The 68,968-nt window shown below is 46.7% G+C and overlaps 3 protein-coding genes across 3 annotated transcripts in view; 2 read left to right on the top strand and 1 right to left on the bottom strand.

Moving 5' to 3' along the window:
* The first annotated feature begins 20,154 nt into the window (after positions 1-20,154).
* LOC130111859 (oocyte zinc finger protein XlCOF6.1-like) lies at positions 20,155-25,955 on the top strand. Its single transcript, XM_056279156.1, has 2 exons — positions 20,155-20,431; positions 24,848-25,955. Exons 1-2 carry the CDS (start codon positions 20,251-20,253, stop codon positions 25,747-25,749), a joined length of 1,083 nt encoding a protein of 360 aa, XP_056135131.1. The 5' UTR covers positions 20,155-20,250; the 3' UTR covers positions 25,750-25,955.
* A 16,268-nt stretch (positions 25,956-42,223) lies between these two features.
* Positions 42,224-56,197, top strand: snrpa1 (small nuclear ribonucleoprotein polypeptide A'). Its single transcript, XM_056278773.1, has 9 exons — positions 42,224-42,415; positions 44,263-44,410; positions 45,155-45,233; positions 45,876-45,922; positions 46,022-46,124; positions 48,969-49,048; positions 49,414-49,489; positions 54,703-54,796; positions 55,945-56,197. The coding sequence occupies exons 1-9, from the start codon at positions 42,334-42,336 to the stop codon at positions 56,088-56,090; spliced, it is 855 nt and encodes a 284-aa protein (XP_056134748.1). The 5' UTR covers positions 42,224-42,333; the 3' UTR covers positions 56,091-56,197.
* A 10,957-nt stretch (positions 56,198-67,154) lies between these two features.
* Positions 67,155-68,968, bottom strand: part of selenos (selenoprotein S) — a 10,722-nt gene continuing 8,908 nt past the window's right edge. Inside the window, exon 6 of the mRNA XM_056278585.1 lies at positions 67,155-68,212. Within this exon, the coding sequence (XP_056134560.1) occupies positions 68,133-68,212 (80 nt within the window). The 3' untranslated portion in view covers positions 67,155-68,132. The remainder of the gene's footprint in view (positions 68,213-68,968) is intronic.

Raw genomic sequence — 68,968 nt, 5'->3', positions numbered from 1 at the left:
TTTGGGAAAGCCTCCTCTCCCCAAGCAGTCCCATTGTTGCTGTGGTGATTATGGGCCAGTGTGTCCATGTGCAGGTCCATCATGGCATACCATAGGACGTGCAGAAGCTCTTGCCAACTCGGAGCCTGTGGATGGCTGCTGTGCTCTACTTCTCTCAGTACATTGCTTTCATAGAACTCCCGCCTGTGTATTGTCGTCTAAAACCCTCCAAAACTCCTTTTCCTCATGCGCACACCCTTATATTGTCACATTACGAATGTAATCATAACACACTAGATATATATATATATATATATATAGAGAGAGAGAGAGAGAGAGAGAGAGAGAGAGGTCCACTTTTTTTCACCTCCGATCTGATTCCTGAATTTGGTTATCATTATCATTATCATTATTATTGTAACCGGTTATTTTCTTGCCCGGTGCGGGATTCGATCCGGGGTGTACTGCACCACAAGGCGACATCACTAACAGCTCGGCTAAAGGGTCAGACCCGTTAGCTAGGGGCTAACGTGTCTTATTAGTAGTTTACAGTCGTCACCTTCCCCGGAAGCGCGCCCTCGCGCTTTGTTCTTCCCGCGCTCCGAAGAGACTTCTGAGGATCCGCACACTTCCGGATCCCACCGCTGCCACCAATGTAACCGGCTATTTTCTTGCCCGGTGCGGGATTCGATACGTTGTGTACTGCACCACAAGGTGACGTCACTAACCGCTCGGCTAAAGGGTCAGACCCGTTAGCCAGGGGCTAACGTGTCTTATTAGTAGTTTACAATATTGACTTTATTAAGATTATTAATATCATTATTATGTTATTAACAGTATTATTGTTGTTGTTTTTGTTAGTATTTTTGTAAGGTTCCATGAGGCTGTAGTAAACCACACAGCACTTCTTTCTAAAAGAGGGAAAAAAACATACAAAAATGCATTAAATTTAAATTTATTTGAACTGTATCTTTTTTGGGGGGGTCCCCCCCTTTTTTCTCCCCTATTGTATCTGGCCAATTACCCCACTCTTCCGAGCCGTCCCGGTCGCTGCTCCACCCCCTCTGCCGATCCGGGGAGGGCTGCAGACTACCACATGCCTCCTCCCATTCATGTGGAGTCACCAGCCGCTTCTTTTCACCTGGCAGTGAGGAGTTTCACCAGGGAGACGTATAGCACGTGGGATGATCACGTCATTCCCCCCAGTTCCCCCCCCCCCGGACAGGCGCCCCGACCGAGAAGGCGCTACTGCAACGACCAGGACACATACGCACACCCGGCTCCAAGGCGGGTGTGCGTATGCGATTCGAACCGGTGATCCCCGTGTTGGAAGGCAACGGAATATACCGCCCTGCCACCCGGACGCTATTTGAACTGTAAGATGCTTAACAAGTGGGATTTAAAACAGCTTCACTTATATTGACCGCTGTGGAGAATTCAGGGGGCAGCCGGGAACCGTCGCAGCTGGGACGCGAACCCGTGTCTCCCGCACCACGGGCAACCATGTCAACCAGTCGACTAAAGGGTCCGACCCCTTAGCCAAGGCCTAGCGAGTCTAGTCATTCTTGATCGTTACACTACCCCCCCTCCCCTCCTTCGGGACGCGCTTCAGCATACCAGCACCCACATGTCTCTGGGCGCATGCGCTTCCAATAGTCTCACGCTCTCACATCCCCGCTTCTGACACCAATGTAGCGAATTCAGGGAGCAGCCGGGACGCGAACCCGGGTCTCCCCGCACCACGGGCGACTGCGCTAACCAGCCAACTAAAGGGTCCGACCCCTTAGCCACGGGCTAGCGAGTCTAGTCACTCGTGATCATTACACTGCATTAGCTTCTTTTCAGTAATGACAGAACAAGTGTGCTTTGTATTGTGAACATTATATGGAAAAGCCAAAATGAACAAATGATCAATACCTTATATCGTTTCCCCCCCTTCATGTCCCTGTAGTGTAACCTTCTGGCCCAAACCACTTCGCTAGCACAGGGGCACGTCGTTTGTAGGGATGTTAATATGACCACAACATTACCATCATTACATTAAGGTTCATCAAGCGTCCCGGTGTCCTGGCGAACTCTGGCTCGGTGGAAACAGATCTCGACGAGCAAACAGGGCTTGATACGCGAGACGGTCCCGAACTGGCGTTGTGTTGGCGTTCTTTCTACTGGATCAGTAAGTAGCACAACCTGCATACTCACCAATATTACTGGACGTTTTGCTCCGTGGTCTGACTGAGACATTTAAGGGTTTGTTGTGTTCAGTCTGCTCTAGGCCCATGATAGTTAGCTACTCCGCATCCTTTGCGGTGCCTATGTGACACCTGGTGGTGAGACTGGGTAGTGCATCTTGTGTCTGTGTGTGTGTCAGTGTGAAGGAGTTCAGTTCCCGCGCGTTTCAGGCAGAGGAAGGCGGTTGTTCTGTAGGCGTCGGTTCCTTGGAGCGATACGTCCGTAAGTGTTGTTGTTTATTTCTTGTTGTATGGAAATATCTTAATTAACACTTACGCGAGCATGTACGTCATAGTTATAAGCATGCCATGTCATGTCAGCGTAGCTCATTATTTTACCTCGCGCAGCCTATGCTAGGTAGCTATGTGCGCGGGCTGGTTTGTGTGCATAGGAAGTAGGTCCTGTGAAAAGACAGGAAAGACTATTTGGGTGTAATTGTGTTCCTTATTTGCGTGTCTTTAGCTTTACGGGGGAAAACGAGTGTGTGGAGTAACATCTTCAATAAGCTTCCCCCCGAAGAAGACGTCAAGCTCGAGCCGCGTTCATTCTCTCGCGCGCCTCGTCAGGTCACAGCTGCTGGGGCAGAAGCCGTGCTGCTAATTAACGGAAAGCGATGCCGTTGTCTTTGCGACAGTGGTGCAAACAAGAAAAACACTTGGAGGGCAACACTGGCGGGGGGGAGGGGGGGGGAGTTGAAAAGTTGTCTCGAGCCGTTTTAATGTGTTGATTGACTTAAGAGTCAAACTGCGTTTTTCTCCAAATTAACCAGAATATATTTTCTTTCTAACGGAAAGAGCTGTCCTGTTGTCGTTCCACATGAAAACGCCAGAGAGATTTACTTCCTTTTTTTTTTTGTTCGAGTTGAAAGAAATATAGCAACAGTGATGAAGTGGTGATCTGTAAAACCAGCTGGAAACACGCCGCTCCTGACTAACTGGTGTGAAGGTGTCTGGTGATATACGGCCTGTCTGGCCTGGCAGCACCGGCCCTGCTCCCTCAAACCTTTAGCCATGTGTACCGTCTGCTCTTTGGATTTCCTATTCTCCCCGCCTCGGTTAAATCACGCCGTGACAATAACCTGGATAAAGGGATGGAAGACGGTCAATGTGGTTCCAGTCCCCCGACCCGGTCTGTGGGGGTCTTGTGAAGAAAATTTATATCTGAATGTTCCTGAGTGCAAAAATCACAAAGCAGTGCTCGCATCCGCCTATCTGTCCTTCCAGTAATGCTTAAAGGCCCCAAACCCTCTATGTGTGTGTGTGTGTGTGTGTGTGTGTGTGTGTGTGTGTGTGTGTGTGTGTGTGTGTGTGTGTGTGTGTGTGTGCAGACGGGTGACAAACTGAAGGAAACAAATCAACATGAAGTGTGTTATGAAGGTGCTGGGCCGCCACGTGGCTCCAGAAGAGCTTCGGCGCCGTTTGACATAGACTCCACCAGTCCCTGAACTCTACTGGAGGAGGGATGGACACCATCCACGCTACCAAAAGATACTCCCTCATTTGGTGTTCCGATGATGGTGGTGGTGGTGGAGCGCTGTCTTGACATGTCGGTCCAAAATCTCCCAATCAGTGTTCAACTAGGATGAGATTTGGAGATTTGGTGACTGTGAAGGCCGTAGGGCGGCACGACGGCCGCCTTATGGCCGTTAAACGCTGCTGCCTCACAGCAAGAAGGTCCTGGATTCGAACCCCAGGCCGTCCCAGGTCCTTGCTGTGTGGAGTTTGCCTGCTCTCCCCGTGTCTGCGTGGGTTTCCTCCGGGCACACCGGTTTCCTCCCACCATCAAAAAGACATACGTGTTAGGGTCACTACCCCTGTCTGTGCCCCTGAGCAAGGCAATGGGAAGAAATAACCGGAGTCCCCAGTGCTGCACGGCGGCTGCCCAGTGCTGCTAGCTACACAGCTAGGATGGGTTGAATGCAGAGAGTACATTTGATGTGTTTATATGTACAAAATGACTGGGATACCTAGCAGAGCCCTAGAGAGGCTTCAGTATGTGCAGAATTCAGCTGCCAGGGTGCTCGCCCGCACCAAGCCCTGGCAACACGTCACTCCCACCCTTGTCCACCTTCACTGGCTCCCGGTCAAATCCCGCGTTTCTTATAAAATCCTCCTCCTCCTCACCTATAAACCCCTCCATGCCCATACCCCCCAGTACCTATCAAACCCCCTCAACCCCTGTACTCCGTCCACAAACACGGGCCTGCTTTCCATCCCCCCACACCAGCCTGCGGACTTTTGGGGACGGAGCCTTTAGTGTGGCGGCCTCCACCCTTTGGAGCTCTAGTCCAGCAGAGATCTGCAGCGCTGCTTCTTTGGACAATTTTAAAAGACTACTGAAAACCACCCTTTTTACTAAGGCCTGTGGTCTGTAGTCTTCTGGTCTTTGTTTTAATCTTCTTCTTTTGTTCCTTGAAAGGTGCTATACAAAACTAAGTTGTGGTTGTTGTTGTTGTTGTTGTTGTTGTTGCATAAGCTTGACATCATTTTCATACTCACCAAACTGTTCAGTGACCCCTCGTGCTCTGTGGAGGGGGCGTTCTCATCCTGGAGGAGGGGAGGGAGAACACACCAGTGGGGCTGTGGGTGAATGGAGTCTACTGGAGAGGACGCTATTGACCGTTACACACGGACCTATCTGACAACAACTGTCTTCAATGCAAGTGTCTAACCAATGATGATAAAGGCAAATTTAAAACCATTCACAAGTTTCTCTGCGAGCATACTATATATTTGCACTGCATAAATAATCTGTTAAATAAAACCAACCAATAAAAGCCTGGCGTTAGTCACAGGACATTCCAGGTGTTGGTAAAGATAAGTCAACAATGTTAAGGTAACATCATCCACTCCTCTACCTAAGGTTGAAATACTCGAGTGTGGACTCGGTCCACATTATCAAGGCCTCGGTCTCACTTCGGACTTCATAGCGTAATGACTCAGACTTGACTGTGGTGCCGGACATAGTGGTCTCATGACAATTTGGCAGGACCAAAATTGTCAAACTCCCCGTAAGGAGATCAATAAAGTGCAGTCTAATCTAATTTGTTTCTTTTTGTATTATTGTTACTTATTCACTTCTCTTAAACATTCTAAAATTGGAATCTGGAACAGTCCTCCTTCTGTGGAGGAAAATAAAATCCTGAATAGATATTACAATATAGGGAACTTTTGATATTTACCACAGTGGTAGACTACTACAGTTAATCCATCCATCCATAATCCAAGCCGCTTATCCGAATTCGGGTCACGGGGATGCTGGAGCCTATCCCAGCAGTCATTGGACAGCAGGCGGGGAGACACCCTGGACAGTTAATCATGTTGTTTCCATCTTTTCACATTCAACAAATCACAATGGGGGGGGGGTCATCAACAACAACAAATAACACAAAAAAAATAACTAAAACAAGACATACCCAGAAATCAAACAGCAATCCACACACCCAGGTAGCCTTACTGTTCAATTAAGTACAATTCTGTAGTACAGTAATCTACTACTACTACTACTACTACTACAGTAATGTTACTGTAAAACTGCAGTATGGCATCAATCAGACAGAAAAGGGAAGAACAGAGGAGGAACAGATGTATTTTCCTTTTCAATGTGTACTAAAGCAGTATGCATCATTATCAGCGGTCACTCAGGGTCGAGTATGACTGTCCTCCTTCTAGGTCCTTGTGGGTATCGTTGCAGGAGGACGCTGGCGCATGACAGCTTTCTTTGTGGAGAGGCTGATGCGCCTGCAGCCACCACACAGTCCTTAGCAGGGAGTGGCCAGAGTCCAATGGCATGGAGAACCAAGACGATTGGGGACCACCCTCTGTTGCAGCCTTCATTCCCCTTCACTGGCATTGTCTTTCGCCAGTTCTGCCATTGAGGTCTTTGTTGGATCATGCTTTGTCAAGACGGAGGTCCCCCTTGAACTATCCGCCTTGGGTGACCCTACCAGCAGCCAAGCGCCGAATGGCATAGCTCTTGGGATCATACACGCAAGCTTCTCCACTATGACAAGGTCGCAATCCCATTCAGTTCTACACTGCAATAATCCAGTCTGTCCTCTGCACATCCTTCACTGTCTGGCTTGGATCAACCACCGGACAGGGACAAGCTAAAATGGACAATTAAGTCTCCAGAGAAAATCATTGGTCCCATCCTGCCCTTCATTCAGGACTTATACATCTCCAGACTCAGGAAACGGACAGGCAACATCACTGCAGACCCATCACACCCTGGTCGCAACCTGTTCAAACTCCTCCCCTCTGGTAGGCGCTACAGAGCTCTGTACCCCAAAACAACCAGATATAAACACAATTTCTTTCCGCGGGTTGTCATTCAAATGAACGCTTAACCCTGTCAAATAAACCCGACCATGTTGTATATACTGTACTGTACATTGTATGTATACTGGTACGCTCTGTCATGTACATGTACCTCAGCATGTATGTAACTTGCTAACATCTATTTCAGCATCTCTGATATATTCTCTGCACCACTGCACTTTATCACCTCTTGTTTCACCTGTATCAGTCAGTCCTTGTGTATATATCTGAAGATTGGTGTGTTGTAGTGTTGTTATTCTATGTTAGTACACTGATAGAGCCAGACTCAAATTCCATGTATGTGCAAACCTACATGCGCAATAAACATGATTCTGATTCTGTTTTAGTTCTTTTAGACTTAAGTGCTCCCTTTAACACAGTCGATCACAACACCCTCTTACATCGCTTAGCAACTTGGGTTGGCATCAAGGGCTCGGCTCTTAGTTTATTACGCGCTTAACTCACCAACAGAACTTTTTCTGTTGTTCTGGGTAACTCTACTTCCTCGGTGTCTCAGTTGAGATGTGGTGTCCCTCAAGGCTTATTTCTTAGCCCCATTCTCTATACATACTATATACATACTGCCCCTTGGCCAGGTCATTCAAAATCACGTTATGCTCTACCATTTTTATGCTGACGATACTCAGTTATATATGCCACTAAAACCCACAGATCCTAGCGCCCTAGTAAATCTCACAACTTGCCTCTTTGACATTAAATCCTGGATGTCTGAAACTTTTCTCAACTTTAATGGTGGTCTGAGATCCTTCTGTTCAGTCCCAAAAATTCCATCAGCGCTTTTGTTACTAATCTTCCTGTCAAGTGGTCTTAAGCAGGCTGCTAGGAATCTTGGGGTAATATTCGATGCTAACCTCGGTTTCGATAACATGTTGTTTAGTCATGCTTTCTCCAGCTCAAGCTAATCTCTGAAATTAGGTCATTTTTATCAATTGTCGATCTGCAAAAAGTTGTACGTGCTTTTATCTATTCTCGGCTTGACTATTGTAATGCACTTTACTCTGGTATCAGCAAGTTCTCCCTCCACCATCTGCAGTTGGTACAAAATGCTGCTGCTCGACTCATTACCGGGACAAAGAGACATGACAATATCACTCCTGTACTTGCCTCCCTATACGAACAGTCAGTTCTTGAAATTGATGTGTTGGAAGCAGGAAAAGTGGGCAAGCGTAAGGATCTGAGCAACTTTGGCAAGGGCCAAACTGTGATGGCTACATGACTGGGTCAGAGCATCTCCAAAACGGCAGGACTTGTGGGGTGTTCCCGGTATGCAATGGTCAGTACTTACCAAAAGTGGTCCAAGGAAGGACAACTGGTAAACCACCGACAGGGTCATAGATGCCCAAGGCTCATTGATGCACATGGGGAGTGAAGGCAAGCCCGTATGGTCTGATCCCACAGAAGAGCTACTGAATTGCTGAAAAGTTAATGCTGGCTATGATGGACAGGTGTCAGGACATGCAATGCATCTCAGCTTGCTGCATATAGGGCTGTGTAGCTGCAGACCGGTCAGAGTGCCCATGATGACCCCTGTCTACTGCTGAAAGTGCCTACAATGGGCACGTGAGCATCAGAACTGGGCTATGGAGCAATGGAAGAAGGTGGCGTGGTCTGATGAATCACATTTTCTTTTACAGCATGTGGGTGGCCGGTTGCATGTGCATCATTTACCTGGGGAAGAAATGGCACCAGGATGCACTATGGGAAGAAGCCAAGCCGGTGGACGCAGTGTGATGCTCTGGGCAATGTTCTGCTGCGAAACCTTGGGTCCTGGTATTCATGTGGATGTTACTTTGACACGTACCACCGACCTAAATTTTGTTGCAGACCAAGTACACCTCTTCATGGTCGCGGTACTCCATGATGGCAGTGGCCTCTTTAAGCAGGATAATGCATCCTGCCACACTACAGAAGCTGTTCAGAAATGGTTTGAGGAACATGACAAAGTGTTCAAGGTGTTGCCTTGGCCTCCAAATTCCCCAGATTTTGCTCCGATCGAGCATCTGTGAGATGTGCTGGAAAAACAAGTTTGATCCATGGAGGCCCCATCTCGCAATTTACAGGATTTATAGTTTTTCTTGATTGCTTACACACATTTAGCGAATCATGGGTCAGCTTAATCTAATGCTCACACCTTCTTTGCACAGCAAGAGTCTTCACTGGCGAATGGATTAACTATTTCTCATTGCTTTCACACAATTTTCTTTGAGTTTTAACACACTTTTCAAGACAGTTAACACACTCCTCAGAGAGACGCAAAACCTAATTGAATAACCATGTCAACACATTGCAGACACTTACTAGTAGCAACCTACTGAAACTGCTCTCTCACTTCTAAATATCACCAGCACCTGTGTGAACTCTCTGTGCACAATTCATCAATTAGTTCCCAGCCTATGAAAGAGGTCAATAGATTGAAGTTGATACCAAGTATGGATCGAGGAGGCCGCCACCAGCTACCTCAGCGAGGAAGACGTCGTGGTAGAGGTAGAGGGGCCCCTGTCAGAGGACGTGGTGTTTGTGTAAGATGCTCTAATGAAATTAGGGCAACAGTCATTGATCACGTGGTCAATCATGGCCTCTCCATGAGAGAGGCTGGCCAAAGGGTTCAGCCCAACCTGAGCTGTCCTACTGTGGCATCAATTGTTCATACGTTCTCTTTCTTGCACTTTTACTTGAGCACTGGTTTTGCTCTTAGATGCTTGTTTAGATGCCCTTAGGACTTCTGATGACTAGTAGTTCTCCTGATCTCCTGCGTTAAATGCACTTATTGTAAGTCGCTTTGGATAAAAGCGTCGGCTAAATGACTGTAATGTAATGTTCCACAATGAAAACAGGTAGGTCACTTTGCCGGCCTTTACAGTCAGTTTACTGTACTGTGTTTCTCTGTGTTTTGCACTCTTGGCAACAACAGTTTCTATGCTTTTGTAAAGTGTGTTGCCACAATACAATGCAGTGCTGTAGTTTCACTGACGCCATTTGCAACAGAGTAACTGACTTTCAAAATATACAATTTCAAATACTTTCTGACAGTATGTCCCCTAAGTAAGAGCGCTCAGTACAAAACCCAAATTGTAGTATGGTTGTCAGTGATAAAACAGTCAGTACTGTGAGGGAGCTGCACACAAGTTGAAGTGATGGTTGCAGAGGTTGATGTTGATAGCGGTAGTTTCAGTTTTGTTAGCCGTTGTTAAATAACTGAGAAAACATACATTTTCAGTCGAGCACAGATTGTAGGTTTTGATGGAAATGTTTGGTTTTGATGGGTGTGTGTGACAAGTTTTGAGAAGGCGGTGTCGTTCTGCGAACGTCATGTGCTGTTTTGGTCATTTTGTCCCCTGTTAAGGGCTGGGTGCGAGCTGTTCTGAAAAAGGAAACCGTGAATGGAAAAGTGTGCCAAAGGAATCGAGAAAAACTGTAAAGGATCTGCTGCTGTCTTGGTGCCAGGCACCAGAAGATAGCTTCAGAGGTCCTGAGGCGGCCATGTTTCGATGGGTCTGAGCTGTTTTTGCAGCACGGGGGAGGGGGGACCTACACAATATTAGGCAGGTGGTTTTAATGTTTCGGCTGATTGGTGTAACGGCTATTATTGTATTGGTTTTCTTTAAAATTAATCACGTCATGCATTATCTAGTAATGATTTGAGTACTGATGTCTTGTTGAGTTGAAATGTATTTCACGTCCACTGAGAATTAAGGTTTTGTTGTCTTTATTCTGTACTCGATTGTGTGATTGATATTAGGCAATTTCTAAGTGTTTGCCCATAGAGTTGCATGATTTGTCATCATTTATGAGAGAAGTGGGTGAGTGTCCAGGCTAATAAGCAGATGGCCTTCAAAAACCCTCCCTAGATAAGACGTTAATAAGCTTATTCTTCATGTGGAGGCAACACCGTTTCCGTTCTTGCCCACACATAGAGATGAACTAGTAAACATGGGAGTCCCTCCAAAAGCCCGTAAAAGTGTCCCCTTTCGATTAACACCCATCCACGGATATAAGAGCTCTTGACACCCTTTAGAACACGTCCTCTTTCTTTTTGCGCGCGCGCGCCCAGGGCTACGTGCCCTGCCCTGCCCTTCTCTTTGTATGTGGGCTTGTGCTCCTGCTGAAGAGCTCAGAGCTCATCAAGGAGGGGGCTTCTTGGGCTCCAGCCCCGAATGTTTACTCAAAGCCTCTTTTAGGCTTTTGAAATAACCCCAACTTTGTGTCAGTTCCCCCCCCCCTCCGTCCGACTAGACCGGCAAATCAGTGGCGCGAACGTTCTATTACTGGGGAAATACCGCCATCTACCGGTGTGACATAATATAGTCATTGTCCAAATCTGCTCCCAATGCAGTCAATCGACTACACAGACGTCCCACGACTCTCCAACACCAAATAAACGGCTGTCAGTCAAATGTGGGTTTTTTTTCTACATTCTTTATTGAACACGTGACATTTTACAATGCCAGGGGTTGTGTTATATGTGGTGTATAAAATTGCTTAGTAACTTAAAACCCTTAATTGCTGTTTCTGTTGTCAAGATTAAATAAAATGGGGCTATATTGTTTAAATTCGTTAATAAAGTGCAGGAAATGTGGCTTGGTTCCTGACCATTTCTTCTTGTGAATATGGAATTTTCCAAAATAATAACTAGTAATATGATATACTACTAGTTTTTGAAAGTTGGCTGCATTGATCTGGAACATTCTTGTATGTATACACTGGAAGGACAGATGATTATACTCTTTCTCTAGTCCACAAAAGTCACACTTATAATCAACATGTAGTTTGAATCTTTCTAACAAGAACACGTTTTACCGGATAAAGTCTATGCGGTGTCTTGAAAGACACTTCCTTAAACGTGTTACTGACGCAGTATTCATCACAACTTTTCCATGCTTTCTTCCACCGTATATCATGACATAATGAGGACCAAAAACATCTACATGATGGGACATCGACACCCAGTCCAAAGACATATAATTCGAGTGTGTTCCTAATATTTGTGCTATTGTTGTCAGTCAAATGAGTGACGCTGCTGTTAGGTTTGTTTACGTCAGCGGTTGGTTGTCCATCGTATCCAATGAGGGCCATCTCCTCCTACTTGTTGGTCTTTTGGTGGCTGAATAGTCCCTTCCTGGATGCACGGTTGCGGTTGCAGACCGGGCATGTAAAAGTGGTGCTGCGGGGGGGGGGGGGAGCAGGGGTAGCTTTGCGAGCATGCCTCTTTGCATACTTTGCTACACGGTGTTGTGTGCGCTGGTTTTCCATACACTTCACTCCCTGTGGGATGTGAGAGCGCCAGGTGGTGCAGCAGGAGGTAGGTTCCTCCAAAAGAAGAGGGGTTGATCTGGCATCTTCTCAGTGTGGTCTTCATTTGGCCTTTGAACCGCTTCTTCCGCCCACCAGCAGTGCGTTGACCAAGGCGTAGTTGGCCGTAGAGGACTTCACGTGGGAGTCGTTGGCTTGGGCATGTGAATACCACGCCCAAGCCACCTGAGTTGATGGTGGTTTAGGGTAGACTCCACGCTGCAGCCGCCTGACTGCTCCAACACCTCTGCTCTGTGTGTGGCACTCTGCCCTCCCAAATAATGCCGAGGATCCTCTAGAGCAGTGTTTCTCAACCCAGTCCTCAAGGAACCCCTATCCTGCATATTTTCTTTGCAACCCTGAATAGGCACCTGTTTGTAGTTATTCAACCAATCAGCAATGAACTTTGTCAGATGTTGCACACCTTGCATAATTAAGTGCTGCGAGATGATCGGTCGAGTAAGTACAAGCAGGGCTACCTATGCAGGGTTACAATGAAATCTGCAGGATAGGGGGTCCTTGAGGACTGGGTTGAGAAACACTGCTCTAGAGACACCTCACATGGAAGGCCTCCAGGCTTCTGAGATGGTGGCTGTAGGTGGTCCATGCCTCACATCCCTACGGTAGTGTGGAGAGGCACACTGCTGTGTAAACAAGCACTCTGGTGTGGAACCTGAGGTTGCTGCTCTGGGAAACCTTTCTGCTTAGACGACCACAAGATGTCGAGGCTTGTTTGAGGCGGTGCTGCATCTCCTCATCCATCGTGCAGGTGTCAGGTGGACAGTATGATGTAGGCCAGCGTTTCTCAAACCTCTCCTGAAGGACCACTTGTCCTGCATGTTTTAGATCTCTCCCTGCTCCAAACACAGCTGATTTAAATGATCCGTTTTGTTATTAGGCAGCTTCGGGAGCTCATAACGAGTTGATCATTTGAATCAGCTGTGTTGGAGCGGGGGGGGGGGGGGGGCTCTGCAGGGCAAGTGGTCCTCCAGGAGAGGTTTGAGAAACGCTGGTGTAGGCGACATGCAGCGTTAGCAACTCTTTTGGATTAAACGTTAAAATTCTTCACTTATATGAACAGATTTAAACAAAAAAAATTTCCAAGAAACAGGAAATATATTGCCATAGGTTAATCCACAGCTACAGCATAAGCCCCCTATATTTGTTTGCATTTTAAGTAAGCTGAATTAGCTATTATACATTCCTGTATGTACTGACAACTACCACTGGATTACTTTGATACCGAAACTTGGAAACATGATGATTCCCAGGCAAGTTCTGGGCTTATAAGGAGCCTCTTTTTTACTCTGATTTCTAATCAGATTTATTGATGTTTATTTGCAATGGCTAATTGGCTGCCAAGCAAGGCTTAGCCAATCTAGGAGAAGGACAACTCTGATTTCAAACCTCCGCTGCCTTGCGGGTATCCTCGTCTACGGGAAAGGCTTCGGGAAGAAACCCCGAGGAAAAAATCTGCGTCCGTCTCCATTGCCAGTCGTCTTGCTGCTACCAGTCTTGCCACTGGTAGCAGGTGGTCTCGGACGAGAGAGTGGGGTTGATGATGCGAAACTCTTCCCCACTTTAAACACAATCATTGCACAAGTCATCAGTCATCCATCCATCACCCCATTTTTATGCTCAAAGTCTTGTGGCGATAGGGGCGTGACGAAGCAACAGGTGTGGGTACGCCGGAAGTCGTAGCCACGAACCTGCACACAGGCGGCCTAGACCAGTGGTTCTCAACCTTTTTGGGGTCCTGGACCCCCTGCGTATTTTTGATCTACCCTGAGGACCCCTCCACCTGATCTTGGGGGAGGGGGGTTGCAATTTGATAGAAACAGTAGAAACTGAATTTTAAATTGCATTATAGCATTTATTCACTCTTTGGGGCAAAAATAAGAGCTTTCAGTTGTAACTTAGATATAGTTAACAAAACAGAGTTCTTATGCAGTAACCTTCAGATATATGTAACAAAACAGAATATGTATTCAGTAACTTTCAGATATATGTAACAACAGAATATGTATTCAGTAACTTTCAGATATATGTAACAACACAGAATTCTTATGCAGTAACTTTCAGATATATGTAACAGAACAGAATATGTATTCAGTAACTTTCAGATATATGTAACAACAGAATATGTATTCAGTAACTTTCAGATATATGTAACAACACAGAATTCTTATGCAGTAACTTTCAGATATATGTAACAGAACAGAATATGTATTCAGTAACTTTCAGATATATGTAACAACACAGAGTATGTATTCAGTAACTTTCAGATATATGTAACAACAGAATTTTTATGCAGTAACTTTTAACAATGCAAACGGGAGCGAGATCTCTTATTAAAATACAATAAATGAAACTTGTGAAACAGATGTAATTAGAGAAAAAAGTCCTGTTACCCTTTATAGTTTAGGTAGATAAAGGTCTCAGTCACATTTGAGTAAAATAATCCTATTTCTATAAATGTCATAGGATCTTTTTTTTAAAGATATTTTATTTTCACGGACCCCTTGCAATTACACCACGGACCACTAGGGGTCCGCGGACCCCCGGTTGAGAAACACTGGCCTTAGACCACATGGTCGTTCCTCACTGAAAGGAGCAGTCCTCTTTAGGACCGCACTGCTCACCTCCCTGGCACGAGGGAGGGTCTAGAAAAGGTGACCTAAAAATTGCCTGCTCTACGTCACCCCGTCCGGCAAACCGCGGTCGGAGGGGGCGCTATTTTCGCGGTCGAAACAACAGAAAAGGGACGAAAACGACACCTTTGAAAATTGCCACATGGAACATTCGCCCTCTTCTTGACAGGGAAAAGGCAGAGACCCAAGAGACGCACAGCACTTATTGCAAATGAACTAAACAGGTACAACATCGACATTGCCGCCTTGAGTGAGACCAGGCTGGCAGGACAGAGGGAAATTCGCGAAAGAAGCGCGGACTAAGCTTTCTTGTGGAGTGGGCGCGGACCTGAGCAGAAACGTGAAGCTGGAGTTGACTTCGCAGTCAAGTCAACTCTCGTAAGCAAACTGGCCACGCCTCCAAAAGGCGTGAACGATCGCCTAATGACGCTGACACTCCCCCTTTCTCAGGGAAAGAAATGTGTCCCCATTGTCAGCGCCTATGCACCCACGATGACCAACCCGGATGAGATCAAGGATAAATCTTAGGAAGACCTGAATACTGTCATTGCCGACGTTCTCAGCGCGGAAAAACTCACCATTCTTGGTGATTTTAATGCAAGAGTTGGCACAGACGGCATCTCCTGGGAAGTTGTGATCGGAAAGCAGAGTTGGAAGCTGCAACAGCAATGGATTGCTACTTCTTCAGAGTGGCGCCCCCAAGGGGGGGCCAGCAGGGGGTCGCATATGCAGAATATGCTTCTATCTGATATTTTACATTAGGTGCTGTTCATTTAAATCAATAATGTGTATTTTTCTTAACTCTCATATTGACAGTTTTCAACTAGCCTATACAGTATACTACAACAGCATCATAGAATTCCCGAAATTCAGTCATGGCTTTTGGTTTTGGTGTGCCACCCCAAGATTTTCAGTGGCCCCATTTGGCCACCCCTACGAAAAATTTCTGGGGGCGCCAATGCTTCAGACCTGCGCAGAACATGGGCTTCTGATCACAAGCACAGTAGTTCAGCTCCCCATCCGCAACAGAACGTCCTGGATGCACCCGAGGTCCAAACACTGGCACCTGATTGACTATGTCATTGTCAGGAAAAGAGACCGGCAGGATATAAGAGTTACAAAGGCTGTGTGTGGGGCAGAGTGCTGGACGGATCACCGCCTCGTTGTTTCTAAAGTCAATCTCCACATCCAGCCCAAGAGACGCCCACAAGGCATGAAAGCACAAAAACGTCTAAATGTCAGTAATCTAAAGAATAACGACATCAAGAAGTCCTTCACAGACACTCTGGAGGAACGACTGGAGGTTACTGTGCTGGATAGCCAGAATGTGGAGGCTGCTTGGACCGCACTTCGTGACACAGTGTATAACACAGCCATGGAGTATCTAGGCCACAAGGAAACACAAGGACTGGTTTGATGAAAACTGCACCGAGATAAACCAGCGGTTAGAAGAGAAACGCTGTGCCTACAAACTTCCTATTGAAGACCCCCAGTCAAAGGCCAAGACAGATGCACTTAGGAACATCCGCAGCTCTATCTAAAGAAAATTACGCCAAATGCAGGATTCATGGCTGAGCAACAAAGCTGATGCGATACAGGGCTTTGCAGACAGAAATGACATGAAAAACTTCTACAACGGCCTGAAAGAAGTCTACGGTCCTACCATCGCTGGCTCATCCCCACTCCTAAGCGCAGATGGGACAACACTTATCACAGACAAAGGGGAGATTCTTGAAAGATGGGCTGAACACCTCAGCAATGTTTTGAGTCGCCCTTCTACCATCAACTATGAAGCCATCGATCGACTACCCCAAATTCCATCTGATGAGACGCTGAGCACCCTTCCAACAATGGAAGAGACGCTTAAGGCAATCGGACAGTTGTCAAGCGGAAAAGCGCCTGGCTCAGACTCCATCCCAGCTGAATTTTATAAAGAAGGAGGGCCTGCAATTGCTAAGAAACTTCAGCAGTCGTTTCATCTCATATGGCAAACTGAAACAGTACCTCAGGACTTTAAAGATGCCTCAATTATCCACCTCTATGAGTACAAGGGAAATCGCCAATCATGTGATGACCACCGTGGAATTTCCCTGCTGTCCATTGCGGGCAAGCTGCTTGCAAGAGTTTTGTTAAATCGCCTCAGCGCACACCTCGAGAGAGAGAGAGGACTTCTACCTCGAGTCAATGTGGATTCCGGAAAGAACGCGGGACCATAGACATGGTGTTGGCTGCCTGCCAGCTTCAAGAAAAATGCCAGGAACAAAATGTTGACCTGTACTCCACTTTTGTCGATCTGACCAAGGCCTTTGATACTGTCTGCAGAGACGGCCTTTGGAGAATCATGGCAAAATACGGATGTCCAAAAAAGTTAATCAGTCTGTCTCTCTCTAGGCTACCAGTTTGGTCTGTCTCTCTCTGGGCTACCTGTTTGGTCTGTCTCTCTCTGGGCTACCAGTTCGGTCTGTCTCTCTCTGGGCTACCAGTTCGGTCTGTCTCTCTCTGGGCTACCAGTTTGGTCTGTCTCTCTCTGGGCTACCAGTTCGGTCTGTCTCTCTCTGGGCTACCAGTTTGGTCTGTCTCTCTCTGGGCTACCAGTTTGGTCTGTCTCTCTCTAGGCTACCAGTTTGGTCTGTCTCTCTCTGGGCTACCAGTTTGGTCTGTCTCTCTCTGGGCTACCAGTTCGGTCTGTCTCTCTCTGGGCTACCAGTTCGGTCCGTGACAGCGTCTGTGAAATTGCAGTTACATTCTCAAAATAAAGTTGAATTTCACTTCACCTGTTCATGTGAATATCTTCACCTCTGTTGTACATTACAACTTTATTTCAGGGCCTGACTGTATTTCCAGACTGGAGTCGTTGGATGGCATTGCAAACATTCTGTGCATGAAGATGTGTTTTGTGGCTGCTCAACATTTGCATGGAAGCGGTGGTGAGTTGGTATTTTGCACATTAAGCTGTGCCCTTACTTCACTGTGTGTGGTGAAATCCATTCCCGGAAACACCTGACAAGTTCTGTTGGACCAAAGCAGTCTGTATCTTAGTGCATGAGGGAGGACAGGAGGACAGGGGGGGCCTCTGCAGACTGGAGCAGCGGCCTGCGAACAGTGTGTGGCCGTTCTCACACTTTACATCACTTTACGAATATAGTAGTGTGACAAAATGTGTATTTGCTCTTCATAGTCTCTGTGCATTAACTTGTTCACTGATGTTAGCATGGATGTGTGACTACAGCATCTCCCATCCAGGCTGCCCAGGCCCTGCAGCTGGGTGCTGACACCCAGTAATATGTACATTCACTGCAGCACTTCACCAAGTAAACAAGAATATCAGAAGATTAAAAAAAAATACACACACACACACACACACACACAAAGCCTTCTGTTGTAATTTTACTGTGCACATATCGGATTGAAACTGTGATATCGACACCGTGGCGTCAGGTCAACAGCCTCTCCCTGAACATCAGTAACACCAAGAAGGTTGCTGTGGACTTGAGAAAGACACGGCAAAAGACCCCCACCCCTCTCTCTCTGTCAACGGGGTCCCAGTAGAAAGGGTGAGCAGCTTCAGGTCCCCTCGCTGCTCATATCACTGAGGGCCTGACATGGAGACACTTCGGTGACAAAGGCGAGGCAGCGTCTTCATCACCTCAGGCAGCTGGAGAAGTTCAGTGTCTCCTCACGGAGCCAGAAAAGCTTTCACTCTGCTGCCATCGAGAGCATCCTGGCAGCTTGCATCGCCGCCTGGTATGGGAACTGTACCTCTCAAGACCAAAAAGCCCAGTAGAGAGTGGTGCGGTCAGCTGAGCGGACCACCGGGTCCACACCCCCCCCCCCCTTACAGGACTCATACATCAGATGGTGCAGTGCCAGGGCTGGAAGGGTTATTATGGATCCCCATCACCCCAGTAACGGACTGTTTCAGCCACTACGGGTAAGGCAAATGCCTCCACGGCCACAAGGCCAACACAGAGAGACTGAGAAGGAGTTTCTTCCCCAGACCATGAGGACACTAAAATACCAATTGCATTTTCAATACTACTCACTGCCACTTTACCACTTGGCCTCAGACACTTTACACTTTACTCATTCAATCTGTTTGCACACTTGTACTTGTATAGCAAACCCACGTATATATATACACACACACACACACACACACATATATATATATATAATTTATCGGGATATATCTTCTGTATACTCCCTGGATATTTTTTAACTTTACATTTTTTGTTGTTTTTTCATTTATTCTAATGTTTAATATTATTGTTGTTCCATTTCTATTGTTGCACAGTTTTGGAGTTTTCAGAAAAATAATCATTCTACTGCATATTGTACTTGTACATGAAGTAGGTGACAAATAAACCTTTCGAATCTTTAGTCTTGAACTAGACGTTGCACCACTGCGTCCGCAGTCTCGATCTTAAGCGGTTGCTGTAATAGCTGCTGACCACCAGATGTCGCTGTATTCTGCTTTTTCAATGTCCCGACGCTTCCGATCTTTTTCCAGCACAAGGGAGAAAGCGCCAAAGCTTTATGAAGTTCCGTCGAATGGGGCTCCCTATGTGTACATCATTTCGCCCGGGGTCAACATTTGATTAAGGCGAAGGTTAAGGTTGGGACGGGGGTTAAGGTTAAAAACCACAAGGTCGGAAATCGCTAAGTTGGCTTGGCGTCATTTGGGGTGAAATGGGGCACAAACAGGGAGTCCCAGTCGGGCTTTGGTCTAAGCTTCTCATATTAGGACTGCTAAACCAGGATCAGTGCTCTTCTTCTTCTTCTTCTTCTTCTTCGTCTTTTCCTTCTTGTCATTTTCCTTATCCACATTATGGCTGTTGACCTCCAACCATACGGTATATTATAGGGCGTATAGGTGTATAGTGTTACAGGGCGACATGGTGGCCCAGTGGTTAGCGCTGTTGCCTCACACCAACAAGGTCGTGGGTTCGAACCCCAGGCCGTACCAGGTCTCTCCTGTGTGGAGTTTGCATGTTCTCTCTGTCTCTGCGTGGGTTTCCTCCCAGCATCAAAACAGACCGTGCACGTTTGGGTTAAACTCCTGCCTGTGCCCCTGAGCAAGGCAATAGGAAAGAAGACCTGGAGTTGGTCCCCGGGCGCTGCAGCTGCCCACTGCTCCCATACAAGGAGGTTAAATGCAGAAGAAGACACGTTCGTTGTAAGAACACAATGACAAAATAAAGTGGCTTTCATATAAGTACAGTTTATAATTTTAAAATATCAGTGACAAAGTTTTGCATTCATAGATGTAAAGTGCACGAACAAGAAACCTACGTTTGCATTACTACTTACGGAATCGAAATACTACATTACAACCAAGTCTCACACGTTTTCGTTAAATACATACGAATTTAATCAAATACATTCCGTGACTACATACGAAAAGAACGTATCAATATAACGGGCGTCGACTTCCTGGTTCCCGGTTTTCTTTTCGTATATAGTCACGAAATGTATTTGATTAAATTCGTATGTATTTAACGAAAACGTGTGAGACTCTGTTGTGGTTATAGCGTTGCAGCAGAGCAGCAGGAGTGTAAAAAAAAAATTGGTTTTCCAGCTAACCGGAAGAGGGCGGCCTATTGGACCTCCCGTAGAACTACACCTCCCATGAGTCTTGTTTCCGGGACTACAGCCGGTCCCAGGATGTAGCGGGGCGTGCAGGACAGGTGGTGAGTTCAAGTTAATGGCAGCCCGCTAGCGTCGGCGCCGTCCGGGACTCGCGAGGTTGTCGTCGTCTGAAGATGTTGTTCGAGAGCCCGCTGAGGTCGATGGTCCACCTGCCCGTCGGCGACATATTCGACGAGTTTGAGAGAAGGATCGCCGTTTACGAGGCGGAGATTTCCCGTCTGAAGAAGGAAAACTACCGCCAGAGGAAGCTGCTGGACGCCGTCTACAAGCCTGAAATACGGATACGCAGACTGGGTTCGTACACAGGACAAGTCAGAGCGTGTGGTCGTGGTTTTGTTCGCCTCCGCGTGAGTCCGCCGGCGCGGTGTGTCGCGCCGGCGGACCAGGGGGGGGGCCGGGCTCCGCGGCTTGGGGTCTTAACCGGGGCGCGGAACTAGTGAACGAAGCGGCGCGTCGGGAGGCTTGTTTATCCTCGCCGAGTCCTTACTGCACTCGGGAGGAGTCGCGGAGGAGGGAGGCGTGTTTACGCTACTGGCTCGACGACGCCACGCTGCGTTTGTGCCCGTGTGGCTTAGTTAAGTTTAAAAGGGTCAAAATCTGAAAATGTACAATTACAGGAATACGTAGGTTTTTTTTAAGACCTGGTCTAGCGTTTCTGGTGTAAATACATGTTGACAGAATGTCTGGGAGGAAGGCAAACATGTTAATTCAATTCAATGTGTTGTCATTAAAAATAATGTGCAGGCACATGTTAAAATTAAATGAGGGCTGCGGCTTCGCCAAAGGGTGCAGGACACAGTGCAGGACGCAGTGCAGGACACCGTGCGAGACACAGTGCAGGACGCAGTGCAGGACACAGTGCAAGACACCGTGCAGGACACAGTGCAGGACACAGTGCAAGACACCGTGCAAGACAGTGCAGGACACAATGCAAGACACAGTGCAAGACACAGTGCAGGACACCGTGCAGGACACAGCGCAAGACAACGTGCAGGACACAGTGCAAGACACCGTGCAGGACACAGTGCAGGACACAGCGCAAGACACAGTGCAGGACATCGTGCAGGACACAGTGCAGGACACAGTGCAGGACACAGTGCAGGACACAGTGCAGGACACCGTGCAGGACACAGTGCAGGACACAGTGCAGGACACCGTGCAGGACACAGTGCAGGACACAATGCAAGACACAGTGCAGGACACAATGCAAGACACAGTGCAAGACAACGTGCAGGACACCGTGCAAGACACCGTGCAGGACACCGTGCAGGACACCGTGCAAGACACCGTGCAGGACACAGTGCAGGACACAGTGCAGGACACAGTGCAGGACACCGTGCAGGACACAGCGCAAGACACAGTGCAGGACACAGTGCAGGACACCGTGCAGGACACAGCGCAAGACACAGTGCAGGACATCGTGCAGGACACAGTGCAGGACACAATGCAAGACACAGTGCAGGACACCGTGCGAGACACAGTGCAAGACAACGTGCAGGACACCGTGCAAGACACCGTGCAGGACACCGTGCAGGACACCGTGCAAGACACCGTGCAGGACACAGTGCAGGACACAGTGCAGGACACAGTGCAAGACACAGTGCAGGACACCGTGCAAGACACCGTGCAGGACACCGTGCAGGACACAGTGCAAGACAGACACAGCAAACACAGGATACATTCCAACTATTTAATAGTAAATAACAACACGTTAATGTATTGCGGCGAATTCAGGGGGCAACCCCAGGAATCGCCGCCACAGCCGGGACGCGAACCCGTGTCTCCCACTCCGCAAGCGACAATGTTAACCAGTCGACTAAAGGGTCCGACGTGTCTACTTTTACCGCCTCCCCCGGTCACTACAATACATAGAACAGATCAGAATCGTGTTTATTGGTCATGTAGGTTTGCACATACATGGAATTTGACTTCGGTTTCGTTGCTGTCTCAGTGTACTTACCATAGAATAACAACATGACAATCTTAAGATATATACACAAGAATTGACTATATACAGGCGAAACAAGAGGTGATAAAGTGCAGTGGTGCAGAGAATATATGAGACATGCTGAAATAGATGTTAGCAGGTTATTTACATACATGCCTGAGGTAGATGACATGACAGAGTGTACCAGTATACATACAATGTACAGTATATACAACATGTACAGTATATACAACATTCTTGGATTTATTTGACAGTGTTAAGTGTTCATTTGAATGACAGCCCTTGGAAAGAAACTGTTTTACATCTGGTTGTTTTGGGGTACAGTGCTCTGTAGCGCCTGCCAGTGGGGAGGAGTTGGAACAGGTTGTGACCAGGGTGTTATGGGTCTGCAGTGATGTTTCCTGACTCTGGAGGTGTATAGGTCCTGAATGGAGGGCAGGGTGGCACCAGTGATTTTCTCTGCAGACTTAAATGTCGGTTGTAGTCTGTCCCGGTCCTATTTGGTGGCCGATCCAAACCAGACAGTGATGGATGTGCAGAGGACAGACCGGATTATTGCAGTGTAGAACTGAATCAGCAGTTCCTGAGGCAGGTTCAACTTCTTGAGCTGGTGGAAAAAAGTACATCCTCTGCTGGGCCTTGTTGATGATCGTGTCGATGTTGGATGCCCGCCTTAGGTCCTCTGAGATCGTGGAACCCAGAAATCTCTAGGTTTTCACCGCAGATGCTGTACTGTTGAGTATGGTGGGGGGGGGCAGTGTTGGGGTCCTCCTCCTGAAGTTCACTGTCATCTCCACAGTTTTGAGCATGTTCAGCTCCAGGTTGTTAGAGCTGCACCAGAGGGCCAGCTGTTCAACCTCCCGTCTATATGTAAACTCGTCACCATCCCAGATAAGGCCACTGATGGTTGTGTTGTCCGCAAACTTCAGGAGTTTAACAGATGGGTCTCCTGAGGTGCAGTCATTTGTGTAGAGGAAGAAGAGGAGAGGGGAGAGCACACATCCCTGGGGGGCGCCAGTACTGATTGTCTGGGTGCTGGATGTGATTTTCCCCCAGCCTCACCAGCTGCCTCCTGTCTGTCATTAAGTTTTTAATCCACTGGCAGACGGAGGCTGGCACAGTGAGCTGGGTGAGTTTGGAGTGGAGGATATCTGGGATGATGGTGTTGAACTCCATAAAGCTGAAGTCCACAAACAGGACCCTTGTGTTATGTCCCTGGGGAGTCGAGGTGTTGGAAGATGTAGTGCAATCCCATGATGACTGCCTCACCCACTGACCTGTTTGCTCGGTAGGCAAACTGCAGGGAGTCGAGCAGGGTGGCCTGTGATTTCCTTCAGGTGGGCCGTCACCAGTCTCTTGAAGGATTTCATGACCACAGACGTTAGTGCAATTGGCCTGTAGTCATTTAATCTTGTGATACGGGGTTTCTTGAGGACCGGGATGTTGGTGGAGCTTTTGAAGCATGCGGGGGGGGGGGGGGGGCGGACTTCACACAGCTCCAGTGATCTGTTGAAGATCAGTGTGAAAATGGGGCTAGCTGGTCAGCACAGACTTTAAGACAGGAGGGTGATGTGCTATCCGGGCCCAGTGCCTTCCTGGTCTTCTGTCTCTGGAAGAGCTGGCACACATCCTCAACACAGATCCTGAGTGTGGGTCGGGGTTCGGTGGGTCGGGGTTCGGGGCTGGCGGAAAGTACAGTTGGTTGTAGTGTGGCCATAGACCCATTTAGGTCATCAGCCAGTTGATGGTTCCCTGCAATGTGGGGACGGTCTATATATATATATATATATAGAGAGAGAGAGAGAGAGAGAGAGAGAGAGAGAGAGAGAGAGAGAGAGAGAGAGAGAGAGAGAGAGAGAGAGAGAGAGAGAGAGAGAGAGAGAGAGAGAGAGAGAGAGAGAGAGAGAGAGAGAGAGAGAGAGAGAGAGAGAGAGAGAGAGAGACTGGTCGGTCGGGGCGCTTGTTGAGGGGGAACTGGGGGGGAATAGCGTGATCCTCCCACGTGCTACATCCCCCTGGCGAAACTTCTCACTGTCAGGAGAAAAGAAGCGGCTGGTGACTCCACATGTATCGGAGGAGGCATGTGGTAGTCTGCAGCCCTCCCCGGATCGGCAGAGGGGGTGGAGCAGTGACCGGGACGGCTTAGAAGAGTGGGGTAATTGGCAGGATACAATTGGGAAGAAAAAAAAAGGGGGGGGGGACTTCCGTGAACCATCAGTGAGAGTGTCATACTATCTTCCAGTTCTTCCGAAAACTTGCGGGGGGCAGCCGAGAACTGCCGCAGCCGGGACATGAACCTGGGTCTCCCCCACCACAGGCAGCTACGTTAACCAGTTGACCAAAGGGTCCAACCCGTTAGCCAACCGGCCAACGAGTCTATTCATCCGTGATCACTACACTGCCCCCCTCCTTCGGGAAGTGCGTCCCCGTGCTTCAGCATACCAGCTCCCTCACGCCTCTGGGCGCATGTGCTTCTGATGGCCTCACGGTGTCACCATCCCACTTCGGACACCAATGTAGCGAATTCAGGGGGGAGCCGGGACGCGAACCCGGGACATGAACCCGGGTTGCCCGCATCACGGGCGACTGCGCTAACCAGTCAACTCAAGGGTCAGACCCGTTAGTTGACTGGTGAACTAAATACTGGTTGACATGTGGCAAGTATTGTACGAATGTGTTTTTATTGTGTTGTACCATGTCTTAAACTTGGATTTTTTTTTCTTTAAACATGGAATTTATATTAATTGTTCTCTCCCCTTTAGACCTCCAACAGCTCTTAGGTTTTGAAGAGGAGTGGAGCCCAAGTCTGGACCAGGAGGAGACGAGGCCCCAACACATTAAAAAGGAGGAACTCTGGAGCATTCAGGAGGGAGGGCAGCTCCTAAGACTAGAAGAAGGTATCACTACGTTATCGTTCGCTCCTGTCCCTGTGAAGAGTGAAAACAACCCAGAGAAAACTCACTGCTCACAGCTTGACCACAGCCGAACCGAGGAAGCCAGCACCTCCACTGAACAGATGAGAACAGAACCTGGTGGAAAGGACTGTGGACCATCAGAACCACCCGGTAACTCAGGTCCGTCCGATGATGCGGAACCAACTATTTATTGTCGTCCCCTCTCTCCCGACTGCTGTGAAAGTGAGACTGACGACAGTGATGGCGACTGTAAAAAGACTAAAGACCAAAGAGGGGACAATCAAGTGGGTCGACGGCGTTCTACTGAGAAGAAACTCTTGAACTGCTCCGTCTGCGGTAGAGGGTTCACTCAAAGAGCAGATATACAAAGACACATGAGAATACACACAGGGGAGAGACCGTTCAGTTGCCCGTTTTGTGGTAAAGGGTTTGCTCAAAGGGGATCGATGCAAATACACATTAGAATACATACAGGAGAGAAGCCTTTTCGTTGTTCGGTCTGCGGTAGAGTGTTTTCTGAAAGAGGACATATGCAGACACACATGAGAATACATACGGGCGAGAAACCCTTTACTTGTTCAATCTGTGGTAAGAAGTTTTCTCAAAAAGGAGCTATGCAGAGACACACGAAGGTCCATACGGGGGAGAAGCCTTTTAGCTGCTCGGTGTGTGCTCGAGTGTTTTCTGAAAGAGGACATATGCTGAGACACATGAAAGTTCACTCAGGAGAGACATCTTTTAGTTGCTGATTCTACGCTAAAGTGTCTTATCCATGCTCAGTAATCCAGAAGAATAGTTGACTCGGTTCATCTGGATACAACCTTTATTGAGAGAAACAGTGAAACTGAAGCGGTAGGTCACTTTGAATCAGAAACACTTGATTTGTTGTTTCATTTTATGCACTTGCGCACAGGAAATGAAACGAAACATCGTTTCCCAGCCCACAGCGGTGCAACACAAAGACACAAACACGTCAAAAGCTACAAGAACAGACATATCCAAACTAACACGTATATCTAAACTAAACAACACAAAAAAAATCACTGTCCAGGAGAACGAAGGCCAGCCAGGAGGACTGCTGGAGCTGCCGGTCTGCATAGACTAGCAGTTAGCTTAGCCTGCCCCGCTTCCACGTCCTGTCAGACCGCCCTTGATGTTTCCTCCTCTGGCGCAGCTCCGGTCAGGGCCGTGGTCCTCGGGCCCACAGGATGCAGCAGACCGGGCTCCCTCAGCCGATCCAACGCCAGCTCTCCCAGCCAGACACCTTCGACACCTCCCTGCACTCCACACGATGACACTAAAAACAGGCAAGGCCACCGCCAGACCACTCTCGGTGTTATCAGAACAGCCGCTCTGCATGGGCTAGCAGTTAGCTTAGCCTGCCCCGCTTCCACTTACATGAGTGATGAAAGGTTTCTCTCAGTAAACGTGTCCAGATTCAACTTTGTTTGATCTGCGGTAAAAGGTTTTTGCCAAAAGAGCTGTCAGAGAGATTGCATTACATCAGAAAACATCAGAGATTGCTTGGCTCGGCTAGTGGAAAAAAAATCTCACGTTGCTCGGTGAAGAGAACAGTCTGCAGTTATTCAGTGGAAGCCTGCCTTGAATTCAGTTGAGCAGAGGTGCTATACTAAACAACACATTTCTGAGAGACAATAAGGATATAATAATTCTCTGCACCATTGCACCTTATCACCTCTTATTTCGCCTGTATAAGTCAATCCTTGTGTATGTCTCTGAAGATTGTTGTGTTGTTATTCTGTGTTAAGTACACAGAGAGCCATGAAACCGGAGTCCAATTCCATGTATGTGCAAACCTACATGGCCAATAAACATGATTTTCTGATTCGAATAATTGATCACTTAATCAATTTGTGATTGAGAGGGTGGTGTTCTTTCATCAAGTAAACTGGAGGTACTTGACCTACTGTGTTCAAGCCAGTTCAGTTGAAATGAATCAGTTTCCTGATAGGGTTTTGCCATGTTCAGGAAACTTTATTCAATTGCATATCACCAGCACAATTTTTTAAAAATCTCTTGAAATGTAATTGTGCATAATATTCCAAAACACTTTGAAATTTTTTTCGTATGTGTAGTTACAATAAAATGTATTTAAAATTCATCCATGTACATGCAAATCTATTCACTTCCCAAATTCCATGTTTATTTTGTGGTACAGGATCTGTTTCGTAAGACAGCAGTGAGTCACTCGCTTTCCATTCCCCAATAGAAAATGATTGTAATTCATTATTATCAGATTTCCCTCTTAGGATTCTGCGGTCAGTTGTAAATGTAAATTGTAAATGAATATTTACATTGAGTTGTAAATGTAAATGTTCTTTTACAGCTGCTTTCAGACCAGGTGAAACCAACACGGAAGTCTGCTGTGCACTGTTCAGTGTGGTCTGAATTGCTTCATGTAAACTGCTTCTGTTGTTGATTTTGTGCCCCCAAATTATCCAAAACATCTTGTCTTTGTATGAAACTGAAGTGTATTTAGGTTGGGATTTGGTTTTGGAAGAAATGTGTGATTTTCTGAATCTGTTGCCACATTTAATCCACCTGCCAGACTTACATTTGTACTGGGGTACTTTTATAATATTTCTATAAATAACAATGTTACCTCTTCTAAGATCAGCTTAAAAGCTGCAACAGAGCATTACATGAATTGAAGGGTGTGCCATGGAGCTCACCACGTGTCACCTGCCCTCTGTTGGCTATTTCGGTGTGTTGCACCTTTCCTCGGGCACAGCAGTACCTGTGGGGTGATTATGCTGCATTCTACACAGCGTAACACTTGTGCAAAACGGGAGCTGCCTCAAAGCGAACTGAATGGTTCTCAGATTTGCACATTTACAGTCAAAATTGCAGGTCAGTAATTTGTGCGTTATGTCAGCTACTTTTTCCCCCCTCTCCATCCTCTTCTTTTTTTTTCTTCGCCATCCTTTATTTAACACATTTTCATATACAACGGTACAAAGACAATGAAAAATAAGACAAAAATAAAAGATGACATTTTTGAATGCCTGAGTTTGTGTTATATGCAGCATATTAAATTCGCTTCGTGCCTTAAAAGTTTTGTTTTTAAGATGAAATAAAATGGTGCTATATTGTTTAAATTCATTAATAAAGTGCAGGACATTTGGCTTGGTTCCTGGCCATCCCCCACCCCCAAACTTGAGCGCCGGTGACGTCATCCAACAGTCAATAACCTAGCGGCCTCTTGTGGTCAAACGAATGTAGGACAACGCACCGCCATCTATATGACGTGCCCGGTAATAGTGACGACATTGTCATAGACTTTGTCCATGCTGCTAAGCCATTTATTGATTTGATTTCTTTATTTCTTTTTTGTCAAAATATATTTGTGGTCAGTTTTCATGAAGTGTGAGTGTGCCGTCTAAAGTTGAACTGATCCTTCGAAGCTCGCGGAAGACGAATACATGAGTTTTGCACTTCTGACTTCCGGTTACCAATGGCGGTTTGTTTTGAGGCCCTGCATTTTTTTTTTTTTACTTTTAACCATTTTTCACGACTTCGTGAGCTCTTGGATCATTTTGATCGATTTTATGGTTTGTGTAGTTTTATGAATTTTTTTTTTACCCGACCATCGATCACATCGATTGGCAACCACAGAGATGGCGGACGCTGTACGCCGTTGCCGGCCTCAGATTCGGTTCCGCGCAGAACCTGAGATTTATGAGACTAAAGATGGCGGAGGACGAGCTACTCGGTGTCCTGGCTGTGAAGCGGAGGGTGCTATTTAACCTCTGCCGTCCTACGCAGCGGCTCGTTTCCCACAAAGGGCCCAAGAAAGATGGCAGTAACGTCAAATCGTGCCTTAATGTGCTGAATGAGTGTGTAGCGAAGAGTCCCAGATTTGTCTCTCAGTACTTGGATGCTCTGCCGCCGGTGACGTTGTCCAGCATGGATGTCTCTCGCCTGCTTGGGAGACAGGAGCAGCTGTACGTGGAGGTCAGCTCTTTGACGCATGCAATGCAGGTGCGTGCTCCGCTGACCTGACTGGGGCCAATGGTCCAGATACGTCGGTGGCGGTGGTTGGGGCCACTGTCATGAGCACGATAGATGGAGCCGTCGGGCCTGGGAGCAGAGGAGGGAGCTTCAGCAGTGCTCTCCACTCCGGAAGTGGACAAGGCTGAGGTAGCAGAGGGTCCCGGTGGGTTAACGTCTCTGCCAGGCACCTCAGTGTGGAGCTCAAGCTCACGTACAGTTGTTGGTACCGGAGCTGGGAGTAATATCAAGGTGGTAAAGACGAAGCTGCTGAGTGTTTTTGGCACCAAGTTCACACCAGGCCCAGACGCTGACACTCTGTCTGGGTGTCTTAAAGATAAACTTGGCCGTGATGTTATCTGTCTATGCACAGCAGATTCGGCTCATTTAAAATATCTGCCGAATGCAATGAGGTTGGAGAAGTGTACAATCCGGAGCTCTGGCCTGAAGGGGCGCTTGTCCGGCGCTATTATGAGCCGCGCAGGGGTGGAGTTATCGGGTCAAACACTGCTTTTGTTGCGGGGGGGGGGGGTGTGAGTATGCTTGCTGATGATATGATCACTCACTAGTCTTGCTAAATGACCATCCGGGTTTTGTCATACAACTGTCGTGGCCTGCGTCTGGGCCAGAGCGCAGGGGATAAAGCTCGCAGGATAGTTGTTGAAACCCTTTTGGAGAACTGTGACATACTATGTTTGCAAGAGACATTTTTAGCAAAGTGTAACCAAAAGCAAGAGCTGGAAAAACTAAACTCCTTCAATGGGAACTTTCATGGGGCTGGGGAGTCTACAACTGACCTTGGCGTGGGGCTAGTCAGAGGCAGGATACCAGGGGGTGTGGCTATTCTATACCCTGCCTCTGACTATTCCCACTCTATTCCCAGGGGGTGTGACTATTCCCAGGGGGTGTGCTTATTCTATGGAATAAGAAGCTTGACTCATTGATAAATGTGGTTAGGCTTGGCGTTGACTGGTGCATTGCAATACGGTTTACCCACGATGACGGAATTCTTTATCCTAAATGTGTATACACCCTATGAATGCCAGCAGAATGAGGATGAATATTTAAATAGGCTTACATTCATCAATTCCTTTATTCGAGATAACACTTCTTCCAGTGTGTATGTCATTGGGGATCTGAAAGCTGATATCTCAGGCAGGAAGTCGTTATTTGCTAGTCACATGGTTCAGTTCTGTCAAGATAATAATCTTATATTGTCGAGCAAAGTCGTGTTGCCTACAAATACTTTCACATACATAAGTGAGGCCTGGCACACTACGCCATGGCTGGACCACTGTATTTGCAGTGCTGATGCACATGCCTCGTTGGGGAGTATGGGTATTTTGCATGGGGCAGCAATGACTGATCACATACCTCTTGCTATGGCTATAAATGTTGAACATCTGCCTGTGCTGTCTAGTAATGGAGATAGTGATAATGCAGAAAGGTTGGACTGGTCAGCTCTTACAAAGGAGGACATCTTAGCCTATCATGCCCATACAGATGAAACCTTGGGTAATATACATCTGCTTAGAGATGCAGTTATGTGCAGAGACATTAATTGTAAGGATATGAGGCATATGAGAGCTCTGCTGCATGTATGATGATATTGTTAGTGCTCTATATGAAGGTAGTAAGCCCTACTACAAGTATAAAAATAAGACACATAACATCAGGTCTGGTTGGAACAAGTATGTAGCTGGGTATCATGAAGAAGCATGTGAAGCCTTTAAATCATGGGCTATGGCAGGCAGACCCAGACAAGGGCCTGAGCTTGAACACAAGAAGCTCACTAATGCAAGATACAAGTACGCCATTCGCTTCATCTGTAAAAATGAGCAAGCCACGAGGGCAGATTCCATGGCTAAGAAGCTGCTAAGAAATGATCCTGCTAATTTTTGGAAAGAAGTGAGCACTCTCAACAACTATAAAACATCTCTACCATGCACTGTTGATGGTATCTCCGGTACAGACAATACTGCTGAGTTATGGTGACAGCATTATTATACCTTATTCAGTTGTGTCCACAGTGATCTGTATAAGGTGGGCAATATTGAGAGTGATGATTCAATGGTAATGATGTCACACGAGGTGTACCAAGCTATACACAAGCTGTCTGTTAACAAGGCAAGTGGCTTAGATCACATTACTGCTGAACACCTTAAATATGCCAGTCCGAGGTTAGCTCCTCTCCTTGCTATCTGTTTTACTGGCTTTATGGTCCATGGCTTGTTACCAGACTCAGTGTTGTCTGTACTGTTAGTGCCAGTCATTAAGGACAAAGCTGGTAAAGTATGCAGCCTAGATAACTACAGGCCTATAGCTCTAGCCAGCATACTGTCAAAAGTCCTAGAAAGAATACTGCTGGATAGAGTGCATGAATTTATCAACTTCCCAGATAACCAGTTTGGTTTTAAAGCTAGACATGGCACTGACTTATGTATATATGCCTTAAAGGAAATTGTAAACAAATACAGAGGCCAAAACTCACCGGTTCTTATGTGTTTTATTGATGCTTCTAAAGCTTTTGATCGTGTTTATCATAGAAAGTTGTTTGTTAAATTGAGCCAAAGAGGGGTGCCTAAATACATTGTGAGAATCCTGGCTTATTGGTATGCCCACCAGACTATGCAAGTGAAATGGGGTAATGGTGTTTCCGCCCCATTTGGGGTTAGCAATGGTGTCAGACAAGGAGGAATTCTGTCTCCAGTTCTCTACAGTTTACATTGATGATATGTCCAAGCAGCTTAAAGCCTGTAACACTGGGTGCATGATGGGTAATACCTTGGTGAACCATATTATGTATGCAGATGACCTTGTCATTCTTAGTCCCTGTAGCGCTGGTCTCCAGCAGCTCCTTGATATAGTATGTTCTGTGTATGGTGCGGAGCATGATATCAAATACAATGCTAGTAAGAGTGTTGTCATGATCTGCAGAACCAAAGAGGTCAATCATCTAAAATGTCCTGATTTTAAATTGTCTGATAATAATCTTGTGGTATGTAATGAGGTGAAATATCTTGGGCACTATATTACTGAACAAATGACAGACAATGATGATATTTATAGGCAATGCCGCATGATGTATGCACAAGCAAACACTCTGTCACGCAAGTTTGGTATGTGTTGAGTTAGTGTGAAGATGTCTCTGTTCAGAGCATATTGTACAACACTCTATACTGTCCCCCTGTGGTCAAACTATAAAAAAGCAAGCTTACAGACTAAGCCATTGACTTTTCATGGCCTTTTAACCTTCTTCCATGAAAGAGCTATTAATTCTTTTGCTTGTAACAAATATAAATTTAAGAAGATTTTCTCACTTTCCTGTATATCATGCCCATTTGGATACAGACCAAGGATGAATAATTTGGGCTCCAGGGTCAGTTATATTGTTAAGATCTCTTCTGTCATGAGTCTCACTTCTTCCCAAAACATTTGTATCTTTTCACATTGCCACATACAATGCCATAGAGCCCCTTTTGCCTGCTCACACTTGGTACAATCATCTGGAAAATTACTATTGAATTTGTGTAATTTAACTGGAGTAATACATGTCCTCATTAACCAGTTATGCTGCAGAAGTTTCAGGCGAGTGTTGGCCGTTTGTTTTTGACCTCCCATGCATGTATCCCTCCACTCCTCAATCGAAATATCCTCTTGTAAGTCTTCTCTCTATGCTATAAGCGTCTTTTCAGAGGACTCAGGCGAACTACATAGAAGCACGTCATAGAAACCGGTTATAATATTCTTCCCAAGTCTGTCTCTTGAAAACATCATCTCCAGAGTGGAGAGAGGTGGTTTGATCAATAAGTGGTTTTGGGTTTTTGTAATGAAACTTCTGAGTTGTAAGTATTTGAAGAAATGCTTACGTGGGATATCATATTTATTGGGACAAATTTTCAAATGACATGAGACTTTTATCCTCTGGATTAAATAGGTCTTCAACCTTTAATATTCCTTTATCAGCCCAGATTTTGAAACCAGTATCAGACCCGCCATGAATAAAGCTATCATTACCCCATATTGGGCTGAAGCAAGATAAAGGCTGTGTTTCACCCAAATATCTTCGCACCTCGTTCCAGACATTTATCATGTTCCGTACAATGGGGTTAGGTGTTTGTTTTCTTAGTTTTTTCAAATTTGCAGAGTACATATACATAGGGAGAGGTACCCTACGCGAATGAGATTCCATCTCCATCCATTTAGGAACAACTTTAGTTGTATAGTGAAATGATAGTTCTCAGCTGAGCAGCCCAGTACTACCAAAGAGGATTAGGGCACTGGAGCCCCCCTCTGTCATAAGGTTAGTATAGTAAAGATAACCGGAGTCTAGGGCGCCTGTTGTTCCATATAAATTAGGAAAAGAACTTCCTCAATTTTAAGAATAAGTTAGAAGGAGGGGGTAGAAGGAAGTTTTGAAACAAATAAAGTATCTTAGGTAGCTGATTCATTTTTAGAGCATTAATTCTTCCAGTTAAAGAAATTGGCAGGGGCATCCACCTATGGATTGAGTTAGATACAGAATCCATGAGGGAATCTTAATTCCTCCTCACCACTTCCTCTATGTTAGGTACAATTTGTATGCCTAGGTATGTAAAGCAAGTTTGTTATATTAAAAGGTAGACACCTGGGAGATAGGACTGCCTCTTTCTTCCGAAATAAGTAATAAAATTGAAGATTTTGATTGACTGATCTTATAGCCAGATACTTTACCAAAAGCTTTAATCAATTCCTCAGGAGGAAGTCCTTTCCATACACGTAAGGCTTAAAATGCCTTACAGCCTGTACTACTGCCAGGATTCTCTCTCTCTCTCTCTCCTTACTCAAGGCTCTACTGTAATAGGCCACCACTCTTTCCCCTTCCCCACTGGGCTGCGACAGGACTGCTCCCACACCTACATCACTGGCGTCAGTGTCAAGTATGAATGGCCGCTGCCTGTCTGGGAGGGCTAGCACTGGTGCTTGGGTCAATGCTTTCCGGAGTATCTGAAAGGAGCTCTCACATGCTTCAGTCCAGTGGAACCGTCGTCCCTTCTCGGTGAGCTAGTGGAGCGGACGGGCTTTGTCTGCAAAGGCGTGCACGAACCGACGGTAATATGATGCCAATCCCAGAAAACTCCTCACCTCCTTTCCTGAGGTGGGCGTTGGCCAATCCCTGACTGCAGTGACCTTGGCATTGTCTGTGGACACACCTTCGGGCCCCACCACATGTCCAAGGAACCTTGTCTCCCGCTGAGGTAGATTGCATTTTCTCGGATTGAGTCATAGGTTGGCTGCCTTGATGCGTCCGAGCACCAGTCGGAGGTTGGAGAGGGCCTCAGTAAACACAGCTGCATGCACCAGGAGGTCATCCAGGTACACCACACAGGCAGAGCGAGGGATGGGGCCAAGGACACGCTCCATGAGGCGTTCAAATGTGGCCGGGCCATTACATAAGCCAAATGGCATGACTGTGAACTGCCAGAGTCCTCGGCCAATGGTGAAGGCATTCTTTGCCCGGGATTCTTGGGCCATTTCTACCTGCCAGTACCCACTTCTTAAATCCAGGGAGCTGAACCATTGGGAACCCGACACACAGTCCAGAGCTTCGTCGATGCGGGGGAGTGGGTACGAGTCTTTCCGGGTCAGGTTGTTTAGTCGCCGATAGTCCACACAAAATCGGAGGGAACCATCCTTCTTGGTAACCAGCACGGCAGGGGACGCCCACGGGCTATCGGAGGGTTCAATGATCCCTGCAGCTGCCATCTCCTGGATCTTTGCTTCTGCCTCTTGAAATTTCATCAGAGGGAAACGGCGAGCTCTGTGGCGGACTGGGTCTGCATTACCAGTGTCAATGTGGTGCTGTACAAGATTGGTGCGGCCACACTCCAGATCACTCGAAGTGAAGAGGTGTCTGTTCTCTATCAGCAGGTTCTGTACCAGCTCCCCCTCTTCTTGGCTCAAACCCTCCATGCACTTTTGGGCCAGTTCTTCCAGTGCAGAGGCCGTTTCTGGTGATGTACCTTCCCATGGCCCTGAAGCCAAGCACAAGATTCGTGGTCCACCTTTATTGCCCCCCGGATTGCTGCGTACGGTAATGGCATTCAGCACTTGGTTGCCCACCTCCAGCTGTGGACCGGCCGCCCGTACCACCACACCAATGGCTCTCAAGGCATCCAGTCCAAGGATACAGCTCTCTCGTATGTCTGCTAGCCAAAAGTCTTGCTGTACCTCCATTTCTCCCATCTTAAGGGTCAGATTACTTCTCCCCTCCATTCTAGCACACTGACCTGTAACTGTCTCCATCTTTACTTCTGTCGGCATCCACTGTACCTTTTCTCCTAGGACCCCTGGTCTAACAAAGCTGATGTTGGATCCGGTGTTGACCAGGGCAATGCAGGTATTGCCATTAAGCTGACAGGAGACATGGAGGCTGAAGCCAGCGCCAATCCGTCCAATGACTCTGGGATTATTACTCCGGGGGGAGGTTGTGTGTGCCGGCCAGTCCCCCTCTAGGCCGACCCTTGGTCGTTTCCCGGTTCAGAAGAGGCGGCTACTTGGGTGACAGGCCTCCGTACTCGTTGGTAAAAGCGTCTGTTTGTCTTCTGACACTGCCTTTTTTGGTGCCCTGGTTTCCCACAGCCCCAGCACAGAAATGTCTCTGCTCGTTGTGTTGCCTGGACGGATGTGCGTGGCTCCTCTTCACTTTCCTGCAGTGCCCGCACATGATGGTGCAGTGTTGGGGCCGCTCCTTTTTCCGCCATAACGGCGTCCACCTCATCTGCCCTATGCAGCGCCTCTTCAATGGTGAGTGGCTTTGCCAGACGTACCTGTTGCCTGAGGTGAGGTGGCTGTAAAGCCCGTAGGAAGGAATCCAGGGCCAGGCATTGGATGGCAGATTGCGGTATATCAGGATACGCACGGCTCACCAGGCGTTGAATGTCAGCCACCAGGTTACCCAACTTCTCCTGGCCTTGTCTCTGTCTTGAATGGAATTGATCCCGGAGGCTAATCAGCGATTGGGTGTTGCCAAACCGGCGACCCAGGGCAGTGGTTAACGCCCCCAGTGATATCTCTCCAGCTGCCAGGTCTAGGAGTACCTGCCTTGCTTCTCCCTCCAGGGCTGCTGCTAGGTTGACTACTTGTTGGTTTTCTGTCCATCTCATCGCCCTAGCAATCAGGTTGAAGTGAGCAAGGAATCCTTCCCAGCTGGAGCTCCCGTCGTAGCGCACCAACTTCACCGAGGGAGTGTGTGGGCTTGGCCAGGGGTCGGTAAAGTTGGTGAGTTTTGTACTGGAACCATATCTGCAAGGTGTGTTCCACTCTCCAGTAGTGGCAGATGGGGCAGTGAGTAACTTGGGTTGAAGTTCCCTCTCTGTAGATCGTGTCAAGCTTGCTGCGGATGTTTTCCCCCTGGTGACATACTCTCCAGTCGTGCCCAACTTACTCCTGATGGCCGCCGCTGGTGGCTCTCTCTCTACGGGTCATGTCCAACTTACTTCTGGTGGCTTCCCCATGGCTTGAAGCGCCGGCTGTTTTTCCGTCGCACGGTCAGGGCAGGCCACGGCAGGCCGCGGCGGGGACTCCTCATTGGACTCGCTATGAAAGAGAAGAAATTTTCCATTTCCTCGGGACTCCGCCCCTCGGACATTACCCAGCGCGTCTACCGCACTCAGGGGTGGGCACTGGTCTTCCCTTCCTGAGGCCGCACTACGCTACTCCCATCTGGCAGACAGAGCAGACCTCTGATCTCCTTTTCGAGAGCAGCGATTTACATACGCTCACCGGCCGACTTTCGGTTACGCCCTTCAGCCAACGTTTGCTGTCTGAAGAATTCCATCCCACTTCTGACACCAATGTGACATGGTTAAATAATGGTCTTCTTAGCCAACCTTTCGGAGCCAACAAGCAAGCTTTTAATGACTGCGAGTCAAGGAAGTCAAAACAGACATAAGTTTATATTGGTCTTCGCTTCATCCTTTTCTTGGCCACCGAAGCGAACCTGTCTATTTGCCTACTCTTTACCTTCATGGTGGGAAATAGCATGTTGTCTAATACAACTTCTCTCATAATGTCCCCATTACCTTCCACCACATCACCGCTATCTGTAACAGATATGTCCGTTTTTAACATGTTCCATATCCCACAACATAACCAAAACATCGACACATCAGTTGCATTGTGGGTAATATGCGAATGAACCCGGATCAGAAACACTCTAGTAGAATTCGCCACAGTATTGATTTATGTATGAGAGTCAAAACTCCTCGTGCATGTGTAGAGAAAGAAGCTGAAAATACTTGCCCCCGCCATCTTTTCCTAATCTTAGAATTATCTTGTACCGGTAGAAGTGTTTCTTGTAGAAACACAGTCTTTGAATGCATAGTGTAACGTGCATGGATGAGTAGACACGTGGGTCCTTGACTGACGGGTCTGACCCGTTAGTCGAGCGGTTAGCGATGTCTCCTGCGGTGCGGGCGATACAGGTTCGCGTCTCGGCCGCGGCAGTTCCTGTGGTTGCCCCCCTGAATTCGCTACATTGGTGTCAGAAGTAGGATGGTGAGACCGTGAGGCCATTGGAAGCGTATGCGCCCAGAGGCGTGAAGGGGCTGATATGCTTATGTGCGGAGAAGCCGTGTGTCCCCTAGCCAGCGTCAGAGAAGCCGTGGGTCCCCTAGCCAGCGCCAGAGAAGCTGTGGGTCCCCTAGCCAGCGCCAGAGAAGCCGTGGGTCCCCTAGCCAGTGCCAGAGAAGCCGTGTGTCCCCTAGCCAGCGTCAGAGAAGCCGTGGGTCCCCTAGCCAGCGCCAGAGAAGCTGTGGGTCCCCTAGCCAGCGCCAGAGAAGCCGTGGGTCCCCTAGCCAGTGCCAGAGAAGCCGTGGGTCCCCTAGCCAGTGCCAGAGAAGCCGTGGGTCCCCTAGCCAGCGCCAGAGAAGCCGTGGGTCCCCTAGCCCGCACCAGAGAAGCCGTGGGTCCCCTAGCCAGCGCCAGAGAAGCATTTCATCGCCTGACCTGCACCAGAGAAGCCTTACTTCCCCTGACCTACACCAGAGAAAGACTGTTTCTTCTGAGACACATCAACTTATAAGGAGATCACAAACCAGTTTTCATACGTGTGAGTATTTTATTGTATTTATAGCTGCTGCTGCTGTCTGCTGCACACATTTTTATAGGATCAGTAAGTAAAAACTGCTTAAACACCAAACCCTTTTTTCTTCCTAGTACTCCTGCGAAATAGTTTCACAAATCAAGAGATGATGTTGGGCCAAATGAAAATCCTTTTCACAACTGTCCAGGGATTGAAATCCGTTACTGAAGAAGAGATGGGTGTTGAAGCAAATCTGCTGCCATTAGCTGATCGCCAGCCTCTTGAAAACCTGGAAGAGAGGCTCAGAAATAGCCCTGACCTCAAAAACCAACTGGTAAGAGTATCCGTGCTAACCCTGATCTTAATTAAATAAGCTTTAAATAAACTTGCTGGGACATACAATATAGAATTGAGAAGCTATTTAGTCTATGGTAAAAGAAAAAATGGGAATTTGTATTTGCACAGATAATATAATAATCTTAACAGCAGGTTCGACAGGTGCCACAAACACCTACTATGAAAGTAGTTGAGACCATGGGAACTGTATAGCCAAGTGAAATCAGACTTGATGTGTGAATATTACACTGACTTTACTTTGCGGATCCTTCATTTTACTTTACAAATTATTCCTGGTTTCACGTCGCGCTTTCCCTGCACGGGTCATAACACTGCTCAAACTATCAGACCAGTTCAGATTTTTTTGCTGATAATTTCAAAATTTGTTTGAAAGTGTTAGGGTGTCTTGGACTGCTGATCAACTAACAAAGAAATATCAATTCACAGAGAAACATGCTGGCTCTTAAAGGTGGGGAAAACGTTAAAGATCGTGTAAAGAGAGTCATGGCTGCAACGTTGACAAACCCTCTGGCGAAGAAGATTAACATGGGAGGAATAAATGGAAAGATTGGCTTCCAGCGCCTGCACATAGAAGATGCTGTGATTAGTAAGTTTGTCTTGAGACTTGCTGTCTCCCTCTTAGACTCACTTTGACTATGTGCTCGCCATGACCTTGTTTAACTACAACCTGCTCCTTTCATACGTAGAACAGTTGCTATGTCCATTCATTGTGAATAGCAGTTGATACATTCACAGAAATATTGACCAGCGTCCTCATTTTAGATAAAACGGCATATCGTCGCTGTCGGACAGAAACCTTGAATTTCCATATTTCAACTTTCTTTTTTTCTCCGAAGAACTAGTTCTTTATTTTCTACAATAAAATCTGGGTTATTTATGCAGTCAATGAACAAAGACTCTGAGTCTCATATATTTTTGTACATTTTGTGCACATGGGAATAAAACAGAGGCAGCCTTCCGCTTGATCAAGCCTTCATGTTTTCTCCCCAATGGAGCTGAACTGTTTTTTTTATTTATTATTATTACCATTATTGTTTTTTGGATGAACGCAAGTGGGGGTGGGTGGGGTCCAGTTGCTAAGCGGACCCTCTACTTCAGTATACTTAATGGTTCAGAAACTTTTGTCTTTTAAAAACAAGCAATACAATGATAGGGTTCAGGGGGGGGGGAAGATAAAAAGGGTGCACTGAAGGAAGGAGAGTAGGGAGAGAGATGGGGGGGAAAAAACCTGATCACAAGACTTGGCACCTCCAGGAGGCCTGGTCTTTGTAGTCCAAGCAGTCTGTCACATTAAAGTTGAGTTTCCAAGAGGAGGCTGCAGTCTGCTCTTTGTAATCCAGGCAGTCAGAGGAGTTGAAGGCCAGGCCGGAGCTCCCATTGGCCTGGTGATGGTGGTGGTGGCCAGATAACTGGCTGACGTGGTGGTGTGGGTGGCCTGACATGGAGGAGACCATCATGGGGCTGAGCTGGTAGTGGATGGTGGTGGGAGTGCATGGGGGTCAGATGTGTGTGTGTGTGTGTGTGTGTTACTGGCTGTTCGACATAATCGTCTGACTTCTGATTCCACGGACCAAGAAATCCAGACCAGGATTACAAAATGGCTTCAAAATGCGCCTGGTAGGAGTGGCGGAAGGAGTGGGCGAATGAGAAGGAAGGAGAATGAGAGAAACTCTTAATGCGTGATGCATTTTTGACTCTTGAAAGTCTTCGCTAAGTTGTTTACAGATGCTGCTGCTGCATAAAAGTGCATTTTTGACCCTTGCACTGTGTTCCAGTCATGTTTCAGTGTGCTTAACATTTTGTTTGGTTGATTCATTGCGTTATTACTGCAGTGAAACCCTGTGTTTGTAAAGCGGCCTTGTGTTTTTCAAGCCATTTTGAAATGTCAACTGTGTCAAGGGTGCTTGCCTTAAAAAATCCTTGTTGAAAAGGGATTGGTTCACCAGCTGGTGTTGCAAGTTAGAGCACAGACTATTGGATTTGGAGCCCATTACCTGAGTGTAGTTTAAAGGTTGAGGACGTTTTATAAGCATATGTTGTTTGATGTTTTGTCTTGAATTGTTAGAACTGTTTCTCCGACACTGGAAACCGGTTCCTGTTGTCAGCTAAGCTGGTTGACATCAGTCATTTCAATATAACTGATTTCATTTAATATGAATTGCTTGTTATTAAATAAATAAGTCATTTGTATAATTGTACCACTGTTGTTGAGGCGTTTTTAATCTGGGCCAAATACGGCAAGTGTGGTTATTACATGGCTTGATTAAGGTATACTTGAGGCTGTTGTCTGGTGCCACTGCAGAAACTGTTCTGGGCCAGCACAGGGCTAACAGTGCATCCACAGCTGGCCCACGTGTGGCCCGGCTCTGGCAAACCAGATCCGGGCCACAAAAGGGGCCGTCATTCTTTGCTGTATGAGGGCCGCGTGTAAGTGCATTATGTGGGCCGGACCAATTTTGCTACGTGGGTAATTCCCATATAGAAAAAGAGAAGAGTTTTACACTTGAGAAACAAACCTAAAAACATGAACAACGCTAACCTTGAACTCTGCGTTGTCTATATCCCCATAACTCACAGGCCAAGTATACAGGCCCCGCCCCCTTTACTTGCAACTCCACACAACCGCGAGGACTGACCGTCTATACCAGTGGTTCTCAACCTTTTTGGGGTCCTGGACCCCCTGCGTATTTTTGATCTACCCTGAGGACCCCTCCACCTGATCTTGGGGGAGGGGGGTTGCAATTTGATAGAAACAGTAGAAACTGCATTTTAAATTGCATTATAGCATTTATTCACTCTTTGGGGCAAAAATAAGAGCTTTCAGTTGTAACCTAGATATAGTTAACATAACAGAATTCTTATGCAGTAACTTTCAGATATATGTAACAAAACAGAATATGTATTCAGTAACTTTCAGATATATGTAACAAAACAGAATATGTATTCAGTAACTTTCAGATATATGTAACAAAACAGAATATGTATTCAGTAACTTTCAGATATATGTAACAACACAGAATATGTATTCAGTAACTTTCAGATAGATGTAACAAAACAGAATATGTATTCAGTAACTTTCAGATAGATGTAACAAACAGAATATGTATTCAGTAACTTGCAGATATATGTAACAAAACAGAATATGTATTCAGTAACTTTCAGATAGATGTAACAACAGAAGTTTTATGCAGGAACTTTTAACAATGCAAACGGGAGCGAGATCTCTTATTAAAATACAATAAATGACACTTGTGAAACATGTAATTAGAGAAAAAAGTCCTGTTTTTTTTAAAGATATTTTATTTTCACGGACCCCTTGCAATTACACCACGGACCACTAGGGGTCCGCGGACCCCCGGTTGAGAAACACTGGTTTAGACAGTACACCGTGCTGCTTGTGGAGCTGGAGAACAAGGCGCTTCAGAGGCCTGCAAATAACAGACGTGGTCATTTTGGAACAGGATTTCCCTACGTGAGAGAACTGAGGCGGTTTCTCAAATTTAACCCCCCCCCCCCCGGCAACCCACCAGTCGGGCTTGGCCCCGCGGTTCGGGGTTCGGTACTGTATGCGCGTTGCTTGAACTGCACCGTTCTGCAGCAAACGACGCGAGCTAAGAGGCTCCGGCACCACACGGCACGTGTGATACGTGCTCAAACGGGATCGGTTAATGGACTCCTAAAACCGGACAGAAAAGTAAACGGCTTGACAAAACTCCAGTCCACATTCCAGGCCAATGGGTGGCGGTAATGCGCTGTTAAAGTTGTATCCTGGCCGCCAAATAACACGAAGAAGAACAAACGCGGTTGCTCTTCCGGGTGACCGCGTGCAGACGAACGCGAGAGACGTTCGCTGCGCGAGTGAAAGAAGTGGTCCAGTCGCTTTGCTTGGCGGATCGTCGAAATGGTGAAGTTGTCGGCGGAGCTGATCGAGCAGGCTGCTCAGTACACCAACCCCGTGAGAGACAGGGAGCTGGACTTACGAGGTAATTCCCGCCAACCGCGTCCGCCTGCGCGTCCCCCCTGGAACGGCGACCGAGCGTAACCCAAGGGGCCCTGGATTCAGGCGGGAACGCGCCCACCGGGAACACACGGGGGGGTCCGGTGACTTGTACTGACCGCAGCTGGAGGCTCCCTCCGTGCGCTGCCTTTACGCATCGCTGACCCGGGTGGGATGAGCGCTGGTGCAGCGTCAAACCCCGTCCTGTTCAACACGGAGGGACGTGACGCGGATGTGGCGACGCTTCTAACCAGACACCGTGCCCCGTCTAGTTTGTGACGCATTAGAGCTGGGCACTTATGGCAATGTCGCGTCGACATCGTGACGTGTGGCTAGATACCGTCTGGGATTTTTGGTTATCATAATAATATAACTTAAATGTCATTCCCTGCTCTTAAAGGCTGCGTTACAGTCTACTACTACTACTACTGGCTGCTCCCGTTAGGGGGCGCCGCAGCGGATCACCCGTTTCCATCTCTTCCTGTCCTCTGCGTCTTCCTCTGTCACACCAGCCACCTGCATGTCCTCCCTCACCACATCCATAAACCTCCTCTTTGGCCTTCCTCTTCTCCTCTTCCCTGGCAGCTCCATATTCAGCATCCTTCTCCCAATATACCCAGCATCTCTCCTCCACACATGTCCAGGCCATCTCCATCTTGCCTCTCTTGCTTTGTCTCCAAACCGTCCAACCTGAGCGGTTCCTCTAATATACTTGTTCCTAATCCTGTCCCCCTTCATCACTCCCAATGAAAATCTTCATCTCTGCCACCTCCAGCTCCACCTCCTGTCTTTTCATCGGTGCCACTGTCTCCAAACCATACAACATAGCTGGCCTCACTACCACCTTGTAAACCTTCCCTTTAACTCTTGCTGGTACCCTTCTGTCACAAATCACTCCTGACACTCTTCTCCACCCACTCCACCCTGCCTGCACTCTCTTCTCCACCTCTCTTCTGCACTCCCTGTTATTTTGGACAGTTGACCCCACGTATTTAAACTGCTGCATTACAGTAAAAGGCTGCATAAGTGATAACATTTTCTTAACTTATTTGATTGTTTTGGCTGAGTGGAATGTATAGTAAGTATGTCTTTATGCATGCTCAATAATCCAGGTAAAAAATTTAAAAAAAAGTTGAATCAGTTCGTCTGGATATACAACATTCATTGACAGAAACGTTTGATCACTCATCTAAGTGACCTCTTCAGTCTAAACTTAAGGGTGGGGGATGCCTGCAGTCGGTTTAGACTGAAGAGGTCACTTAGATGAGTGATCAAACGTTGTGTCCAGATGAACTGATTCAACTTTCTTTGAACGGTGAGTATCTTTACCTTCTTGGTCATCATATCCACATTACTAATTATCTTCCATCCAAATTGTGTGTAAATATCTTATGAAAGCGCCAATGGTCATCCCCAAAATGTACATCTATATCAAATATCACTGCTGCTGTCATATATACAGTGATAAATGCTGTGATATATCGATATCGTCCAGTCCCACATTGCATTCGCCTGCATTAGTTATTTTTACAAGGGTGGGAACTGTTGGCTGCTGAGTTGATGGCACATGAGCCACAATGGCTGCTACACCTTGTTTGTAGTTTGATGATAATCTGTGTCATCATATCTATCCAACTGTATCGCAACACCGGCTGGAATACTGGAATATTGACTGTCTGTCCAATGAAATCATCATCATCGTATTTCAGATGCCTATAATAACCCTTTATTAATTGAGCAAAGTTGTGGATTGTAGCTTTAAAAAAAACTGACGTATTATTTGAGGTTTTGATGAAGTCTCTTATAAATTTATATTTCTTCCGTAATCTACAGGTTACAAAATCCCAGTGTTGGAAAATCTTGGAGCCACTCTCGACCAGTTTGACACAGTTGACTTCTCTGATAATGAGATCAGAAAACTGGATGGCTTCCCTCTTCTCAGAAGGCTGAAAACACTACTCCTTAACAACAACAGAATCTGGCAAGTTGCAGCTACACATCAATACTACTACTACTACTTTCAGCTGCTCCCGATAGGGGGCGCCACAGCGGATCATCCGTTTCCATCTCTTCCTGTCCTCTGCATCTTCCTCTGTCACATCAGCCACCTGCATGTTCTCCCTCACCACATCCATAAACCTCCTCTTTGGCCTTCCTCTTTTTCTCTTCCCTGGCATCTCCATATTCAGCATCCTTCTCCCAATATACCCAGCATCTCATCTCCACACATGTCCAAACCATCTCAATCTTGTCTCTCTTGCTTTGTCTCCAAACCATACAACATAGCTGGTCTCACAACCATCTTGTAAACCTTCCCTTTAACTCTTGCTGGTACCCTTCTGTCGCAAATCACTTGTGACACTCTTCTCCACCCACTCCACCCTGCCTGAAGTCCCTTCTGCACCTCTTTTCTGCACTCTCCGTTACTTTGGACCGTTGACCCCAAGTATTTAAACTCATACGCCTTAGTCACCTCTGCTCATTGCATCCTCACCATTCCACTGTCCTCCCTCTCATTCACACATATCACTATTACTACTGTTAGCTAATTTTTTTTTTATGTCCTACTTAATCATGCACGATTGTTCTTTGTTTTAGTTAACAATGTGGGGAGTAATAAAAGGCTTGCTTGCAAGTCATAGCCTTATTAATGTTCACATTTCATAAGTACAACATTTCTTGCATCCTAGTTAAGCTTTTAATCTCCATAATTGTCTATACACAGTCGTATTGGTGAGAACCTGGAGCACTCCCTGCCCTGTCTGAAAGAGTTGATTCTCACAAGCAACAACATTCAGGAGCTGGTAAGTCATTTCACCATCTCTTGTTAGTTATTTGTGGCCCAAATGATTCTCCCATGCCTCATGTATCACAGATTATGGACAAGTGTTTCCCACAGGGCCTACAACCTCAAACTTGCCATTTCTTCTCTATAAATTCTTGAGAAAAGCACTAGTTGAATGCCTGCAGTGATGTCAGCTGACCATGATGCATCACTGTTGTGTGCTTTCTGAAGGCAACATGTCTTATTGAAAGGCGTTACCATGTCAGCATTGTGCAGGATGCAGTTCTAACTTAATCTTTTACTCAGCATCTTGTGGCACTGTTGGCGGCAGGATGAAAATGGAAGGAAAACCAGTAGTTAAGCCAGTACTTTTGGCATTATCATAGGTGTGATTAGTTATGCTCATTGTTGTTCACAAAACACACTAATCACCATGTTGTAGTCGGTTCCTATGTTCCCACATATCATGTTTGATATCTTTCTAATGGCTGAAATACACTTCCTAGACAAAAGAACAACATGGAGGAGGAAAGATGGTTCAAGTTGCCGACCTTAAATTATTGATAGATTGGTTGGGGACTTGGTCAAATGTAGAACTGAGTGTACTGGTTTCAGTAAGGCCCATTTGTACTTACGCATCATCATGCTCTTTCATCTTCAGGGTGATTTGGACCCATTGGCCTCAGTAAAGTCATTGACGCTTCTCAGGTTGGTTAAAAAAAAAAAGGTCCTGCATGATTAAAATTTGAGCCTGTTTGCTCAGTCTAATTGGTTTCACACTGTCGTTACATTTTCACTGGATTTCAGTTTGTTAAGGAATCCTGTCACAAACAAGAAACACTACAGGCTGTATGTCATCAACAAAATCCCCCATCTCCGTGTTCTGGACTTCCAGAAGGTGAAGCTCAAAGTAAGTGCTTGCTCTGATGAGGAAAACGGCAACTTGGGTACATCTTATAAATGTTGTATTGTTTTGATGACATTGTTTACGCCTGTATGGTTTGTTACAGGGCCTTGCGAAAAGTATTCACCCCCCTTGACAGTCATCAGTAATTTCTGGATTATAAAAGCATGTTCCCAAAGCCAAAATAAGTTATGTTTCACTGACCTTTTTTAAAAAAATAAATTAAGAACTAAAGTATAGTGCTTGCATAAGTATTCAACCCCCACATTTCAATACTTTGTAGAGTACCCTTTTGCTGCAATAACAGCCATGATTCTCTTGGGGTAAGTATGTACAAGCTTTGCACATTCTTCTGGAGTCATTTTTGCCCATTTTTCTTGGCACAATTTGTACAAGTCTTGCAGGTTGGTGGGATGGTGCCTCTGTCTGGACTGTGTTTTTCAGTCTGTGCCACAGATTTTCAAATGGGGTTAAGGTCCGGACTTTGACTTGGCCACTCCAAAATGTTCACCTTTTTGTTGCTTAGCCACGCCATTGTTGCTTTAGCCTTGTGCTTAGGACCATTGTCCTGCTGGAAGGTGAACCTTCTCCCAGGCTTCAGTTTTATGGCAGACTGCAACAGGTTTTCTTCCAGTATTTCCTGTATTTAGCGCCATCCATTCTTCCCTCAGTTTGAACAAGGTTCCCAGTGCCTGCAGATGAAAAGCAACCCCATTGTATTATGCTGCCACCGCCATGCTTCACTGTAGGGAGGCTGTTTTAGGGCATGAGCAGTGTTAGGTTTGCACCACACATAACGCTTTGAGTTTTGGCCAAAAAGTTCAACTTTCGTCTCATCTGACCACCAAACCTGTACCCACATCCTAACTGGGTCTCTCTCATGCTTGGTAGCAAACTCCAAGCGTGCTTTTATATGCATAGTTTTGAGCAACGGCTTCTTTCTTGCCACCCTCCCATACAGGCCAGATTTATGGAGAGCCCGTGATATGGTTGGCTCATGCACATTTATTGCAGTTTCAGCCACCGACCTCTGGAGCTCCTTCAGAGTGATTGCAGGATCATCTGTGGCTTTCCTCACCAGCCCACGTCTTGCTTAGACACTTAGCTTTGAGGGACGGCCTGTCCTACAAAGTGTCTGGGTGGTGTGACACAGCTTCCACTTTCTGACAATGGATCCAACGGTGTACCGTGGGACATCCAAACACTTGGATACTGTTACTTACAGGTGCACACTAATTATGTCTAATTGTGTTTACCTGGGGCGGCACAGTGGTTACTGCGGTCACCTCACAGCAAGAGGGTCCTGGGTTCGAGCCCCGGGGTAGTCCAGCCTTGGGGGTCATGCCAGGTCATCCTCTGTGTGGAGTTTGCAAGTTCTCCCCGTGTCTGCGTGGGTTTCCTCCGGGTGCTCCGGTTTCCTCCCACAGTCCAAAGACATGTAGGTCAGGTGAATTGGCCATACTAAATTGTCCCTAGTGTGAATGTGTGTGTGTGGGCCCTGTGATGGACTGGCGGCCTGTCCAGGGTGTGTCCCCGCCTGCCGCCCAGTGACTGCTGGGATAGGCTCCAGCATCCCCGCGCGACCCTGAGAGCAGGATAAGCAGTGTGGATGATGGATGGATGTGTTTACCTGAGTTTGTTTTAGGAATAATTTGTCATTTGTGTAAACTTGGAGCTGTCAGAGCACAAGGGGTTGAATACTTATGCCAGCACTATATTTTAGTTTTTAATTTATCAACAAAAAGTCAGCGAAACATAACTTATTTTGGCTCTGGGAACATGCTGTTAGAGCTTATGGGTTCACAAAAATAACATTGTTCAGGAACAGATGTGTGAGTATCTTTTATAATCCAGAAATTAGCGATGACTGGCAGGGGGTTTGGGTACTTCTGCAAGGCACGGCACATTGGGAAGCTGTCATAGAGCATACAGTTTGACAAAGTCTTGTTTTGAATTTGAAGTTCTCGTTGCTCTTTCAAGTTAATGCAGACTGGGTTGTGAAGTACTTGGATGTGGGGGGGGGGGGTTCATTGTTGGACTTAGCACTTGTTCACTCTTCTGCTTGTCAGTGTGGATTTTTTTTTTCCCTCCTGCTGGAGAGTCGTATTTTCCAGAAGCCTGTAGCTGTTAATGCTCAACCCTTTTGGCTTTGTGAATTCTCAAAATATATCATAAAATATTTGCTTTGTGGGCGTCCGGGTAGCGTGGTGGTCTATTCCGTTGCCTACCAACACGGGGATCGCCGGTTCGAATTCCCGTGTTACCGCCGGCTTGGCCGGGCATCCCTACAGACACAATTGGCCGTGTCTGCGGGTGGGAAGCCGGATGTGGGTATGTGTCCTGGTCGCTGCACTAGCGCCTCCTCTGGTCGACCGGGGCGCCTGTTTGGGGGTGAGGGGGAACTGGGGGGAATAGCGTGATCCTCCCACGCGCTACGTCCCCCTGGTGAAACTCCTCACTTTCAGGTGAAAAGAAGCCGCTGGCGACTCCACATGTGTCAGAGGAGGCATGTGGTGGTCTGCAGCCCTCCCTGGATCGGCAGAGGGGGTGGAGCAGCGACCAGGACGGCCCGGAAGAGCGGGGCAATTGGCCGGACACAACTGGGGAGAACGGGGGGAAATTCCAAAGTAAATAAATAAAATACTTGCTTTGTAACTGTCACATTCTTTAACTTTGGACCATCAGAAAGAAGATGATGTTGCCCTGGAGTTAATACAGTGTGTGTGTGTGTGTGTGATGGTGTGTGTCGGTGTGCATTATTTGTCTGCCTGTTCTCGTCACCCCCGGGACAGTCCCCCCCCCAGTTCTGAGTAAAAGCATTCACCTGAACTGTGTAATATATCATCATAGGAACGCCAGGAGGCAGAGAAAATGTTCAAGGGCAAACGGGGTGCGCAGCTTGCGAAGGATATTGCCAAGAGAACAAAAACGTAAGATGAAACGTCCTCGTCAGACAGCAGCTCCTCAGAACCACTGGATCCTGACTGGTGGGGATAATGGAATTAAAGGAAGACTACCCAATCTCAAAACTGGCATCTCCAGTCTCTGTCCCGTAATGCTAATTATATGGAGGGGGTTGTGATCGTTCCGTAGATGTGCCCACCCCACTGTTAAGCCCCTAAGCCACAACCACTCACAACAGTGTTGCTCTGGACTGCTGCTGTCTTTGACAATTACCTGTCGTATCAGTTTATTTGACTAAAGAAAAGATACTACACCTGAATACTACACTGGTTGAAAGGTTGAAGAAGAACGCGTTCGTCTGCAACGCCTCACTGAACTTCATGTATTTCAGGTTCACCCCTGGTGTGGTTGCACAGCCTGAGAAGAAGAGGACGGGGCCATCTCAAGCAGATGTCGAAGCCATAAAGGTACTCTTTTTGACTTACTTTACTGATCCCCGTAGGGAAATTATGCTCTGCATTTAACCCATCCTAGCTGTGTAGCTAGGAGCAGTGGGCAGCACCCGGGGACCAACTCCAGTTCGTCTTGCCACGCCTCGGGTCAGGAACACAGACAGGAGTAGTAACCCTAACATGCACGTCTTTTTGATGGTGGGGGAAACCGGAGCACCCGGAGAAAGCCCACCGCAGACATGGGGAGAACATGCAAACTCCACACAGAGGACGACCTGGGATGACCCCCCCCCCAAGGTTGGACAACCCCGGGGTTCGAACCCAGGACCTTCTTGCTGTGAGGCGACAGCGCTAACCACTGCGCTACCGTGCCGCCCAATTTTGCTCTTCCGTTTTGGAAATGGGTTATTGAATTTCGCATCCTGCCACTGGCGACAAGCACTTTAAATTTCAAAGGAATTGGCTTAATTTGGCCAGTTCACTGTAATTTGTTCATCTGTCCGTTTCCTGTCCAACAAGTCAGAATCGTGTTTATTGGCCATGTAGGTTTGCACTACATGGAATTTGACTTGTTTCATGGCTCTGTCAGTGCACTTAACATAGAATAATAACACAACAATCTTCAGATATATACACAAGGACTGACTTATACAGGTGAAATAAGAGGTGATAAAGTGCAGTGGTGCAGAGAATATATCAGAGATGCTGAAATAGATGTTAGCAGATTACTTACACACCTGTCTGAGGTAGATGCACATGACAGAGTACCAGTATACGTACAATGTACAGTACAGTATATACAACATGGTTGGATTTATTGACAGTCTTAAGTGTTCATTTGAATGACAGCCCTTGGAAAGAAACGGTTCTTGTGTCGGGTTGTTTTGGGGTCCAGTGCTCTGTAGCGCCTGCAGAGGGGAGGGCTTGGAAATGGTTGTGACCAGGGTGTGATGGGTCTGCAGTGACGTTGCCTGCCTGTTTCCTGACTCTGGAGGTGTATAAGTCCTGAATGGAGGGCAGGGTGGCACCAGTGATTTTCTCTGCAGACTTAACTGTCGGTTGTAGTCTGTCCCTGTCCTGTTTGGTGGCCGATCCAAACCAGACTGATGGATTTGCAGAGGACAGACTGGATTGTTGCAGTGTAGAACTGAATCAGGAGTTCCTGAGGCAGGTTGAACTTCTTGAGCTGACGGAGAAAGGCCAATGATAGTTGTGTCGTCCGCAAACTTCAGGAATTTAACAGACGGGTCACCTGAGGTACAGTCATTTGTGTAGAGGGAGAAGAGAAGAGGGGAAAGCACACATCCCGGGGGGGGGGGGGGCAAGTACTGATTGTCTGGGTGCTGGATGGGATTTTCCCCCAGCCTCACCAGCTGCCTCCTGTCTGTCAGGAAGTTTTTAATGCACTGGCAGACGGAGGCTGGCACAGTGAGCTGGGTGAGTTTGGAGTGGAGGATATCTGGGATGATGGTGTTGAACTCCACAAACGGGACCCTTACGTATGTCCTTGGGGAGTTGGAAGTGTTGGAAGATGTAGTGCAATCCCATGATGACTGCCTCACCCACTGACCTGTTTGCTCGGTAGGCAAACTGCAGGGGGTCGAGCAGGGGGGCCTGTGATTTCCTTCAGGTGGGCCGTCACCAGTCTCTTGAAGGATTTCATGACCACAGACGTTAGTGCAATCGGCCTGTAGTCATTTAATCTTGTGATACGGGGTTTCTTGGGGACCGGGATGTTGGTGGAGCTTTTGAAGCGTGCGGGGGGGGGGGGGGGCGGACTTCACACAGCTCCAGTGATCTGTTGAAGATCAGTGTGAAAATGGGGGCCAGCTGGTCAGCACAGACTTTAAGACAGGAGGGTGATGTGCCATCCGGGCCCGGTGCCTTCCTGGTTTTCTGTGGTTTTCTGTCTCTGGAAGAGCTGGCATGCATCCTCAACACAGATCCTGAGTGTGGGTTCGGTGGGGAGGGGAGAGGGGCTGGCAGGGAGTGCAGCTGGTTGTGTGTTGTGGCTGGAGAGGGTGAGCGGTGTGAAAGTTTGCTTATCAAACCTACAGTAAAACCCATTTAGATCGTCAGCCACTTGATGGTTCCGTGTTGGGGGGGGGGGGGGGTCTCCTGTAGTTGGTGATGTCTGTCAAACCACTCCAGACTGATGCTGTTTTTTAACTGCTGCCCCCCCCCCACACTAAGCTGTAGAAATGCAAATGCTAATTATGTGATTCATATCATAGAAAGTTGAATCGGTTAATCTGGACACGTTTATTGACAGATACGTTTCATCATCATCTAAGTGACGTCTTCAGTCTAAACTGACTGCAGGTATCCCCACCCTTATATACAATACAGTGGCATAACTATCGGTTTCATATGCAAATATGAAATTGCAGTGAGCAACAACTAGAGTTTTAATGGCCATGTGTACTATTCACAGAGGATTGGGGAATAGTTGCAATCACAGCGTTGTAAGATGGTGACAGATATACTCTTAGCCCCCCCCGCCCCCAGTTCAGGGATGGTCGTTCCCTCTTCACATACAAACCCCAATTCCAATGAAGTTGGGACGTTTTGTAAAACGTAAATAACAACAGAATACAATGATTTGCAAATCCTTTTCGACCTATATTCAATTGAATACACTACAAAGACAAGATATTTAATGTTCAAACTGATAAACTTTGGGGGGGTTTTTTTTTTGTGCAAATATTCACTCATTTTGAATTTGATGCCTGCAACACGTTCCAAAGAAGCTGGGGCAGGGGCATGTTGACCATTGTGTTACACCACCTTTCCTTTTAACAACACTCGGTAAGCGTTTGGGAACTGAGGACACTAATTGTTTGAAGCTTTGTAGTTGGGATTTGTTCCCATTCTTGCTTGATGTACGACTTCAGTTGCTCAACAGTCCGGGGTCTCCGTTGTCGTATTTTGCGCTTCATAATGCACCACACATGGTCAATGGGAGACAGGTCTGGACTGCAGGCAGGCCAGTCCAGTACCCGCACTCTTTTACTACGAAGCCCTGCTGTGGTAACACGTGCAGAACGTGGCTTGGCATTGTCTTGCTGAAATAAGCAGGGACGTCCCTGAAAAGGACGTCGCTTGGATGGCAGCATATGTTGCTCCAAAACCTGTATGTACCTTCCAGCATTAATGGTGCCTTCACAGATGTGCAAGTTACCCATGATGCCATGGGCACTAACACACCCCCATACCGTCACAGATGCTGGCTTTTGAACTTTGTGCTGATAACAATCTGGATGGTCCTCTTCCTCTTTAGACCGGAGGACACGACCTCCATGATTTCCAAAAACAATGTGAAATGTGGACTCGTCAGACCACAGCACACTTGTCCACTTTGTGTCAGTCCATCTCAGGTGAGCTCGGGCCAGAGAAGCGGGCGGTGTTTCTGGGTGGTGTTGATATCTGGCTTTGGCTTTGCATGGTAGAGTTTTAACTTGCTCTTGTAGATGTAGCGACGAACTGTGTTAACTAACGATGGTTTTCCCAAGTGCTCCTGGTAATATCCTTTACAGAATGATGTCAGTTTTTAATGCTGTGCCGCCTGAGGGGTCAAAGGTCACGGTCATTCAATGTTGGTTTTCGGCCTTGCCGCTTACGTGCAGAGATTTCTCCGGATTCTCTGAATCTTGTGATGATATTATGGACTGGAGATGCTGAAATCCCTACATTCCTTGCAATTGTACGTTGAGAAACGTTGTTCTTAAACTGTTGGACTATTTGCTCACGCAGTTGTTCACAAAGTGGTGAACCTCGCCCCATCCTTGCTTGTGAACGACTGAGCCTTTCGGAGATGCTCCTTTTACACCCAGTCAGGACACTCACCTGTTTCCAATTAACCTGGTCACCTGTGGAATGTCCCAGACAGGTGTTTTTTGAGCATTCCTCAACTTTCCCAGTCTTTTGTTGCCCCTGTCCCAGCTTCTTTGGAACGTGTTGCAGGCATCAAATTCAACATGAGTGAATATGTGCAAAAAAACAAAGTTTATCAGTTTGAACATTAAATATATCGTCTTTGTATTGTATTCAATTGAATATAGGTCGAAAAGGATTTGCAAATCATTGTATTCTGTTTTTATTCACGTTTTACACAACATCCCAACTTCATTGGAATTGGGGTTTGTAGATGGCCTCTCTGACTCCCCGTTCAAACCAGCGTTCCTCTCTATCAAGGATGTGCACATCCTCATCCCTGAAGGAGTGGCCACTGGCCTGTAGATGGTGTAGACCAGGGATAGGCAACATGGTCCAGAAAGGTCCAGTGTGGGTGCAGGTCTTTGTTCCAACCAAGGAGTTACACACCTGAGTCTACAAATCAAGGTCCTTAGCAAAGACTATTGGTTGACTAATAGAATCAGGTGTGTAACTGCTTGGTTGGAACAAAGACCTGCACCCACACCGGACCTTTCTGGACCATGTTGCCTATCCCTGGTGTAGACTGGAGTCCTGGCCTGACGCATTAGCTCTCCTGTGTTGTGTCATCCTCTTGGCCAGCGTCTGTTTAGTTTCCCCGATGTACAAGTCATGGCAATCCTCCTGGCACTTAACAGCACTGAGGATGGAAAGCAACCGAGGCACGGTGTTTGGAAAATACGCATCTCAGCTTTTCTGACACTCCCGCCACATACGGAATCACTACTGGTTTACGCTTAGACAGCTGTTTTCCTTCTCCTCTCTTCGATCAGGTGGTGCACTGTTTGGGCGTCTTCCCGGCTTTGACAAATGTCCAGTTAGGATAACCACACTTAACCAGGGCCTGTTTAATGTGGGATTTCTCCCCTTCCCCGGCCGCTGTGTCGGTGGGGATGTTGTCATCTCGGTGGTACAGCGTCCTGATGACCTAAGAGTACATCTGTCACCTTCTCAGAATGCTGTGATTGCAACCATTTCCCAATCCTCTGTGAATAGTACACATGGCCATCAAAACTCTAGTTGATGCTCACGGCAATTTGCATATGAAACCGATCGTTGGTTTGGGTCGTTATAGCACTGTATTGTTTATAAGGGTGGGGATACCTGCAGTCAGGTGAGACTGAAGAGGTCACTTAGATGGGTGATGAAACGTTTCTCTCAACTTTCTGTGATTTTACCTAGATACCTGAGCATGCATAAAGACGGTATTCTTTATAGTTTAGAGAAATGTGCTCACTCATGATGGTGGTTGAGCCCCATGTGTGGAATATTATGTGTTCCTGTTTGTATTTCAGAATGCCATAGCTAATGCATCCTCGTTGGCGGAGGTGGAGAGATTGAAAGGGATGCTTCAGGCTGGTCAAATTCCTGGTCGGGATGCCAGACAAGGTGAGTTGGACCGCTTGCTCCTGATCGGTGTCATTATGTTTTGCTTACTAATAGAGTCATGTGGCCGAACATTAGAAGGAAGAATTGAGATGGGCCTCCTGGAACGTAAAGGCACTGAATAGCTTATGTGCTGCTGGGTGGGTCTAAAACGCTCCATGGCTTGTTTTGGAGGTATTATTTGATTCTAGCCTTATTTATGGCACATATTTCAGTCAGTGTTGTCTGAACTGTTTTTAATAACTGTTACACTTGGGGAATCTTAGATGGACGTATTGAGCGATGTTGTCTGTACTTTTGCACTATGCAAAACACAACAGATTGTGTACTTTAGTCTTCTAAACGGTTCCAAGTTATTGCTGCTTAAATTACAGCACTTTGAGTCACGAGAGCTCTGCTAGTTTGTAAAACCTGTCAACAGACTTTATTCTGTCAAGATTTAAGATATAACGTGCCATCTGTTTTTCTACCCATGCAAACCATGAGTCAAAATACAGATGTGCTCTTGTAATGGTTGCACAGTGACAAGGTGAAGATAGTTTAACATAGCAATGTTGCAAACTGTCCTTAGCTACCAACTCGGACAATTCACGTAAGACCTCGTGCAAATACTAAAACGTTACGGCCAAACTTGTTTGTGTTTTAAATTGAATAATCTTTCTCAAATATTAAATGACACCTTGGTAAAAAAAAAAGTACTTTAATGAGATTTGCCATAATATATTTCAAGATTCTAATAATTTATTGCCATATCGACTTTACAGTGAAGTTGGAATTAGTTTGTTTACTTGATATTGTAAGTCGTCCATCTTGCAATGTTATTGAACTTGTTCATATTTGTGCCACAGTGCATGCAGGCCTGCAGAAAATGCAGGTTCAAATGATGCTGACAGTTTTAGATCCAGCCAAGGCAAAAGCATAATGAGCATTTCCAAATACAAAAATCTGATTTATTTTTCTTTAAGTAAGTCTTCTTTCAAATGCCATTTAAATTACAAGTCTAACATTAAAAGTGAATTGCCTAATTCCATGATGGTGTTCTTATAAAAGCCACATTGGAAAAAAGTTGTGCCAAAGTGTGTTTGGCATGTGAAAGAATCAAAATGGGATGAAAATTGTGCCTGGTTCATTTCCTGTTTGGTGCTCTCTAGGTCCACCTGGGATGGTGGAGGAGGAAGAAGAGGAAGATAGTGAGGTTGTGCAGATGGGGCATGGTGCAGGAGACGCAGTGATGGATGAAGGAGGAGAGGAAGAAGATGATAATATGGAGGAGGACCCACCGGTTAACGGCTCCTAAATGAATACCTGTGACATCGGGTTTTTGTTTTTTTAATCGTTATGTATGAAACTGTTTTTTGTTTTGTTTTTGTGTTCAATGAGTTCTGCCAATTAAAGTTTATAGCAAGAGGTCTTCATAGTAAATCATAAACTTCCTTTGGTGTGCTACATAAATGCATAAATGAAGGTTTTTCACATAACTAGGAATTCTGATCAGAGATAGTCTAAAGATGTACATGCATTTCACGTTTTAATATTTTGAAGACACTTTTCTCCAAAACAACTTACGGGAGAGGTGGCAGATAAACCTGAGTTTGACCAGCTGGCATCATAGAGTACTACATACGTAGTAATATATCACAGCCAAGAATGCAGGTGAAATGGATTTTAGATCGTCAGGGAGGAGCAGAAGGCAGGGTTGGAGAGCCGGCTCCTGTGTGTGTGCAGATTTTGATTGCTGCCCGGCCCTACACCAGCTGACTCACTGACCAGTTTCTTCCTTTCTGGTTGAAGGTGTGGAGAGTCAGGTCACATTTTGCACTACAACAGTACACAGGAAGAGATTTTCAGCCCTATAAAGTGCCTGTAAAAGTGGTTTCTCTGCAAGAGTTGAGCACAAGTTTTTCAAAGTTACGCAGTTTCACGCTGTTTGAAGGATGTGTTTGCTCTCAAAAAGTCAAGTGAATCGGTGGATGATGAGCTCTGGGTAATGGCTCATAAAATGTTTGGGTTTCAGTCGGTGATCAGAAAAAGCATTTTCTTGTGAAATGCGAGTGATTAGGGCACAGGTAAGTGCAACAATTTCCAATAGTTGTAAAACCGGTCGTCCTACTCCACTTTCCCCAGGAGATTCAATTTTCTCTCGAGCAAGACTGACAACACCAGCTTTCAGCGGGGTCAGGGATCAGGAACACTTCATTTCTATCGTTTCCCACAGCGGTGCAACACAAAGACACATCCAAGAACACACATATCTAAACTAACACATATATCCTAGCTAAAAAATAATTTTAAAAAATCACTGCCAGCCAGGACGCCTGTCGGAACTGCCGGTCTGCATGGGCTAGCAGTTGGCTTAGCCTGTCCCGGTTCCACGTCCTGTCAGAGCGCCCTCGGTGCTTCCTCCTCGGGCGCGGCTCCAGGCAGGGGCCGTGGTCCTTGGGCCCACCGGATACAGCAGACCAGGCTCCCCCAGCCGATCCAACGCCAGCTCTCCCAGCCAGACACCCTCAACACACCTCCCCGCACTCCACACGATGACCCCAAAACACAGTCAACGCCAGGCGAGGCCGCCGCCAGACCGCCTTCGGTGTTACCGTAACTTCCGGTCTGCATTGGCTAGCAGTTAGCTTAGCCTGCCCTGCTATCGTAACTGCCGGTCTGCGTGGGCTAGCAGTTAGCTTAGCCTGCCCTGCTATCGTAACTGCCGGTCTGCGTGGGCTAGCAGTTAGCTTAGCCTGCCCTGCTACCGTAACTTCCGGTCTGCATGGGCTAGCAGTTAGCTTAGCCTGCCCTGCATCGTAACTTCCGGTCTGCACGGGCTAGCAGTTAGCTTAGCCTGCCCCGCGTCCGGTCAGACCGCCCTCGGTGTTACCTCTTCGGGCGAAGCTCCAGACAGGGCCGTGGTGCCTGGGCCCACAAGACGCAGCAGACCAAGCTCTCCCAGCCATCAAAAGAAGACAAAAAAACGCAGAGGTGGACAAAGACACTGCATGGAGTGTACTGGCTGAGGCCGCCGCAAACGGGAATTTGCGCCGCCATCTTCTCACACCGCACACCGGAAGCGGAAACAGCCGCATGTGTTAGCAGTCGGATAAGGTTAGTGTAAACTACTAATAAGACACGTTAGCCCCTAGCTAACGGGTCTGACCCTTTAGCCGAGCGGTTAGTGATGTCGCCTTGTGGTGCAATACACTCGTATCGAATCCCGCACCGGGCAAGAAAATAACCGGTTACATTAGGTTAAGGTAGGTTGTTAAGTTAAAAAAAGAGGGTTAAGTTAACTTAAGTTAAGGTAAATTCACTTAAATAAGAACAGACACGCTTACTACTGCCTGGGTTCAGCTCTTGAGCCCTGTCACCGGCGTTGCTTCTTAGCTAAGGTGAGTTACCCTTTCGTTGAATTCAAGGTTAGTCAAAAATGACGATGCTGCACATGTAAACGTAGGCTCAGAGGACGCAGTACCTTCAAACAACTCATCCCCGAAACACGGAGGCACCCCGGGCTGACAAACGGGAAGAAAGAAAGCTCATTGAACCCGCAGTCGGATGGGACACCCCCCCTATGGACTGAATCCCAGGCAAGGCTCCGAAGGTGTGGAGGTGATCACGGAGTTGAAGACCGTACAGATGACGTAACTGTGGGCAACGTATTGTAACGTGCACGGATAAGAAGACACGCTGGCCGCTGGCCGGCGGGTCTGACCCTTTAGTCGAGCGGTTAGCGATGCCTCCTGCGGTGCGGGCGACACGGGTTCGCTTCCCTGCCGCGGCAGTTCCTGTGGTTGCGTTGTCCCCCTCGAATTCACTACAGTATAGTGGATGTGAAGTCAGGAGGAGGGCTGTGGAAACTGAACAAGTGTAAGCAGTTAATGTCAGCTATGCAGAGGCAGTGAGGAGACGACAAGAGAAGGAAGGTCTCTGACCAAGTAACCTAGTCTTCAGGGTCAGAGGTAGGCCGAACAGAAAACTCCAACACGGCAATGACAGTGGATAAACTGATTGTGTTCATTGTTTGTGTAATCGCCTGTGCCGGTCAAGCCAAAACAATAAGACAGAGGAAATTGTGAAATAATTGTGAAGGGAACCAAGTTTTGGGGTATAAAAGATGTGTCCTGGGAGCCGATCAGTAGAAGGCTTGAAGCAGATGGGAAGCGGGGAGGCCAAAGTAATAATGGTATGATTATTCTACGATGCAATGGAAGAAGTTTAATAAAGAATGGCCAAGAGTTTAAAGGATTCATTAAAGCTCTTAAAAAGAAACCTGAACTCTAAGAAACATGGCTTTAGCCAGCGTTAGACTTTGTTATGAAAGGATATGATGGTGTATGTAGGGATGGAGGGCAGTGGAGGAGGGTGTATAGTATTTTTAAAGCAAGGAATACAGTATTGAGTTTTAAGGAAAGGAACAGAGTTGGAATATTTAATAATTGAAATTTGGACAAAAGACAAAATTTCTAAATGGTTAACTTTACGTCCATGTAACCAGCTTTCCGTAGAGGTAATAGATGAACTGGCTGTATATTCATTCACTCATTCATCATCCAAACCACTTATCTGTACTCGGGGTCACGTCACGGGGATGCTGGAGCCTATCCCAGCAGTCACTGAGCGGCAGGCGGGGAGACACTCTGGACAGGCCACCAGACCATCACAAGGCCCACACACACACACACACACATTCACACCTAGGGACAATTTAGTACGGCCGATTCACCTGACCTACATGTCTTTGGCTGCACAGTTAGGGGGCAGGTGATATGCTGTGGAGACTTTAATAACCATAGCATGTTATGGGGTAAGTGTAATGATGTCAATGGAATGGTGATGGAAGCGTTAATGGTAGGGTAAAAATCTAGTGTACCTGAATGATGGAAGTGGTTCAAGAATTCATATCAGAACAGGCACAGAATTTGCCGTAGATCTTACACTAGTGTCAGATTCACTGGCTGGTGTTTGTTCATGGAAAGTAGTCAGAGAAACGACTGCAGGAAGTGACCACTATCTGATAATAATTGAAATAAGCCTAAATTTAGAAGAAAATTATACAGGGGGATTACAGAAATGGTCTTTCAGTAGTAGGAGGAAATCTAGGTATATTAGTAATCAAGAAATGCAAAAAAAAAATATTAATTATGATTAATGATTTCAACGATCCAGTTTGTAAAGCCATTCTGGAGGCTGTAAAGCATCATTTACAGCCTCCAGAATGTCTAATAAAGCATATTAGGAAAAAGGGAAGATTGTACCATGGTGGACAACATCGTGTGATAAAGCAAATAAGTCTCCACATAAAGCTTTTAAAATGTTAAAAAGGAATCACAGTTTTCAGAATCTTGTTGAATGTAAAAGGTTACAAGCAAATGTAAGGAGAATTATAAAAATACAAAGAAGGACTTTTGGAGGACATTTTGTAACTCCGTGGGAAGGGAGAGGAGCATTGATGAAGTTTGGAGAATGATGCAGGGGTGAAGGTCTTTGTTCCAACCAAGCGAGTACACACCTGTGTCTCCTAATCAAGTTCCTCAGCAAAGACTCTACTGGTTGATTAGTAGGATCAGGTGTGTAACTGCTTGGTTGGAACAAAAACCTTCACCTACACTGGCCCTTCCTGGATAAGATTGCCCACCCCTGGTACAAAGCATGAATGGGATCAGAAGAGGATATGGGTATCCAGTCTTAAATAATGGTGAGACAGCAGCAGTGAGATGAGGAAGAAGCAGAGATGTTGACTGAAACTTTTGTTAGAATTCACAGTTTGGACAATATTAGTAAAGAGGGGAAAATAGGAAGGCAAACTGCGACAGCAGAAAAGGAGCTATTACATCAGGGAGGACACCCCAAAGACCTTCTAAACAAGCCATTTACAAGGACAGAAGTGAACCGCTCCCTCGAGAGAACCAAGATGTCAGCACAGGCAAGGATCAGATTAGTTATGAAATGATAAACTACCTCAGTGGTTCATCCAAGGATACTTTAGTGGACCTATATGATAAAGTGTGGGAGGGTGGGAAATTGCCACAAAGCTGGAAGGAGGCTGTTGTAGTCCCAATATGCAAACCAGGGAAAGATTGTTCAAACCCAGGGAACTACATACCAATGCTTTAACATCCAACATCTGCAAAATAACAGGAGAAAATGGTAAATGAAAAATTAACAAATTCTATAGAAATAAAGGATATATATCCAAATACCAGAGTGGTATATGAGAAGAAGAAATACTATGGAACCAGCTTTATGTTTAGAATATGAAATTAGAAAAGCACAGATAAACAGTGAAAGTGTAGTGGCTGTTTATATATATATATATATATATATATATATATATATATATATATATATAGATATATATATATATATAGATATATATATATATATATTGAGAAGGCATACGACGAGAAGGATTACTAATCAAACTTTGTAAATTAGGTATCAGAGGTCGACTATATAGTTGGATTAAGGACTTTTTTACGAGGAAGATTAATACAAGCCAGTATAGGAAACAACTCTTCGGAGAAATTTGTGGTTGAAAATGGAGCACCCCAAGGAAGTGTAGTGAGCCCTTTATTGTTCACCATAATGATAAATGATGTGTTTGAGGAAGTGGAGAATGGGATGGGGTTCCAGCCTTTTTGCAGTTGATGGGGCAATTTGGACAAGGGGAACAAATTTGGAATTCATTGTAAAGAAACTGCAGGGGGCTATTAAGAAAGTAGAAGAGTGGTCATATAAATAGAGTTTTACATTTTCACTTGATAAGGTAAACAATGTTCTTTACAAGGAAAATGGTTGGTAATGAGGTAAAACTAAAATTATATAATCAAGAATTGGACAGAGTGACACAGTTTTAAGTTTTTAGGGTTATGGTTTGATGAAAGACTTAGAAATTAGTAGACAAATTTAAGAAAGTACTAAATGTAATGAGGTGTTTAGTTGGAAGTGGATGGGGGCAGGACAGAACTGATTTGAAAGCCATATACAGAGGATTAATTAGATGATGGTTGTGTGGTGAATGGATCAGCTGCAAGCACATCTCTCCAAAGGTTAGATAATATTCAGTACCAGGCCTTGAGATTATGCACAGGTGCATGTAAACCAACTCCAACAGCAGCATTACGGGTGGAAATGGGGGAAATGCCACTAAGACATGAGAAGGATGCAGCTATCTCTGAATTACTGGGGTATTTACAGGGCCATTGTCAAGACCACCCGACACAAGACACTTTAAAACCTTGTTGGGGAAAGGACAGGAAGGAGACAAAACACTTTGGATGGACAGTGACGCAGAAAGCAACAGAACTTAGAGTAGCTCAATTAAACGTTAGTCCAACAGCGCCGTTGCCTGCTACACCACCCTGAACACTTCCTGCCACCACAGTAGAGTTTACACTATTAGAAAAGAAGAACAAAGGCGGGGAGTTTATTTATAATTCACATATCACACAAGCATATATTGGTGGTTACCAAGGTTACGTCCAGATCTACGCAGAAGCACCAAAGGGTTTAGCAGATAAAATAGGAGCAGCATGTGTTGTTCCAGAGTTTCACATTAAGGTAGAGAAAAGTGAGGGGTCACCAGTCTGCACGGGTGAACTGGTTGCAGTGTTGTCAGCGGTGCAGTGGATAGAGGAAATGGTTGCAGTATTTTTAGCCGTGCATAGGGTAGGGGAAACGACCACTGACGGCAATGAGCTGCTCAGACTCAAGCTCATCACTAGCCAGTGTACAGTACAGTCATTCAGCTAGCAGACCCCATGGTTCAGTAGAGGTACAGCAAACATTACACAGAATTCAACTGATGGGTCTGACGGTAAAATTTGTTCGGGTACCAGCACTTATTTGTGTCACAGTATATGCCTCGGTCAGGGGCACAGACAGGAGTATTACCCCTAACATGCATGTCTTTTTGATGGTGGGGGAAACCGGAGCACCCGGAGAAAACCCACCGCAGACACGGGGGAGAACATGCAAACTCCACACAGAGGACGACCCCCCAAGGTTGGACAACCCCGGGGTTCAAATCCAGGACCGTCTTGCTGTGAGGCGACAGCGGTAACCACCGGGCCACGTGCCGCCCAATCTTGACTTAGATTTGGACACGCTATACTAAACGGTACACTCTTTAGAATCGGCAAACATAATACAGGCGGATGTGACTACTGTGGGCAAGAAGCAACAATAGAGCATGTTATGCTGCACTGTCAGCGATATGAGGCACAGAGAAGAAATCTGATACCAAACCTCAGAAAGGAAGAGGTAAACTTAGACATGCTACAGAAGAACTCAGGAAATGAACTTTATTACAGTATCTTAGCATAATCAGTTTGATTGAGAAGATAGGATCACAGAAAGTTGAATCAGTTCATCCGGACACCACTTTTATTGAGAGAAATGTTTCCTCACTCATCTAAGCGACCTCTTCAGTCTCAACTGCCTGCAGGTATCCCCACCCTTGTAAACAATACAGTTGTATAACGACCCAAACCAATGACCAGTTTCCTATGCAAATTTCCGTGACCATTATTAACTAGAGTTACAATGGCCATGTGTACTATTCACAGGATTGGGGAATAGCTGTGATCACAGCATTGTAAGATGGTGGCAGATGTACTCTTAGCCCCTTCACCTGACCTACATGTCTATGGACTGTGGGAGGAAACCCATGCAGACACGAGGAGAACATGCAAACTCCACACAGAGGACGACCCCCAAGGTTTGACTACCCCGGGGCTCAAACCCAGGGCCCTCTTGCTGTGAGACAGCAGTGCTAACTACTGCGCTGCCTAAGAAAGACCGTGCCGCAGAAGAAATAACGTTCAAGAAAACCTCTAATGTGTGAATCAGTGTTGCCTCCAGCAATGGCTAAAAGAGTCCTTTGCAGGCCCGTCAGTGCACTGTATGACAGCAATAGTGCGGCGTTATGAGGCAGTGCTATGCCAATGCTCTCAAGGTGTTTTAAGGTCCTTCACCTGGCACTCCGTGACCAATTCCTGACCAAAAACACTCAAAGTCTTGTTCTCTACAGAGAACAATAAGTTGCATCTGGTCAATACTTGATGTGTTGTGTGGCAGTATATTTTTAGTGTGAGATGCATAGCAAGCATGTTGTGTTATTTCTTTCCAGACCCTGGAGGGTTTACCGCTTCAAAGGCATCGGGGGGCATGGTGGCCCGGTGGTTACCGCTGTCGCCTCACAGCAAGAAGGTCCTGGGTTCGAGCCCCAGGGTTGTCCGACCTTGGGGGTCATCCAGGTCATCCTCTGTGTGGAGTTTGCATGTTGTCCCCGTGCCTGCGGTGGGTTTTCTCCGGGTGCTCCGGTTTCCCCCACCATCAAAAAGACATGCATGTTAGGGTTAATACTCCTGTCTGTGGCTCTGAGCAAGGCATGGCGAGACCAACTGGAGTTGGTCCCTGGGCGCTGCACGGCGGCTGCCCACTGCTCCTAGCTACACAGCTAGGATGGGTTAAATGCAGAGCGTAATTTCCCTAAGGCGACCAATAAAGTATATCAAAGTCAAAAATCCTGGTATAGGATCAAGCCTAACGATGACCTCTCGGTCTGGGGCAAGTTTTCAGTGATTTTTTTTCTCCTCCACTATTCCCCCCATCTTGAATAATATCCTTCAATTGGGCACAGCTGTAGTTAATTGCACCGTTTCCTCACAGACTTGCATTGAAAAAGAGCCCCCCCCCCAGTTGTTTGTTTTAATGAGACCTTTGCGGGAAAACACTCTTTGTCGGTTCCATCATCCCCCGGACAAATAGAAGCTGGCTCGGCGTAATTAAAGCTATTCTTGAACACCGTTTTTCTTCACTGACCTATTTTCTCTTGCAAGGCCGGAAGAGGCATTCTCTCAGTTCATCAGTCATAGTGCTGCTTGTCTGAATGACAGAATGGAAGCAATAACTTGTAATTCAAGATAAAAAAGGAAGAAGATTCCTCAAAATCAAGATCTCATCAGTATTTTCTGGACTAGTCTCCATTTGCTCACAAATTGTTAGCGTCAATCTGCATCTCAGCCTGCAAATCACCGCCACTGTTAGAAGAGCCGCGTTCACAACCACAACTGGTGTGGCGACGATGGAGTCAGTTCGACTTTCCTTCACACCATGTCCTGTCTTACCACATCCCTTACAAGAACCTGCAACTGTCCATCCCCCTTTAATGTGCGCTGTGATGTAGAAGTGAAACTCAAAAGACTCACATTTGGCGTCACAAGTTAACATGTAGTATGTTGGGTCCACCGCGGTGGAACATCTGGGCTACTGGTAATCAAAATTACAACTTGTGCCTTTAAAATTACTGAAAAGCAGCTAACCGAGAAAAGAATTGACAATGCCTGGTACCTAAATTTACAATTATGAATTACAAGGGGCTGAAATGAGTTTCAGCCCCTTGTAGGGTGTCTGGGCTCAGCCTTAGAGATGGGGTGAGGAGCTCAGACATCCGGAGGGAGCTCGGAGTAGAGCCGCTGCTCCTCCGCATCGAAAGGAGCCAGTTGAGGTGGTTTGGGCATCTGATTAGGATGCCTCCTGGGCGCCTTCCTTTGGAGGTTTACCGGGTACGGCCAACTGGGCGGAGACCCCGGGGTAGACCCAGAACTCGCTAGAGGAACTACTTGTCCAATCTGGCCTGGGAAGGCCTTGGGATCTCCCAGGAGGAGCTGGAGGGCGTTGCTGGGGAGAGGGACGTCTGGAGTGCCCTACTTAGCTTGCTGCCACTGCGACCCGACCCCGGAGAAGCGGCTCAAGGTGAATGAATGAATTACAAGAGTTCTAAATTACCATAATATACAAGAATCACAAGCTTTCATAGATGATGTAATCACCACACTGTAGTTTGTTCTCAGGCGAAGAGTGTGGAGTGTGCTCGGAGAGAGCTGCACACCTAAATAGTTACCCTTCTGCATCTGTCATAGAAGACGAATACAAGGAGACATTGACTCCCGAACACGTCCATAAATACTGAACTTCTTGTGTAAATCTCTGGTGAGACAATTAGCAGAGAAAAGCTCTCTCGTTTGAAGCCTAACGGCCAGGAGGCCAGATTCAGTTTCGTGTAGGATTAATGAGTTGAGAGACCGTTCTGGCTGCGGAGGGAAACACGTTCTGCTTAACCGGCATCTGGTAACCGGGCGGCACGGTGGCGCAGTGGTTAGCGCGGTCGCCTCACAGCAAGAGGGTCCTGGGTTCGAGCCCCGGGGTAGTCCAACCTTGGGGGTCGTTCTCAGAGGTGGACACCCCGGCTTCAGAAAGTACAAATCCGACCATGTATTTGTTCTAGCCATTCACTAAACAGGGCGATTTCACTCTACCTGGCTGAAGAGTTGTGCTAATTAAATTCAACAAAGTAAAAAACTGAGTGTTAATTTAACTCTGAGTGTACAGATGGATCCTTTCGGGTCTATTTGTACACTCTGAGTTAAATTAACACACAGGAAGTTAAATTAACACTCAGGATTTTACTGTGTACATGGCAGGACTGTCCACCTCTGGTTGTCCTGTGTGGAGTTTGCATGTTCTCCCTGTGTCTGCCTGGGTTTCCTCCGGGTGCTCCAGTTTCCTCCCACAGGCCAAATACTTGTGGGTCAAGTGAATCGGCCATACTAAATTGTCCCTAGAGGTGTGTGTGTGTGTGGGCCGTGATGGCCTAGTGGCCTGTCCAGGGTGTTTCCCCACCTGCCACCCAATGACCCAATGACTGCTGGGATATTCTCCAGCATCCCCGCGACCCTGAGAGCAGGATAAGTGGTTCAGGTAATGGATGGATGGATGGATAATAATGATTATAATGGGGCGGCATGGTGGCACAGTGGTTAGCACGGTTGCCTCACAGCAAGAAGGTCCTGGGTTCGAGCCCCGGGGTAGTCCAACCTTGGCGGTCGTTCCAGGTCGTCCTCTGTGTGGAGTTTGCATGTTCTCCCCGTGTCTGCATAGTTTTCCTCCGGGTGCTCCGGTTTCCTCCCAAAGACATGTAGGTCAGGTGAGTCGGCCGTATTAAATTGTCCCTAGGGGTGTGTGTGTCTGTGTCTGTGTGTGTGTGTGTGTGTGCGCCCTGTGATGGACTGGCAGCCTGTCCAGGGTGTCTACCCGCCTGCCGCCCAATGATTGCTGGGATAGGTTCCAGCATCTCCGGGACCCTGAGAGCAGGATAAATGGTTTGGATAATGGATGGATGGATGGCATCTGGTAACTGCAGCAATAAGGGGAACCTATTGTAATAGGTGTGGAACCGATCCTAAACTATCTCAGCCTTCTGCATGTATTGTAAATGTATTTGCATATGTACCTGTGGCATTCAAAGACGGCCTCTAGGGGTAAATCTAGACTACAATATCTCTACTAGATAAAAAAAGATGCAAATAAGCTTTTATTACTTGTTATAGTTTGTCAATCTCAAACAGAGAAAACTCAAAGTCATTCCCCTGAAATTAATTTATTTGGGTAATATGGTGGCCAACAGTTACTACACGATCACTGCTGTAGAACTATTCTAATGCTTTAGTTGGACACTATCAATACTTCTACAAAAATACAAAGTAGATACACCGTCTCCTAAATACATCAGTCAGACCCACTGGTTATGTTACCGTTTACAGGAATGACATCATGAAAAGCTTCCGGCGCCCCAACGCCAACACAGTTACCCCGCAAAATGAGACAGAACGGAAAAAAGGCTTACATCGAAGAGCTCAATAGAAAAGTTACAATTGGCAGGTAAATCTGGTGATTTGTTTTTAAAATATAATATACTAATGCTCCTTTTCCACTACATGGTACCGGCTTGACCCGACTCGCTTCTCTGTGGTTTTCCATTACCGTAACAGCACCCCATCGGTGTAGCTGTACTTTTAAGAGAACTCCGCTTCGGCCGCGTCGGCATTTAAGAATGCCGGGTGATGGCCCACGCTCGTGATGATGACGCGGCGACGCGTTTCTCTGACCAATCAGAGGTCTGCATTGATTCTAGTACCCGCTCTGGTAACCGCTCTTTTCTGGTACCCACAAAGGCGGTACCAGAAAAGTGGTAACAGTTACCAAAATGCTGGTACTTTCCAGTAATGGAAAACGAAAAAAGGGGGCGAGCCGAGCCGAGTCGAGCTGGTACCACGTAGTGGGAAAGGGGCATTTAATAAAGCACAGTGGCAATTCTGTACATTCGAAGCAAAATAACGAAAACACCATGGACGGTGGCAGAAAAAAAAATCCCGACTGTGAAGGCTTTAGTGAGACTTTGGCAGCTCTCTTCAGTAGTTCAGAGTGCACCTCAGGATGTCAAAAAGTCATACGAGGTCAGAGTTCACAGGTCGTGCAGACCAGCAGGCTCCGACCTCATTTAACCTCATCCACCAGATGACGGCCCTCTCCTTCCTGGTCTCCAGGCGCAACTTCCTCCGCCCTCCCCCGTCAGTGGGTTATAGCCTGCAATATAGACAGGACAGAAAGTAGGCAACTAGCGAAGGACAAACACACGACTTTCTCTGAACAAAATGCCACGGTCGGTCAGGATAACGAAGAGATGCCAAACAACATGTCACTGCCTTTGTGTTGAGTTTGTGGATCTCTACAGCAATCAAAACACCTTGCCAGGAACCCACGGAGCACTGCACCATGTCATCATTTCCTCACTCTTCTAGAATTTGCTTTTATTACCAGAAATGGTCCATACATCAGTCTGACTGAAATGGACCGATGCCATCGGTTGGCAATCTTGTTGGGATAGTCCGCATGGAGCGCTCACCCCTGTCCAACAAACCTAGTCGTTAGAAAAGCCGGCTGAGTTTTGAAAGTGTAAAAGCCATCTAAAAGATAAAACGCTATCGTGGTATTGTTGTAACATTTTTTCCCCTTTTTCTCCCAATTGTACTTAGCCCCACTCTTCCAAGCCGTCGTGGTCGCTGCTCCACCCCCTCTGTCGATCAGGGGAGGGCTGCAGACTACCACATGCCTCCTCCCATACATGTGGTGTCGCCAGCCGCTTCTTTTCACCTGACAGTGAGGAGTTTCACCAGGGGGACGTAGCACGTGGGAGGATCACGCTATTTCCCCCAGGCGCCCCGACCGACCAGAGGAGGCGCTAGTACAGCGACCAGGACACATACCCACATCCGGCTCCCCAACCGCAGACACGGCCAATTGTCCTGTAGGGACGCCCGGCCAAGCTGGAGGTAACATGGG

This window comes from Lampris incognitus, chromosome 4 (genome assembly GCF_029633865.1).
Source record: "Lampris incognitus isolate fLamInc1 chromosome 4, fLamInc1.hap2, whole genome shotgun sequence".
NCBI classification, from domain to species: Eukaryota; Metazoa; Chordata; class Actinopteri; order Lampriformes; family Lampridae; genus Lampris; species Lampris incognitus.
This window is presented reverse-complemented; position numbering and strand designations above follow the sequence as displayed.

Coding starts and splice junctions, on each gene's coding strand:
- LOC130111859 (XM_056279156.1), top strand. CDS start 20,251: ATGTTGTTCGAGAGCCCGCTGAGGTCGATGGTCCACCTGCCCGTCGGC. Junction 20,432..24,847: donor AATACGGATACGCAGACTGG/GTTCGTACACAG, acceptor TCTCCCCTTTAG/ACCTCCAACAGCTCTTAGGT.
- snrpa1 (XM_056278773.1), top strand. CDS start 42,334: ATGGTGAAGTTGTCGGCGGAGCTGATCGAGCAGGCTGCTCAGTACACC. Junction 44,411..45,154: donor CTTAACAACAACAGAATCTG/GCAAGTTGCAGC, acceptor GTCTATACACAG/TCGTATTGGTGAGAACCTGG. Junction 54,797..55,944: donor TGGTCGGGATGCCAGACAAG/GTGAGTTGGACC, acceptor GGTGCTCTCTAG/GTCCACCTGGGATGGTGGAG.